A 72,089-nucleotide genomic window follows, 5' to 3' on the forward strand; every position below is an offset into this window, starting at 1 on the left:
TGGATAAAGCACACTTTATGCCCCTGGTTTTTCTCCCAGAATCTTCTATCCCAAGATTAAATTGGCAGACATGTCTCAATAAAGGAGTACTCCTCAAATGTACAAGTAATGTACTCTTAATCATTAAAGAAAAGGAGGGGGTTGCTTGATGGGGGAAAGACATGAGAGAGGTTAGAGAGATGGAACCTGGGAGGGGCTAGAATGGATGGAGGGAACTTGATGTGGTTCTAAACAGTCATCCCTGAAAATACACATTATATTTATACATTATTATATATTATTATATAGACTGAGCAGGTTTTACTTATATATCTAGGAATATATATGTATATACATATATGTTTTTAACAACAAGGAGGAAAGGGTCATAAATTTGAAAAAGAGCAAGAAGGTATTTAGAGAGAGAAAAAAGGATAAATGTGTTTTTATTATTTTCTTGAAAAAAAGTGAAAAGATATATTTTAAGCGTTCAGAAACAACGTAGCAAAAAAGAGAAAACTAAGGAGGCATGACCACAAAATGCACCATGATATTCTGGGTGAGACACTGGACCAAGAAAAGACTTGAATGAGGTCAATACACCCACACTGGCTCTAAGTTATGTAAAACATACTATATTGGTTATATTAATAAAGGGAAAACTAGGTTGATAAAAGTTGTTAAGTATGTATTATTTACATGGACTTTTGTTTTAAGTTGTTTTGTAGATATAAATAGTTAAAGATTTACTTTCCAAAGATGAACCTTTTGTCTGAGTTCTAAAGTGAATATATAGGAAAAGTGAATATATAGAAGAATCTCATTTGCTATTGTTCTAGGAACACCAGCACGACTCTGGGAAAAGAGTTCAGTACAGGAGATTCCTGCATGCTTCCTTGCTGAGTCCTATTACAAGACCCAGGAAGAAGAAATCCCAAGATGCTCCATTGAACAGGTCTGACCTCCATTACTTAGTCAACATTGGTATATTAATCTGAAAAATCTCTTTTTTGGCTTTAGTGACTTTATTAAAAGACACCAAAGACAATCTGGCCAAATAATAAATACACAGCAGATCAAAGAAGAAGAATAAATAAATTATAATAAAGAATATATATTATGTAATAATACACATTGTAATAATTCATAATCAGGTTAATCAAAATTATTCTGTACAATTATCACAAGGGTCTTTCCAAATGTATTTTCTCAGTATTAACCTAAGACATGATTGATACATAAAACTGCAGAAAACTAGTCACTAATTATGTGTCAAATTTTTCTATCATTCTAAAATTAGCTATGCTTAATTTTATTATGCCCAAGAGTACCTAGAAAAAGAGAACTAATTCCACCTAACTTCAACTCAATTTAGAATTTATAATGAATCTAGATTTTAAGAGTCAACATTAATGTGCCTTCTGCACAGCAGTTATACCTTTATGAAGTAAAATTTTAGGATTTTACAATTTGGAATGATGAACAGAAAAATTTCAATGGTTGAATGGCTAAGTGAGGTAGCTGACAGTGGGAAATTTTGCACCTCCCACACGTACCCCTCCCACTCTTAGCAATTCTAACAGTGTCAACCCTTTATAGACTGTATCCTCAGACTCTGCACATTTACCAAGTGGACATGGTAGAATGATGGTCAGAATGTTTCTCAGGAATATTTGGATATTTTGGCAAATGAGATATATAAGACTGGGTATTTGTTCATTAGCCATCTCTCATCCTTGATGAATTTTGAAACAGTACCAAGAGAAAAAATATATTCATTGTACTTCTCAATTTCTGAAAATGTTTTTTCCTTACAAAAATAAAGATAAGATTCCAATCTGTGCCTTTCACCAGGGTAGATCACCAGCTTGTTTGCCTTCTGCTGGGGCAGATCAACAGCTTGTCTGCTCCTCTGAAAACCCAACAACCTGGAGTTTTACTGCATGCAGGACAACTAACCCAACAGTCTGAAGGCCTTCCAGGAGTTCTATATACAAGGCAACAGACCCCTCAGTCTGAAGGCCTGCCAGGAGAAAAGCTATACGCAGGGCAATAGCTTGACTGCTCTGCTGAAGACCCAAAAGTCTGAGGGCCTCCTAGGAGATCTGCTGTACACAGGGCAACAGATCAACAGCTTGTCTGGCCCTCTGAAGTCCTCATAGTCTTAAGACCTCATGGGAGGTCTACAATAGCCAGGGCCACAGGCCTTGCAGGAGACCTGCAGCAACCTTGGGCACAGGAGACAGGCTCCAGACAGAGACACCCAAACAAAGATAACTAGATGACAAGAGGAAAGCATAAGACCATAAGTAACAGAAGCCAATATACTTTGGAATCGCGAGAACACCATTCTCCACCCACAACAAGCCCTGGATACACCAACATACCTGAAAATTATGAAGCTGACCTAAAATCCTGTCTCATGGAAGTAATAGAGTCCTTTAAGGAGAAAAATATCTCACAGAAAGAAATATGGGAAGACACAGTTAAACAGGTAGATGCCCTTAAATAGATAACACTTTAGTCCATTAAAGATGTATAGGAAAAGACAATCAAACAGGTACAGGAATTGAACAAAGCAGTCTAAGAACTAAAAGCGAATGTAGAAACAATAAAGAAAACACAAATGGAGGCAACCCTTGAAATGGAAAACCTAGTACTGAGGTCAGGAATTACAGATGTAAGTATCACCAACAGAATAGGAGACAGAAGAGAGACTCTCAAGTGTAGAAGATACCTTAGAAGATATAGACACAACAGCCAAAGAAAATTTGAGACATAAAAAACTCCTAACCCAAAGAATCCAGGAAATCAGACACAACAAAAGACCAAATCTAAGAACAATAGGAACAGAAGAGAATGAAGATTCCTAGTTCAAGGATCTGAACATGTCTTCAATAAAATCATAGAAGAAAACTTCCCAACATAAAAAAAGAAAGATGGCCATAAATATCTAAGAAGCCTACAGAACATTAAAGAGATTGGACTAGAAAAGAAACTCCTCTCATCACATAATAATCAAAACACTAAATGAACAGAATAAAAAGAGAATATTAAAAGCTGTAAGAGGTAAAGGCCAAGTAACATATAAAGGGAGACATACCAGAATTACACGAGACTTCTCAACAGAAGCACTAAAAGCCTAAAAGGCCTGGACAGAGGTCATGCAGCCCCTAAGAGAACACAGATGCCAGCCCAGGCTACTATACTCAGCAAAGCTCTCAATCAACATAGATGGAGAAACCAAAATATTCCAGAACACAACTAAATTTAAACAATGGCTCTCAACCAATCTAGCCATACAGAGGATTCTTGAAGAAAAAATGCAAAGGGGGGAGGGCTAACTGCACCAAAGGGAAAAAAATATATTAATCATCTCACAACAAAGGAAAAGGAAGAGAATCACATACACATAATGTCACCTACAACAACAAACATAAAACGAACTAAAAAATCATCAGTCTTTATTATCTCTCAATATCAATGAACTCAATTCCACAATAAAAAGACATAAACTAACAAGACCAGATATGCAAACAGGATCCAACATTCTGCTGCATATAAGAAACATGCATCAATAACAAATACAGATGCCAACTCAGAGTAAAAGGTTAGAAAAAGTCTTCTAAGCAAATGGTCCAAAGAAACAAATAGGAGTGTCTATCCTAACATCCAATAAAATAGACTTTAAACCAAAAGTCATCTAGTGAGATGAAGAAGAACACATCATATTCATAAATGGAAAAATTTACCAAGAGAATGTCTCAATTCTGAACATCTGTGCCCGAAATGCAAGGGTACCCACGTTCATAAAAGAAAAATTACTAAAGCTCAAAAAACACCTTGAAGCCTCCACAAAAATAATGGGAAACTTCAACTCCCCTCTCTCATTAATAGAGAGGTCATAGAAACAGAAACTAAACAGAGACACAGTGAAACTAATAGAGGTGATGAAATAAATGGATTTAACAGATATATACAGAATATTTCACCCTAAACCAAAAGAATATACTTTCTTCTTGGCACCTTATGGTACTTTCTCCAAAATTGAGCATAAAATCAGTTACAGAACAAGCTTCAACCAATTCAAGAAGATTGAAATAATACCATGTATCCTATTATATCAACATGGACTAAGGCTAGAATTCAGTAACAACAAAAACAACAGAAAACCCACATACCACAGAAACTGAATAACTTTCTATTGGGGATCAGATAAGCTATCTAAACAGTCCCATAACCCCTAAAGAAATAAATGAGGTAATTAAAGTTTCCCAACACCCCCGCTCAAAAAAGAGCCCAGAACCAGATGGTTTTAGTGCAGAATTCTATCAGACCTTCAAAGAAGACCTAATAGGAATACTCTTCAAACTATTCCACAAAATAAAAACAGAAGGAACACTGTCAAATTCTTTCTATGAAGCCACAATTACACTTATACCTAAACCACAGAGACTCAACAAAGAAAGAAAATTTCAGACCAAATTTCCTTTTGAATATCGATGCAAAACTACTCAATAAAATTCTTGAAAACCCAATCCAAGAACACATCAAAATGATCATTCACCATGATCAAGTAGGCTACATTCCAGGGATTCAGGGATGGTTCAGTATATTAAAAATCCATTAATTAAAACAGAGGCAGAAGGAACACCCATTCAGAGCCTGCCCCACATGTGGCCCATACATATACAGCCACCCAATTAGACAAGATGGATGAAGCAAAGAAGTGCAGGCCGACAGGAACTGGATGTAGATCTCTCCTGAGAGACACAGCCAGAATACAGCAAATACATAGGTGAATGCCAGCAGCAGTTCTCACTGAACTGAGAATGGGATCCCTGTTGAAGGAATCAGAGAAAGGACTGGAAGAGCTTGAAGGGGCTCGAGACCCCATATGAACAACAATGCCAACCAACCAGAGCTTCCAGGGACTAAGCCACTAACCAAAGACTATACATGGACTGACCCTGAACTCTAACTTCATAGGTAGCAATGAATAACCTAGTAAAAGCACCAGTGGAAGAGGAAACCCTTGGTCCTGCTAAGACTGAACCCCCAGTGAACGTGATTGTTGGGGGAAAGGCGGTAATGGGGGGAGGATGGGGAGGGGAACACCTATATAGAAGGGGAGGGGGACGCGTTTGGGGGATGTTGGCCCGGAAACCGGGAAAGGGAATAACATTCGAAATGTAAATAAGAAATACTCAAGTTAATAAAGAAAAAACGGAAAAAAAATCCATTAAAATAATCCACTATATGAACAAATCCAAAGGGGGAAAAAACATGATCATCTCATTAGAAAGAGAAAAAGCCTTTGGCAAAATATAATACCACTTCATATTAAAAGTCTTGGAAAAAAAACAGAAACTCAAGGCCCATACATAAACATAATGAAAGCAATATACAGCAAACCAATAGTCAACATCAAACTAAATGGAGAGAAACTTGAGACATTTCCTTTAAAAACAGGGACTAGACAAGGCTGCCCACTCTGTCCCTAATTTATTCAATATAGTATTCGATGTTTTGGCCAGAGCAATTAGACAACAAGAGGAGCTTAAAAGGATACAAATTGGAAAGGAAGAAATCAAGATATCATTATTTGCAGGTAATATATGATAGGATACTTAAGTGACCACAAAAATTCCATCAGAGAAATCCTACAGCTGATAAAGAGCTTCAAAAAAGTGGCTGGGTATAAAATTAACTCAAACAAATCAGTAGTGTTCCTCTACTCAAAGTATAAACGGGCTGAGAAAGAAATTAGGGAAACAACACCCTTCACAATAGTCACAAGTAATATGAAATATCTTGAGGTGACTCTAACCAAGCAAGTGAAATATCTGTATGTCAAGAATGTCAAATCTCTTAAGAAAAATATTGAAGAAGATCTCAGAAGATAGGAAGATCGACCAAGCTCATGGACATAGCATACCCGTCCATTTTACAAAAAGCAATCTACATATTCAATGCAATCCCCATCAAAATTTCAACTCAATTATTCACAGAGATAGAAAGACCAATTCTCAAATTCATCTGGAATAACAAAAAACCAAGGATAGCAAAAACTATTCTCAACAATAAAAGAAATTCTGAGGAAATCACTATCTCTGACCCCAAAATCTACTATGGAACAATAATAATAAAAATTACATGATAGCCCTTCAACAGAGGAATGGATACAGAAAATGTGGTACATCTACACAATGGAATATTACTCAGCTATCAAAAACAATGACTTTATGAAATTCGTAGGCAAATGGTCAGAACTGGAAAATATCATCCTGAGTGAGGTAACCCAATCACAGAAAAACACACATGGTATGTACTCATTGATAAGTGGCTATTAGCCCAAATGCTTGAATTACCCTAGATGCCTAGAACAAATGAAACTCAAGATGGACGATCAAAATGTGAATGCTTCACTCCTTCTTTAAAAGGGGAACAAGAATACCCTTGGCAGGGAAGAGAGCGGCAAAGATTAAAACAGACACAGAAGGAACACCCATTCAGAGCCTGTCCCACATGTGGCCCATGCATATACAGCCATCCAATTAGACAAGATGGATGAAGCAAAGAAGTGCAGGCCGACAGGAGCCGGATGTAGATCTTTCCCGAGAGACACAGCCAGAATACAGCAAACACAGAGGCGAATGCCAGCAGCAAACCACTGAATTGAGAATAGGACCCCCGTTGAAGGAATCAGAGAAAGAATTGGAAGAGCTTGAAGTGGCTCGAGACCCCATATGAACAACAATGCCAAGCAACCAGAGCTTCCAGGGACTAAGCCACTATCTAAAGACTATACATGGACTGACCCTGGACTCTGACCTCATAGGTAGCAATGAATATCCTAGTAAGAGCACCAGTGGAAGGGGAAGCCCTTGGTCCTGCTAAGACTGAACCCCCAGTGAACTAGATTGTTGGGGGGAGGGTGGCAATTGGGGGAGGGTTGGGAGGGGAACACCCATAAAGAAGGGGGGGAGGGGGATTTTTGCCCGGAAACTGGGAAAGGGAATAACGCTCGAAATGTATATAAGAAATACTCAAGTTAATAAAAAAATTAATTAATTAATTAATTTAAAAATACATGATAATGGTACCAAGAGCTTCTCATCCTACAGACAGTGCCATCCTCTGCTACATATGCAGCTAGAGCCATGGGTCCCCCAAGTGTAGTTTGGTTGGTAGTTTAGTCAATGGGAGCTCTGGAGGGTCTGGGTAGTTGATATTGTTGTTCTTCCTATGGGGTTGCAAACCCCTTCTGCTCCTTCAGTCCTTTCTCTAACTCCTGCATTAGGGTCTCCATGCTCAGTCTGATGGTTAGCTGCAAGCATCTTAATCTGTATTCCTAAGGCTCTGTCAGAGCCTCTCAGGAGACACCCATATCAGACTCCAGGCAGCTAGCACTTCTTGGCATCAGCAATAGTGACTGGGTTTGGTGACTGCACATGGAATGGATCCCCAGGTGGGGCAGTCTCTGGGAAGTCTTTGCTTCAGTCTCTGCTCCACTCATTGTACCTGTATTTCCTCCCATGAATGTTCTCTTCCCCCCTTTTAAGAAGGACTGATGCATCTACATTTTGGTCTTTCTTCTTCTAGAGCTTCATGTGGTCTGTGAATTTTATCTTTTGGGCTAATATCCACTTATTGGTGAGTACATGCCATGTGTGTTCTTTTGTGACTGGGTTACCTCACCCAGGATGATATTTTCTAGTTCCATCCATTTGCCTATGAATTTTATGAAGTCATTGTTTTTAATAGCTGGATAGTACTCTATTGTGTAAATGTACCATGCTGGAGTGTTGAGGTGGGAGGGGGAGAATCCTCATAGGAGCAGGGGGAGAGAGACAGGGAAATCTGGAAAGGGGATGATATTTGAAATGTAAGTAAATAAACTATCTAATTAAAAATTGGGCATCTAATTAGTATAATCAGTAGACCTTCCCTGTTTCTGATTTTGTCAGATTTTTAGTATTGCTTTTTATACAGGAAATTCAAATTATAAATTAGGTAAATGAAAGATAAAATAGAAGCAAATTACTTACCAGAAAAACAAAACCCTACATGGTATTGGTACAAAGACAGAAAGGTAGATCAGTGGAATGGAATTGAAGACACAGAAATAAACGCACATCTCTATAATCACGTGATCTATGCAAAGAATCCAAAACTATCCAATGGGGGGAAAGTTGGCACATTCAACAAGTGGTGCTGGATCAAGTGGCAGTTGGCATGTAGAAGAAGGCATATTGATCCTTTCTATCTCCTGTATAAAGCTCAAGTCCAAGTGGATCAAGGACCTCCACATAAAACTAGATGCACTGAATCTAATAGATGCCAAAGTGGGAAAGAATCTTGAACTCACTGGCACAGGGGAAATTTTCCTGAACAGAAGAACACCAATGACTTATGCTCTAAGATCGAGAATGACAAATTGGACCACACAAAATTGCAAAGCTTCTATAAGGCAAATTATACTGACAATAGGTCAAAATGGCAACCTACAGACTGTAGAAAGATATTTCCCAACTCTACATCCAGTAAATTGCTAATATCTACTATATACAAAGAACTCTCAAAGTTAGAGTCCAGAGAACTAAATAACCCTATTAAAAATGGAGTCCAGAGCTAAACAAAGAATTCTCAACTGAGGAAACCTGAATGACTGAGCAGCACCTAAGGAAATATTCAACATCCTTAATCATCAGAGAAATGCAAATCAAAATGACCCTGAGATTCCACCTCACACCATTCAGAATGCCTAAGATCTAAAATTCAGGTGACAGCAGATGCTGGCAAGAATGTGAAGAAAGAGGAACACTTCTGAATTGTTGGTGTGATTGAAACCTGGTATAACCACTCTGGATATTATTCTGTCAGTTTCTCAGAAAATTGGAAATAGTTCTACCTGAGGAACCAGCAATATCACTCCTTAGGATTTACCCAAAAGATGCTCCAACATGTAACAAGGATACATGTTTTGCCTTGTTCATAGCAGCCTTCTTTATAATAGCCAGAAGCTGGAAATACCCCAGATGTCCCTCAATAGAGGAATGGATACAGAAAATGTACATTTATACAATGGAGTACTACTCAGCTATAAAAAAAATCGCTTCATGAAATTCACAGTTAAATGGATGGAACTGGAAAATATCATCCTGAGTGAGGTAAACTGGTCACAAAAGAATACACATGGTATGTACTCATTGATAAGTGACAAAAAGTTTGGAATACCCAGGATACAACTCACAGACCATGTGAAGCCCAAGAAGAAGGAAGACCAAAGTGTGGATACTTCTGTTATATTTAGAACAGGGAGAAAACAATCATGGGAATGAGAGAGGGCGGGGGAGAGACTAGGGGGAGGAAAATAGGGAACAGGATTAGGTGTGGAGGAGACATGTGTGAAGTACAGAGAGTCTGGGAATTGAATGGAGGTGGGTAGCAGTGGGGGGGGTAGCCACTAGACAGTCCCAGATGCCAGGGATACAAGAGGTTCCCAGGACCCAATGGGCATGACATTAGCCAAAATACCCAACGAAGGGGAGAGAGAACCCATAAAAGATATATTTGGAGGTTAGGCACAGCCCCCAATTGAGAGATGGGGCCACCCACCCATCTCAAAAATATTAACTCAGAATTGCACCTGCCTAAAGGAAATACAGGGACAAAGAGTGGAGCAGAGGCTGAAGGAAATGCCATCCAGAGACTACCCCACCTAGGGATCCATCCCATCTCTAGACACCAAACCAGACACTATTGCTGATGCCAAGAAGCACTTGCTATCTGGAGCAGGTATAGCTGTCCTCTGGGATGCTCTGCCAGAGTCTGACCAATATAGATAGATATTTTATATATATATATATATATATATATATATATATATATATATATATATAATATTATATATAGCCAATCATTCAACTGAGCACAGGAACCCCAATGGAGGAGTTAGGGAATGGACTGAAGGAATTGAAGGGATTTATATCCCCACAAAATATCTGGCATCAATGGCAGGAGAGGCCCTTGGTCCTTTGGAAGATAGATGCCCCATCGTAAGGGGATGAATTAGGCAGTTACTTAGGAGTGAGAAGGTCAGTTTGGCAGCAGGCTCATAGAAGCATGGAGGAGGTGAGATATGATATGGGGGTTGCAGACAGCAAACTGGGGAAGGTGGATGACATTGGAAATGTAAATAAATAACCAAAAAAAAAAGCAGAAAAGATAAGATCTCTCTCGTTCACAATCATTTACACGAATAAAAGCATCCTGAGTTGTATGTAGATAAAATTACAGTTATATAAATATTAATTGCACTGCTAGAAACAGCAATGATCTATTTTCTACCTAATATGTACATATTGAATGCATATGTATATTAACATATGCATTCTTAATATAAATATAATCTTAACAAATCACATATGAAATTTAGACTCATTTTCTATAACTCATTTTGTCTTATATTCTGAATGTTTCCAGTGTAATCATAAAGTGACAATAATTTATCTCAGTCATTACTGCCTCTATTTGTTACTGGGTGTCTTAGGATTTTACTGCTATCAACAGGCACCATGAACAAGGCAACTCTTATAAGGAAAACATTTCATTGAGGCTGGCTCACAGGTTGAGAGCTTCAGTCCATTATCATCAAGGAGGAAACATGGCAGCATCCAGGCAGGCATGGTACAGGCAGAGCTGAGAGTTCTACCTCTTCATCTGAAGGTTGTTGGCGGAAGACTGGCTTCCAGATAGCTAGGGGGAGAGTATTAAAGCCCAAGCTCACAATGATACACCCACTCCAACAAGGCCACACCTCCTAATGGTGTACTAGGACAAGCATATACATACCACAACACTAGGTTCATACTTTACTTTGGAAAGGAAATATACAGTTCATAACTTCAGTTATTTTTGCCTTTGACTATGAGTGCAGCCCATTGAGATAATGCTGTTTCCCTGACTGTCTTCTCCCTTTCAGTTTATCCATGCCACTGGCAGTTTTCTTGCCTTGAAAATAAAGCATTTGCTGTTCATTTGCTTCTATTTTGTGGTCATAACACAGCTGTGAGCACTACAGGGGTGCAAGAAACCCGTCAGGTCTGTGTCAGGCCCATTTGCCGCATGCTGAACACTAATGTGTCAGTACTCGACTTGGGCCCACAAACACGATGGAGTCTTTCCTGTCTGTGAGTCCCTCTCAGAATAAAAGGTACAAGGTCATTTCACTCTTAATGTTTACCAAGTCTATCCAGGAATAAGTATGTTTTATTCTTCTTGGCTTTGTCAATTAAGGTACAAAACAGAAAACAAAATTAAAAACAAGAAAGCCTATGTCTGGCTTCCCCTGCTTTCCATTCCTTCCTCTCTGCCCTGTTTGCCATTCTTGCCTTCGTTCATTCTTCCCTCTGTCCTTCTCTCCCTTCCTTCCTTCTTTCTTTTCTTTCTTCCTTTCTCATTTGTTCCTTCTTCCCTTCTTCCCCCTCTTCCTCCTTCTTTCCTTCCTTCTATCTTTCATTTTTTCTTTCTTTCTTTCTTCCTCCTCCCTCCATCCTCCCTCCTTCCTCTTTCCTTCCTTCTTTCCTTCTTCCTTCCTTTGAAATCTACCAGAGACTAACAACTTGTTTTTCTGTCAGTTTTTCCCAAGCTTACTTTCATATTGCCTATGTACTCTGTCATATACCTTAGCTCTTATTTATCTCATACTCCGTCTTTTGTATTTTGCCTTTTCCCCATGATGTTTGTAATATAAAAATTTTAAAAATGATTATACTTTTTTCTTTTAAAAAATTGTCTTCATGTGCCTCATGCTCTAACTGTGGAAATGAGGGCTGGATAAAGGGGACACCTAAGACGATTGAATACGCTTTATTACAAATAATTCTGCCAAATATGCGATTCCATCAGAAAATTGAATTCTTCCGTGTTTACATGATTTTTGTGTTACTAGAAATATATTATCAGAAAAGTTTCACAACGAAGAAAAAAATCATCACAACACAAATATGTTATATCATTATAGAATATATCTTCATTCATGCCAGAATAATTACATAAGTGTATTAATTGTGGAAAAGGTTGAGTTATTTTATCAACACTATGAGAATACAAACTGGATTGAAGACATCAGCCTGTGTGTTCCTCATTAGTTAGCTAATAGTCTTACCTTGAAAACTATAGTAAATAACTCATGGATGCTTTATAATATCATAAATTCTTAGAGGAGATGGGAAGTTGTATGTGGCAAAGCATTTGAATGCATATCTTCATTTAATAAATACTGTAAATATAAATCTTGATCTTAGAAATCTGTAGAGAGAACATCTTACGTCTATATGGAATCTGTACCTGTCAAGAATAAATCTGATGGTCTATGGCTTAGGCGGGAAATAGGAGGTGGGACATCAAGAGAGGAGAGAAAATTCTCAGAGACAGCAAGGTGGGAGGGTCATTCAGGAAGATTGAGGAGACAGATGCATGGCACCTAAGCATAGCTAACCAGCCATGTGGCAGAATGTCCCTTAAAATAAAGGAGCAATTTTGATTTAGGATCTAGTCAGAGAAGTGACTAGCCATAAGGCCAAGGTATTGGTAAACCTAGTTTGAGTCTGAGTCTTATTTTTGGGAACATGGGCCTGGAAGGTAGAACTGGATCTAACATCTATAACATGGAGCCCAATTTAATGACAGTTGGAATCCAAGTTCACAACCTTAAAGTCCCGGGTAAAAATCAGGGAGAAATCAGGCTAGCCAGACAAAAGGTCTGGTGTCTCATTATAAAAAAAGAAAAAGAAACGGAAAAGAAACAAAGAAAGAACAAAAAAGACCAAAGCCAAAGCTTCCCAGAATGGCACAAGACAAGCAGCTGGGAAAGGAGGTTTCCTAGCCAAGGAGTGGGAACCTGCAGAGATAGTGCAGAAGGAAGCATTATAATGAAGCGCCTCATAAACTTAAAAACAAAACACAGAAGTTGGGACTTCTCCCAAGGTCAGAGCACAGCAGATATTGGCCAGCCAAGGGAGAAGAACCAACTTCAGGTCATACAGGCTAAATGGAGATGGTGCAGTTGTGGATGGCAAAACCTTAGGAAACTTCCAGGAGACTACAGAAGCTAGGTAAGCCACTTCAGGCTCCCCCAAGCTTGGCACAACATGTTGGTCCATCCTATCCTATGGGAATTAATGTTCTGTGCTCAGAGCATGGGAAATGTAGCCCTAGGTCCAGCAGCAAGAATCAAACTGAAAGGCAAAACACCTCTGCCTGTAACGAAGGGATAGGGGCATGGCCAGGCTCAGCACCACATCTGGCTAAAACATAGTAGACACTGAACAGAGAGACAGGCATATCTCTGTGAATTCTGGATCAGCCTGACCTGCACAGTAAAGTTGGGTGGGACTCCCTGGTTATAGATTCAGCTGCTGGCAACAGTTTAAAATTTAAAATAACACATTTTTTCTTAAATGTATTATGTAGGTTTGTCCTTAATAATAACTACAAATGTCCTTAGTAATTTAAAAATATATGCACATCAATCTTAAATTTATATATAGAGAAAGAGGGATATAGGTATTTGTCCACATAAAAAATGTTTATAATTTCAAATTGAAAAATAATGCTTTTTCTGTTGCCAAAAGCATTTTTGTCCTCGGAAAGATATATTCTGCTAGTCAATTTAAGGACCCAGAACTAGGGCTGGGTCAAAGTTGCTTGCTTTTATCTTTCAGGATAAGAAAAGCATCCAAACTAAGGAGTTGAGAGGCCTCTAGACAAGAAAATAAAGAATAATACTGTTAAGCTTATTAACTGTGTTGCACATTAATCAGCTCGGCAATACAACTACAAATGATTTTTTTTTGGTCAGAGGAAATAAATAAATCAAACAGACATGTCATAGAGACAATAAGATACTGTTTTAAATTTAAAAAGACAAGGGATAAATGTGATATGCCATCATAGAATCCAATTGGATACACTGACAGACAATAGTCTAATTTAAAATGGCATAGATTGGGGACCTACTACCCCAAATGAGGTAGGGTGTCAACACTACTTTGAGCAACTAGTCTCATTAAATATGGGCTCCCACAGGAGAAATCGTACAGCTCACCCTGGCGCTTGACACATAAACCCAAGGCATAACATTTAAGAAGATTCATTGTTACTTGAGAACATGATTATATACTAGATGGAAGGGAATTTGAATGAGGTTGAATGCAGAGAATATTAAATTAAGAAAAAAAAGTAACACAAATAAATCCACATAGATAATAATCTCCAAAGAAAGGAGAAATAAAAAAATTGGTATAAATATTTTCAAAGGTATATAGAATCTAACTAAATAGATCCATGTCTTTGATCTCAATACTTGGGAGATAAAGGCAGGAACAGATAGGTTCCTTGTGAGTTCAAGGCCCGCCTAATCTACAGAGCAAATGTAGTATGTCAACCTGAGATACACAGAAATACCTTCCCAGTAAATAATAATGGTAATAATGTTAATAATAGTTTTAAATTGTTATAAATTATCAATATGAAGATGGTCAAAGGTACAATGGTTATGGTGATATGGGACAGTCTCTTTGAGAGAGGTCAAAATAGAGCAGTCCTAAGTAGAAAAGGGGCTGTTGTATTGAATCAGTCTATACTTTTAATGACTTCAAAATGCCAGTCCAAAGGCATTCTATATTGGGAGAAAAGTTTGTGTTAACAGGAAAGAAGAAAATACTATGGATTCCTTCCAGAATAATAAGGGTAGGATTTGCTAGAGGGAGACCCTGTGAAGACACAGTTGCAGAAATGTGAAATTAAAGAGGTTCAGATCAACAAGTATTGTATAATGCTAAACCTATTGAAACAACTCTAAAACTGACTGGAACATGTGTGTGTGTGTGTGTGTGTGTGTGTGTGTGTGTGTGTGTGTGTGTGTGTGTGTTGCCAGCCAGAGCTTCACTTACACATAACCAATAAATCTTGTTGGCTAAAAAATTCTCATGAATTTTCAGATGGTATGAGTGGAGACTTTTATTTCAGTTTGATTATATGATCAAACTAACTTCTAAAGGAGACAGTTGTCTTTCACCTGCTCAAAGAAGAGCAGGAGATCATTCTTAGTTGATCTGTGCACCCTGCACAATCCATACAAATGTCTTTACAGAACTATATATTGCCTATAGAGTTTGTATATTACAGAATATAAGGCCAAAGAAAGAGCCATGGAAAGATCTACCTTTCAGGATGCTGGGATACCTGATCCAGCTCCAACTGCATCGATGCTGTTCCCTCTAAAGACTTGCTTCCTTGACAGCGTCAAAACAGCTAGTTTACTTGGTCCAACATCACAGACTATCCCAGTCAGGACTCTAGTTAAGCCCTGAACTTTCTCAGCATACAGAGACTGGAAAACAAATGCTACAGCCAGCTTTCTTAAGATTAATTTTTTAATTTTCTTGATCCCCCCCAAAAGAAGTTATTTGCCCCTATTCTGCAGGAAGTAATTATAAGAAGACAGTGGTCCCAGTCCCTTAATTGAGGTGGCTGATTCTGGTCATTTTATGAGGTCTAGAAATGCTGTAATTTTAGGGAATAATTATGGTCTTGTACAAGGAGGAAACAAAATAGGGATTTCTTTTTCCTTTTTTTCACTATCTTTTTTTCTTACATAAGAGAAAGGGGGTTGAAAAGAAAAATGGAAATACAAAAATATAAGAAATTAGACAAACAATAGAATAAAAGGGTAGATTATTGAGTCTACTCTTCAATTTAGAGCTCTGGCTATTCTGAAATAAGATTATTTTTGTTTACATTAATATGGATTATTGATAGATGTTTAAGGTTTTCATTGGTATAAATCATCATATTTTAATATAAAATTTAATGTTAATTCTGTTACAATATACTGTATATTATGCTTTAACTCTTGGTAGGCATTGTGAATTTGCAACTCATTTAAAATGCAAAGTTTAGTCCCAGTTCTTCTAATATCTGCTACTGCAAACTATTATGGATGGTTTTGAAATACAGGTTAATAATCAGACAGTCAGTCTTGGTCACATCAGATATTATTTTAGATCAGCACATAAATATACACTCCTGGTTGTGCAGATATTAAGTAGGTGGAGACAGGCAACATTTACTTGTTCATATATGCTATGAATATATATATATATATTGTCTTCAAAAACCTCAGAGACTCTCAAAATATTGTATTTAAAGAGGTTTTTATTAATTTAAGGCCTTTTGACTATAGGATAGTTCTGCTCTGGCCAGCACTGCCATTTCACTTTGAAAAAAGATGATAAGCATTAATAATATCCATAGGGAGCTGCTTCAATTATGGTAAGCTAGCCACTGGGCAAAAAAAATGTCCATACTTCAACTACAGACAAATGCTATTGAGAAAGGACAAACAGATGCAGGGAAGTCAAATGCTAAGCTCTGCCAATGTGGGGTAAGCAAGTCCTTCAAAATTTTTGCTTCATAAAAAGTCTATGAGATATATTGGGCCAAAAGGCTAAAGATAGATGCTCCAACATTTTAGACAATATTGGGGACTGTCCAGGCACTAAGCTGTCTCTGTCATTCTATAATTTTTGGAAGCCACATTCCTATGCTTCCTGTGTATACTGGCAATATTTATTCCTTCTCAGGTCTCTCATGGGGTTGAAAACTAGTTAGTCATGGACTTCCGGTAAACTTAAGTTGTTTAGGATTTAAGAAGAGATTCTAGGTGTAAGGCAATGTTTTTAGGTTAATAATCCAAGATAGGATAGATAATAAAAATATCTCCTTAATTGCCAAATACTATGGACTAGACATTGTAAATGTATATCAGACCTTATAGTGTTCATTGCTACAATTGTTGTCAGTTTATATTTTAAAAGGAGTCTTTAATTGGATTAAAAAGAAAAATTGTAGAAAGAATATCTTATTTCTGTATGAATGCAGCACATGTCAATAATAAATCTGACGGCCTAAGGCAACATATAGGCAGGAAATAGGAGGAAAGAGAATTCTGACAAAGAGCCAGGCAGGAGAGTCACCCAAGAAAGGAAGATGTAAGGACACAAATACGTGGCACCTGAGAACACGTAACCAGCCATGTAGCAGAATGTAAGTTAAAATAAATGAGTTATTTTAGTTCTAATCTAGTCAGAGAAAAGATTAGCCATATGGCTAGAAGATTTATAAATATATTTTGAATTTGAGTTTTATTTCTGGGAACATGGGAATGGGAGGAAGAACGAGACCTACCACCTACAGAAAGGTACCTCCCTTTACTACAAATCTTTTTTCCCATCTCCAACCTTATTTCCAAGTCTTATCAAACACACACATTCCAGACAGGAGAAATACCCTAAAAGAAGTAACCTTAAGTTATTAATGGTCGGTTGCCATAATTAATATTTTATTCACAGTCACAGAGGGTGAGTGCTCAGCCTGTGTAAGGAGAGACAGTTAAGAAATATGGCAATATGGTGAAAATTTAAAAACATGAAATCAGTTTGTTGCTTCAAAATCTTCAGAATTTTACTGTAAATGAATCTTTACCTGAGCTGCGTGAGAAGTGAACAGCGGCAGGAGAAAGATAAATGGGGTGGGGGGAGTGAATAGATGCATTATATACACTCAGAAATAGTATACTTACCAGATCTCATCAAAGAAGCTTCTCTTTACAGCAAATGGAGATCATCACAGAAAACCACAACAGGACACAAAACAGACATCACAGATCCTACCTCTATGGCTCAGAAAACACTAAAGCATAGTCACAAAGATGGTAACATTCAGAATACCAGGAAGTCTGCTATGAAACAGTCTCTCCTAGAAATGACTGCAAAACAAATCCAGAACAATAAATATCAATGGACATGTTAATGTGAAAGGGGGAAATTTCATGAATTTCCTTATGTTGACACAGAACTATAGGCAAACAATTACTGTTGGAAAAGGAGAATTAGCCCTTCTTAGGGATGAGACACCTTACATGTTGTCCAATTCTGAGTGAAACTATATATACACATGTGCATGCACACACACACACACACACACACACACACAAATGGGCATGTGTCTATCACAAATATAATAAAAAGAAAAGATATTATCAATTTGAGAGTAGGGGTTGTAGGGATAAACAAAAGGGAGTTCAAGGGAGAGTAGCTGCAGGGGAGGGGTAGCTGGAGGGAAGAAAGGGGAAGGGGAAACTATATAGGTCTAATGCAATTAGAACATAAAATTAAAGTAATAAAAGAAATAAATTTTATGTTGACACAATCTAACTCAAGTTCTGTAATGAAGTATCTCGCAGTTTCATCAAACTTGTAATAATTGTGTATATGTTAGTCTATTCAGCCAAGGTTAGAAATCAATTAATTCCACCTCTCAACCACACATGAAAATATGAAGACACATCACAGTTACAAAAGAGATACATCAGCAGATTTTGGGAAGTACACAGATAAGTCCAGATGCTGAACAATCAAAGCATAGTATTGCTCACTATCCTCAAAAATACCGCCAGAACAATCTTTAAAGCAAGACCAATTTCTTTTCACTTTTTATTATCGTGTATTGATTGGATAACATAATGAATTTTGTTACATCTTAACAGAAGTACATATGGCACTTGGTTGACTCTTTCCCTCATTATTCACAATTACCTCCCACCAATGCTCTCCTCTTTGGCTTATCATCTACTACTTTCAATATTTTTAAGTTTTCAAATTACACACAGGAAAGAAAACATCTATTACTTGTCTTTCTGAATCTGGTGTAATCTTGCTTGACTTTAGCATTTCTAGTTATATTTGTTTTCCTGAAAAATAGCACAGCTTAACTCTTCTTCAGAGATAATGATCCATTCACCTACTGGTTGGCACCAGGTTGATGATATGACTTGGCGACCATAAATAGTACTACAATAAACATGGGTATGTATGTATCTCTATTGTACTCTGCATTTGATTCTTTTGAGTATAGATCCAGGAGTTATGTAGCTAGACCATGTTGTAGTTGCATTTTTACCTTTTGAAGAATACACATAACCAAATTTTCCTAATGGTATAATAATTTACACACCTAATAGCAGTTTGTAAGGCTTTCTTACCCTGCCCATAAATTCTCACCAACACGTATTTTGCTGTTTTCTTTTTATTGAAGACAGGCATTCTGACTCGAGAGAAATGGAAGCTTAGTGTAGTTGTGATGTGTAGTTTCCTGATCATGAAGCGTGTTTTTTCCAGGTATTTATTAGTAACTTGAAGTTCTTTTGAAAAGTGTCTATTCGGTTCATTGTCTCGCTTATTTATTGAATCTTCACTACTTTGGTATTTAATTTTTGAGGACTTTATATATTGTGGATGTCAGTACACTCTCTGGTTAATAAGTAGTCAAGAGTTCTCCATTCTGTAAATCTTTCGTGTCACTCTTGTTTCATCTCATTATTGTTTTTCTCTTTTTTTATTGTTTGTTTGTTTGTTTGTGGCTTTTGTGCTCAGAAGAAACTTTTAAATTCTATTGAATACCTTTTACCAGTTCTTTCTTTCCTTTTTTTGTTTTGCTTTTTTTATTGGACTTATTTCTTTATTTACATTCCAAATGTTATTCCCTTTTCCAGTTTCCTGTCCATAAACTCCCTCTCCCCTCCCTTCTCCCTCTATTACCAGTTCTTATAATTAATGTTTTAAATATAAGGCAGTGGTTTTTATTGGACTATTTATCCTTTGACCCATGAGCACTGTCTGCAAAAATCTTGCAAAATGTTGCTTACAGTGATTCTCAAAAGTGTAGATGCAAGCATCTATTTCCATATATCACTGTGAGTGTGAATATATGTAATTACTGCAGTTGTAGAACACACACTTTTCTCCACTGTTCTGACCAGTCAGTGACTTGATTTTGAAATTTATTTTAAGAGCAAAGATACTAATTATCTAAGAAATAAAATGTCATTACTCATGAATATCAGTTTAGCAACTAGGGAATAAAAGCACATGTATTCTCGGAATTATTTCTCTTTAAGAAAACCTTAACTTAAATTATACATAAGGCAAAAAAACTCATTTTTTTCTTCTCTTTAATGAAGAGCGTGAACCCTTACATTCACTGTATATACCTATTATTCTGTAATACCACATTCTTTTTTTCTAAGCATTAGAGAGAATTTTCCATTCATAATTACCCCCAAATGATATCTTATGCAATATAGCTGCTAATTGCTGTTTAGGTAAGATGCACCTAAGAAGTCCAACTTGTTCATATGTCAAACCACCTCATCTAATTGGTCCACTGAGAAAACAGCTCTCTTAAGCCTTATCTTCTCTCACCCTCTTCTACTGCTGATGCTAATGAACATAAATCTGCCAGGAAAGGTTCTAAAAGGGAGAGGCTTTTATTGGTTCTCTCTTTGTGCCATTCTGACACAAATTGCCTTCTGACAAGAGCAGAGTCAATTAAGTTGATAGCAGTAGAATTAGGTGAGAACAATGAGAGGAGTCCCCACCCCCGCCATAATGCCAGGCCCCCATTACTGTGACTGCAATGGAATAAAGACCTGTACCTCCTATTAAATTCACTTGCCACAGCTTTTAACTATGCAGAGAAAGGGGTTAGGCAAAGACACCATATATTCTCTTTGAAACTAAAAGTGATGACACCTTGCTGAGCTGAAGACAAGGGAAGAGAATGAAAGAGGACAGAAAGAGATAGAATATTAAAGATGGTGGAGACACAGTTGGATTACAAATTTACCATGCAAAGAGCTCTGGAACCTTCACAAAATGCTAATCTTTTAATATCAAAAATTATATAAAATGTTTACCAAGTCTACTTCTTATTAATCTTGATTAAAAATAAATTAGCTGTCATTAATGAAAAGAGGCAAAAGTAGGATTACTAGTCTTTATCCATATTATAACCAAAACAAAATTATAAGTTTTGAGAAACATAAATAAAACTAACATTTCCCTTTATCTAAGTCTTAATCTATTAACAATGTTTACTTTGTTTTTCATATTGATATATGCCTGTACATGATTCCACAAGACAGTATTACAACATAAATGTGTTTCCTATGCAGAATAATATATAACATAACTTTTAACATTTTGTGTTCACTTTCTTTATATAATTGTCAAACACTCATAAATGCCCATTTTCTAAGGTCTCCTGCTTGTCTAATTACAACACCTTTGAGTTCCTGCCCCTACAGCAGTTTGTAGAAGCTACTCCCCAGGTCCGTGTCCCAATAGGTGAATTCAGTTGTTTTGTAATTGTCCTGAGGTTATGTGAACAATAAAAATGCAATGCTTTCCATATATAATATTATTCCAGAAAAGCATCATTGCGTATAACTCATTTGAATTCATTTTGTTCTACCCTACAAATTGAGGATTTTTAATTAAGAAATAAATTGTTATTAAATATCCAGACAAAATAATTCCTAGAAAAGATAAGCAAGCATTTTTATATAAGATTTTGTAGAACAAAGAGTTGTTCACTTTAATAAATATTACAATTCTTGTTGTAATTATTCCTTTTTAAAATTTTATTATTTATTTATTTTTACACTCCAGATTTTATTCCCCTCCCAGTCTACCCCCTGTCTGTTCCACATTCTATACCTCCCCCAGACCCAGTCTCCACAAGGATGTCCCCACCCCACCCACCCCACCAGACCTCTAAACTTCCTGTGGCCTCCAGTCTCTTGAATATTAGGTGCATCTTCTCTGACTAAACCCAGACCCAGGAGCTCTCTGCCATATATGTGTTGGAGACCTCATCTCAGCTGGTGTATGCTGCCTGGTTAATGATCCAGTGTCTGAGAAATCGTGGGGGTCCAGGTTAATTGAGACTGCTGGTTGCCCTCCTCCTCAGCTTCCTCCAGCTTTTCCCTAATTCAGTCAGAGGGATCATCAGCTTCTGTTCACTGGTTGGGTGCACATATCTGCATCTGACTCTTTCTTTTGGAGGGCAGTCGCTTTTTTGTGAATGTCCCATAGCCTCAGTAATGGTGTTAGGTCTTGGGGCCTCCCCTTGAGCTGGATTCCACTTTAGGCCTGTTGCAGGACCTTCTTTTCTTCAGGCTCATCTCCATTTCCTTCTCTGCATTTCTTTCAGACAGGAAGAATTATGGGTTAGAGCTTTGACTATTCTTATAAATATCTCAGTAATTGAAAATCAATAACAGTATTTTCATATATATTCATTTTCTCTGAATCACACAGAGACTGTTAGCTAAAAACGCCACTATTAGACATGTTCTTATGTTTTCAATTTCCTGCTGAGGAAATTTCTCCAAAAGAGAGGAAACAGAAGAAAATATTGACATAGTCAATATATAATATATGCATGTCCGGATAAAATATCACATACAACTCTATCAATACTGCTGTGTGTTAATAATTAATTGTAACAATAAAAAGTGGCAGTGCTACAGGGTAGATTAAAGTTAGTATGCATTCATAAATATAAATGCACAATGTAATACATACATACATATATATGCATATGCATATACATATACATCATTTACACATACACATACACATATACATTCCCCCAAAAGATATAGCATGATTCTAAGAGAACCATTGTCTGTTTTGACTTCTCTATAAAGCTGATGCTGAATAGGACTTTGAAACTTTGGATGGGATCTTGGCTATCACTAGCAGTGTGTTGGTTAGTTTTAGGTCAACTTTATACAAGCTAGAGCCAACAGAGAGTCTCTCGATTGAGAAAATGTTGCATGTACTTTTATGTTCTACCTGCCTTTACTCCAGGAGATGACCTTGCTACCAGTTCCCACCTAGCTTCCCTTGAATCTTCTGACAAAACACACACACACACACACACACACACACACACACACACACACACACACACACACACAGAGAGAGAGAGAGAGAGAGAGAGAGAGAGAGAGAGAGAGAGAGAGAGAGAGAGAGAGAGAGAGAGAGTTGGTTCCTTTTCAACCTTCCTTAGGACACAACAGCTGGTTGCTGTGATCTCCTGCCTAGAAAATCATGTCTTTAATAATATTTTTATCTCTACTTCTCCCACCTACCTTAAACATCAGTGGCTAGGCCCACCTAGCCCCTGCCAAATATCCTTAACCACCGGCCTGTAGTAGTAGCCACAGGCTCCAGATCCTTTTGAAACCTCACATGGCTGCCGACTTTTTCTTCCTCAAAAGCGTGGTCAAAACTCCTCCTCTCCTCTCTTACATCTGCCTATTCCTTCTGGGACCCAGAATTCCCTCCTGAATCTTCCTCACAGTAATTGGCCTATGGCTTTCTTTACTGGCAGATCAAGAACCAATTGGGGAACAGGACGTTAACATCTGAACTGCCCCCTACAAGAAAATGTCTCCATTATATCTGGCGTAGGCAAGGCTGCAGGGCATTTTCTACATTATAAGATATAGAAAGGATGGGGGAACAGCAAAGAATCAAGGCCTTCTCAGTGCATCATAACATGAATAATTTCACAAAGACTTTGGCGGCATGCACAGGGCCTGCACCAGTCTGCACCACATGGGATCATAGACTTGAGAGAAGCTATAGACATATGCCCCCATCCTTAACCCAGATGCTCTCTCCAATTGATAAGCACTTGCAAATGGAAGGTTTGACTTCTCCAAGGGAGTCTCACTGGTAAAAACAAAGCACTCAACATGGCCAACACAAAATGAACTCAATAGACTCTTTGGAGGTTATGTATCTCATAATGTTGTGGGCATTTTTTTAAACCTATTAAGTCCTTCGGTGGCTTCTGCTTTGGGTTTTTGTGGAATTCCTATATGTGTGTCTTTGTATCTATTTGTGTCGCTCCTGCTTTATTGGCTTCTTTCTTCTGTTTGCTTTGTCCCATTCTGATTTGTTTGCTTCTTTAATCATACTTTATTTTATTATCCTGTAGATGCCTTTTTGTTTTCTAACAAAATACAGAAAGTGTGTGAATCCAGATGGACGGTCATGTGGGGAGGAAATGGGAGGGAAGAAACCATAATCAGTATATATTATAAGGAAAATATCTATTTGTAATTAAAAAGTAGTGATTAATATGGGAAGACCTAACCCATTATGGGTGAGGCTACCCATAAACCAGTGGTTCTAGGTTCTATAAGAAAGCAGGCTGAGAAAGACACGAAGAACAAGCCAGAAAGCCAACCTCTCCATGGCCTCTTCAGCAGCTCTTACCTCCAGGTTCCTACCCTGTTTGAGTTCCTATCCTTATTTTCTATAATGATGGACTAAAATGTGGATGTAAGTGCAATTGCACTATTTTCCTTCCAACTTGCTTTTGGTCATGGTGTTTTATCACAGCAATAGTAACTGTGACTAAGACAATTGGTACCCATATCGTGGAGTATTGTGACATACATGACTGTCATTTGGGGAAAAATCGTAGAAGGATTTTAGAACTTGACAGTAGAAACATCGTTGAGTGTTGAGAGCTCAGAGAGCTGTTCTGTGTGAGCTTGGAAGATAATGTTGAGAGCAGTGTAGAAAATGGAAATCTTGTCTGTGATGTTTCAGAGCAAATTAAAGACTGCCAGGACATTTGTGTGAGTAATCTGTAGTATGTAGTTAGCTGGAGCTGAAGAATCAGCTGTAGTTAAGAAGAGATCAACGTCATTAATGAAAAGTCTTCTGTGAAGTGTTTCCTCACAGTCAGCACACAGAAGCTGTGTTCCAGAGGAGAATAGCCTAGGTCATACTGGTTTTGAAGTCATGAAAGGGTCATGGAAAGCAGCTGAAGTTTTTCACTGTGTGGAAGGGTTAGAGTCCCTGTAGAGAGTCTAGAATGGGCTATTATTGGAAGTGCAATCCAGGTACAGCAAGGGCGATGTTTGTACCATGGAATGACCATGAAGGAGCAGTGGAGTAGAGCCTGCTGGAGCCTGGAAGACAAATAATGGACACTGAAGAGTATAACGCAGTGACCCAGCCACAAAGGAGACCAAAAGATCATGAGTGGTTCCCAGACATTGGACACAGTTATTTACACAATTTTTGCCTCTTTGTTCAAATTCTGACCATGCTCTTAACCTTTGTTCTTGATATAAGAAAATATTTGATTTATGTTTTCTTTTACAGGAGTGAAGTTAAGAGATTTTGAACTTTTGAAAATATTTTGGAGTTTTACAAGACTTTGAATTTTTAAATAGTCTAGGTATTTTAAAGAGACTGGTTATTTTAAGTGTTTGAATTTATAAAGACTGTGGGACTTTTTAATTTTGTAAAATGCATTATATTGTGTCAATATTAATGTGTGATCTTGAGGATGAAAAAGAAAGCAAAAGTTGTTGTTTAGAGTGATGTGTCTGTGTGCCAAGCTGACAAGGAGTCATTTGTGCTGGCTGGTTTCATCATAGCAATAGTAACCCTAAATAGAACAAGAAGAGACTAAGAAGTCACGAAGGAAAGAATAATGCATGTTCTCTTAAATATGTATCTGCCATACCTATTTAGATCTGAGAGGAGAGAAACTAGGGACACACAGCTCAGAATTTTAAACCAAGCATATTTCCTCAAAGTAAAAGTCAAATGGTTGGGAGCCCACAGTAGGCACCCAGTTCTTCTTACTTGTATCTTACCTCAGTTACTTATTTCTATTTTTTCTCAAGTTGTGTTGAAACAGGAACTCACAATATCTAAAAGCAAAAAAATAATGTAGGAACTCTGATTATGGCCATTTCTCAGAAAATATGCAGGTGGTTTATTTAATTATTTTGACATTTTTTCTCTTTTATTTTCCCATTACACTATGGTGGACTATGCAGATACTGCAGAAAAAAAAGTACTTATGTGGTAGTTAATTTTAAGCCATCTGCTAAGCGCATACCTTTTTTCCAGTGTTTATTTCTTAGATCTCTCTCTCTCTCCTCTCTCTCTCTCTCTCTCTCTCTCTCTCTCTCTCTCTCTCTCTCTCTCTTGTTCTCTTTCACTCTCACTCTCGCTATCACTGTCCTCTGTCACCCTCTCTCCCTCTCTTCCTTTCTCCTTCTCTCCATCTCTCCCTGATCTTTTTTTTTTTTTTGTATCTCAGATGGCCTTGATTTTTGACATTTCTATTCCAGCTTCTGAAGTGTTGCATATAACCTACATTGCCTTTATTGGTCTATTTTGACAATCATGAGCAAACCCATTACAAACTATGCTGATGTTTGCCTCAACTCTCAGGAAACTTAAAAAAAATACAAATGCACTCCATCACTGATATATAAATACAAGATCAAATAAATTGTGTTTTACATTGTTGCATTTACTATGTTGAAAATATTTACTTTTTTCATAATCTATTCCTATACTTTGGGGGGGCAGTTATTCAAATCACCAAAATCATTTTTGAATAAAACATGATACTTTCGCAACAATATACAAATATAACTCACTGATTACTTTGTTTTCTGAAGCAAGTTTATGTTTACAGAGAGTCCTATAGAAACCCTGCTTTCCCCTTCTCATACAGTCATATCCTCAGTTTGTAGCCCCCATAGAATATGACACATTTATTATAGCTGATAAACCTGCTTTGACAAATAATTATCTTCAAAGTCATAGTTTTCTCTCATGCTTACTTCCTCACTGTACAATCTATGGGTTTAGGCAAATATAAAATGACATGTATCTGGGATCATATTGTTGTAAAAAATGGTATTATTGCCCCCCAAATCTACCTTGTTTTGCCCATTAAACTCTCCTCTGAGGTTGCCTTTTGACATTTGGGAACTGCACTTAACAGTCGGGATAGACTCAGACAATATATTTTGGCAGCACTGGCAGATGTACTCTATGCTTGGAGGCGTTGAAACTAATCACTCTTAGCACTGCATATACAAGACATAGATTTTGATAACAATTTTGTTTATTTCCCTTGTTAGTGATGGACTTTCTTCTTTTTCTGCCATCCAACCAGGGAAAAGCTTTGGAGATTTTTTTTTAACCTATCGGAAATTTGATTCTGTACTAAGTTTATTAATGGGCCCTTTGGACTGTCACTGTTTCGATAGGTTCAGAGTGAGCTTATTTTATTTTTTTATTGGTTATTTAATTTATTTACATTCAAATGTTGTCCCCCTTTCCAGTTTCCCCTCCACAATCCTCCTATCCCCCTCCCTTTCCCCCTGCCTCTATGAGGGTGCTCCCCCATGTGCCCATCCACTCCAGCTTCAGCGGCCTAGCGTTCCCCTATCCTGGGTCATCAAGCCTCCACAGGACCAAGGGACTTCCCTCTCAGTGATGCCAGATAAGGCAATTCTCTGCTACTTATCCAGCTGGAGCCATGGGTAACCCCTGTGTACTCTTTGACTGGTGGTTTAGTCTCTGGGAGTTTTGGAAGGTCTGGTTGATTGATATTATTGTTCTTCTGCTGGGGTTGCAAACTCTTTCAGCTCCTATAGTCCTTGCCCTAATTTCCCCATTGTGGTCCCTGCACTCAGTCCAATATTTGGCTGTGTACATCCACATCTATATTGGTCCAGCTCTGTCAGAGCCTCTCAGGGGACAGGTATACCGGGCTCCTGTCAGTCCTGAATGAGGTAACCCAGTCACAAAAGAACATACACGGTAAGTACTCGCTGATAAGTGGATATCAGCCAAAAGGAAGCTTGAAATACCCATGATACAACTCACAGGCCGTATGAAACTCAAGAAGGAAGAAGATCACACCAAAGTGTGGTGGCTACAGTACTACTCAGTAGGTGGAAAAGAATAATCTTTGGGAAGTAGAGGGAGAGAGGGGTCTGGGAGGAAGAAAGGAAGAGGAGGGAAAAGGGGGAGTTCAGATATGGGAGGAGATGGGGGAGACATACAGAGGGTCAGAAATTTGAAAGTAGGTGTGCATCAGTGGGGGAGGGATAACTGGGGGTAGACACTAGAAAGTCCCAGATACCAGGGACCCAAAGAAGTTCCCAGGACCCAACAGGGAGGACTTCACCAAAATACCCAACAAAGGGGAGAGAGAACCTGCAGAGACCATATCCATTGGATAGGCCCAATCCCCAGGTGAGGGATGGGACCACCCACCCACCTCAAAAATATTAATCCACAATTCCTCCTGTCAAACAGAAATGCAGGGACAAAAAGTGGAGAAGACATTGAAGAAAGGCCATTCAGAGAATACCCCACCTAGGGATACATCCCACCTGCTGACACCAAACCCAGACACTAGTGCTGATGCCAAGAAAATATTTACTTTTCAAATTAAAAAGGTAAAGCAATAAAAAGGAATTGTCTATTTAGTAATGTTTAGTTAATTAAACTTATTTTGTAGGGATAGATGATGTTATATTATTATGCACTAAATATTTTTTTTTAGATTTCATGCCAAGCCATCTAACAAAACTAAGAACTCTGACCTTTTGTACTGGTTGCTTGCTGATACCTAGACAATTTTTTTTTAGATCAGTTCAAGATAACTATTATTTTTAAATCTTATAACTATGGAATTTGGTTTTTGGTAGATATTTTGCATGACAACCAGATAATTAGCTGATTACAATGGAATCAGTAAAGCATAAATTATTTGTCTCATTCATAATTATCTAAATAAATACGTCATCTCTGTTATATGTAGAAATTATAGAAATTTATAGAAAATATAAATTTATGTAATTTTTCTCTGTTATATATGAGTTATGAATGTTAGTAAATCCATCCATCTGTTATATGTGTATTAATTTATATATACATATATATATTTCTTATACTTCAGAAAAATATAAAGACAAAACTCCTATAAAACACATTTAAGGGGTTGGGGATTTAGCTCAGTGGTAGAGCGCTTGCCTAGCAAGCACAAGGCCCTGGGTTCGGTCCCCAGCTCTGAAAAATAGAAAAAAAAACACATTTAAAGTGTAATAAATCAGAAATAAAATAGACTAAACTTTTAAAAAGGACTGTAAAGTTTTGGACATCAAAGACATTGTTGAATACACACACACTTGTACAAATGATAACATAGTGACAATACAGGTGAATCTTGTTCTGTTCAATAACCTAAAAAGTCTACATCCCACACATAGTGTGCATTGAAGCAAGCAGTCCAGCTCAGAGGGCACAGACGTCCACAGTGGCCTCTTTAGACAACTCTGTATTTTTTTGAATTTCTCAATTCCCTCTTGAAATGTTTGTTTTTTTTTCCATTTTTAATTTTGATCTCATTTACACCTACTTTCTCTATTAGCCTATCAAATCAGAAGCTGTAATAAAAATACATGATACATAATTCATGTCCTGGTTATTGATTGTGAGGAAATAAGAGGTGGGTGTGGTGCTAACAGAATACACTACACATATCTGGCATTTCCTGTCTTACACATTATGACCCAACCGCAATATCATTTAAACACTTCCGAATGTCTTAAACTCTTGCCTTCTCTGGACTTGTTTTCACATCTTTCCTGACTCTGACTACTGAGCTCTTTCACTTCCTCCAAGTCTCAGCATGAGCTCCACTTTTCAGTGATGTCCTTCCTGCCTCTGGTGCACATCACGTCTTTTCACTGTTCCTTCCTATAGCATGTTCTTTTTTTATCTTAAAAATTTCCATATGTACCTCTGCTGAAGATTTATGTATAGAGTGATAAAGATGATGTTCTTTTCTCATAGTAGAGAGTACATTCCATAGCAATAGAACTCAACTTGTGTTTTTAACACAGTGATACAGTATTCTGATGATACCAGGCCTTGTATGTTGATAAGAGACAGGGGAAAGAAAGGAAAGAACCTTGATGAATACTAAAGAAAAAGAAAACAATGATGAAATTAGTAACTTTTGAAAGAAAGGGAAAGATTTTTTAAAAGGCATATAATTAAGAAAAGGTAAAGCTAGAAGAGAAAGTGTTGCAGACTGGTGGGAATAAAACTAAGAGAACAAAAAAAAAAAAAAATCAAAACAAAGTGCACCCAGCAGCAGTCCAGCCAGTCCAGCAGTTTCTATGAATATCAACGAGCCAGATTATGGGTGTCACCAGTGAAAAATGGCCATACTGATGCTTCCTTGAATGTGTGCTTCACTTTATTGCCCCAGACTTCTTGAGTCAGCATCACAAATCCGGCTAATTCTCTTTAGAGTTGTACTCGCCCCTGAGGGTTCGGATTTAGCTGACAGATGTGTAAAAGCCCTCTGGCCACCTGTCTTGTTATTGATTGCACATTGGAGAGGATTACAGCCTCATGTTTTTCAAAATAACTCAGTTTTACCTTAAGCCCCATGTCCTGATGTTGAGCTGTCTGCATCTGAGAGCATGATATAAATTCAGATTGTACATCTTGGCTGCTTCTGCCTTCTGCTGGTGTCTGTATAAATGAATATGGAGGACATTGATCTAAAGTTCTCTTCTGGGAAATGAATGTATATCCATGAATTTTGGGGACAAGCCAAAGTTTCATTCTATCTCCCTCTTACATATTAGTAAAGACAAGTTTTGAAGTTGCCAGAGGACATACCTAAGTGAATTTAGGGGGTAAAACACATTAATGAAGCTTATTTTTATGCTCAAAGTAAAGCTTGAATATTATCTATCATCTTTACCCTGCTAATATTTGTCATAATTAGCAGCATCTCAGTTATTCCATGATGGCACCACTACTATTTATAGTTACTTGACAATAGGCATTTTTTTTTTCAGAATTCTGTTATAAGATGATTGCATGGTTGTGAGAAGATGACAGAGTACACTTTAAAATTAGAAAAGTGTACCACATACATATATATGTGCAAACATGATATGGTGATGCTGTATTTATACACATGCATAAGGTTCAGTCTAGTGTTCAAAGGATCATGAGCAAAATAAGATTGGCTCACCTTCAAGAGAGAAAGATTCAATGAAGAGTTGTAGCAGACACAGCAGGAATGACATTACTGTCCCATGACACAGCAACCGTTTCATGATAAACTTACAGGTAAGTGATGAATTTCAAGAATTCAGATTAAAAATGTAGTGTAGTAAGTGAATAAAACTGTAGCATAAAAGTTTATTAACCTTATCACATATAATATACTATATAAGACTGCATGCATTGTACTTTTAGGTGGCTGAGTACACCACCAGCAGGTTTGTTTATGCCACAATGTTCTACATGTAATCAATCTTTTTAATATTACAGCAACAGAACTTTTTTGTGTCCATTATAATTTTAATGGATTACTGATGTCTATGTCTTTCTTTGTTCAATAAAATATTGCATATCACTTGACTGTATTTCATTCTCCTCCTATTAGAATATAAGTGAATAAGGTCTACATAATTTGTGATTACTAATGTAGTCTAAGTACCTAAACAGTGACTGCCACGTAATAGGTGTGTTACTCATGCTTTGTTAAATGATGAATTGATGGGTGTGGCAGTTTGAATATGCTTGGCCTAGGGCATGGCACAATTAGGATGTTTGACCTTGTTGAAGGAAGGGTGTCATTGTGGGCATGGGCTGTAAGATCTTCCTCCTAGCTTCCTGGAAGCCAATCTTCTAGCAGCCTTCAGATGAAGATGTAGAACTCTCAGCTCCTTCTGCACCATGCCTACCTGGATGTTGCCATGCTCATGCCTGAATGATTATAAACTGAACTTCTGAACCTTTAAGTTCACTCCAATTAAATGTTGTCCTTATAAGAGTTCCTTTGGTCATGGTGTCTCTTCACAGTAGTAAAACCCTAAGACCGTGGGTGAGTGAGTGGATGAAAATCAGCCCTCTGTAGTACAGAAAGTAATGATAAAGACAGAAAGACTTAAACAGTTTAGACTCTTTACCTTTGAAGATAATGAAGTTTAGAAGGAAAAGTAAATATACAAATGAGGAATGGGATAATAATCCCTATTAAATAGTAACAGAAAACACTGCATAATTAATACATGCAGTTCAACTACAAGAAGGACAGTTTTGTGTGGCAGGAGTAACTCTAGTTAGCTATCCTCACGTAAGTAACTCATTTGTTCCTCAGACTACTCTGGGATGGAGTCATTTCTTTGGTCTGACATGAGTACCCTATCTGGAGGGTATAGATTTTTGTTCACATATCCCAGAAAAGTAAAACAAATGCTTACTTAAAACACTTACTCAACAAATATCTGTTACATGAATGGTCTTTATTTACAAGAAAAAAAATCCAGGCAGAGTGGTTAGTTTAATTGTCCAAGATCACACGGTTAACATATTAGAATCCTAGGGCTGTTGATTCTAAGTCCATGTTACTGAAAATAGAGCACGAAGCCAACACTGCCCCTTGATTTTATTCCTATGAGCAATTCTATTTCTCACACATAACAAAAATTTATTATTTGTTCTAGAATAGGGGCATCATTTCCCTGAAACAACCTCATTAGGCTCCAAGATGTCTAAGCTCTGTCTCTCTTTAATCGGTTTACTTGTGAAGGAGCAATTTGCTTTACGACCTCTTGGCAGAGTCTGAAGGGTTTATGAGCATGTGGTGTCAACAAGAAGCCCTAAGATGCTTTCAGTTCCATTTAGTAGCTCCAGACTCTTCAAATTGTAGGAGTCTATTTGTTCCAAAAAGACTGGAGTTTGAACATTAAATCTGCGCACCCTCGTGCTTTTAAGCTTACTGTCAAAGGGAACAGCCATTTCTCATGGTCTGTTCCACAATCAGTATAGACTTCAATAAGACAGTGTGATCAGTAACAGTACGACATAAACACAGACTCACCCTTCCACAGGGCTTCAACCAAGCTGGGTGGTCTGCTTTGATTAATCTCATAATGTATTTGTTAGTGCAAATACAGATTTTGAAAGATCTGACAGGCGTATTATCTCCCCCTGATGTACTAATGCCTGTCATACTGAAAGGTCCCATGGTCTTAGAAAGAGTTGCTATGTGTTTACTTCTAAGTGTCTGGATTACATAACAAGAAAAATCATCTAATTAGAAAATTAATGAGTGAACCTTGAGTCATGTGCTGGAGGGTCAATATAATGATGACAGAGGAGACAAAGGACATTGGGGTTACAGGTGAAATGAAAGCAAATTCTAGTAACAGCATGATCTTGGTTGTTCATCTACTGAAAGGGGGCGACAATAGTGCAGATGTTCTGCTGTAGTAATCTAAGAGCAAATGAAGAAATGATCAAGTCAAACAACTATCTGTCTCAAATGCTCCCCTCTGTCACCATTGTCTTTACACCGCTTCCTTTCACTTTTGCTCATTGTTGGCCAATTCCTTATTCATGAATTTAATATATGATTTCCTATGTTAAATTGCCAGCATTCACTCACTCCCTTTTTGATATCTCAATTTCCACAATACTAAAATGTAAAAGAATTCTATTTGCCTCTTCAATTTTTTTCATATGTCTGGGGAACTTCAGGGTATAAGAAAGCACGGGCAAGAGTGGAGACGCTTCTACAGATGGAGTTCGATCTGATGATGAAATCCCATACAAGAGAGAAAATACTTGTGTGCTAACTTATGGAATAATTCCACTTCTTCTTGAAACCACTACCTTATTATAAATAAAGCTACTGTCATCACACCCTACATGATGTCTGTACCAGTGCAGCAGGGCTCCCTCCACAAATTACTTCTTCTTCTAAATACTACAAGATACAGCCTACACGTCTTTCCTTCATCCATCTTATCTAGTTTGCTGGCTATATATGTATGGGCGACATGTGGGGCAGGCTCTGAATGGGTGTTCCTTCTGCCTCTGTTCTAAACTTTGCCTCCCTATTCCCTGCCAAGGGTATTCTTGTTCCCCTTTTAAAGAAGGAGTGAAGCATTCACATTTTGGTCATCCTTCTTGAGTTTCATGTGTTCTGTGCATCTAGGGTAATTCAAGCATTTGGGCTAATAGCCACTTATCAATGAGTGCATACCATGTGTGTTTTTCTGTGATTGGGTTACCTCACTCAGGATGATATTTTCCAGTTCCAACCATTTACCTATGAATTTCGTAAACTCATTGTTTTTGATAGCTGAGTAGTATTCCATTGTGTAGATGTACCACATTTTCTGTATCCATTCCTCTGTTGAAGGGCATCTGGGTTCTTTCCAGCTTCTGGCTATTATAAATAAGGCTGCGATGAACATAGTGGAGCATGTGTCTTTGTTTTATTTAGGGGCATCTTTTGGGTATATGCCCAAGAGAGGTATAGCTGGGTCCTCAGGTAGTTCAATGTCCAATTTTCTAAGGAACTTCCAGACTGATTTCCAGAATGGTTGTACCAGTCTACAATCCCACCTGTGTTGGAGGAGTGTTCCTCTTTCTCCACAACCTCACCAGCATTTGCTGTCACCTGAGTTTTTGAACTTAGTCATTCTTACTGGTGTGAGGTGAAATCTCAGAGTTGTTTTCATTTACATTTCCCTTATGACTAAAGATGTTGAACATTTCTTTAGGTGTTTCTCAGCCATTCGGCATTCCTCAGTTGTGAATTCTTTGTTTAGCTCTGAACCCCATTTTTAATAGGGTTTTTAGTCTCCCTGCAGTCTAACTTCTTGAGTTCTTTGTATATTTTGAATATAAGCCCTCTATCAGTTGTAGGATTGGTAAAGATCTTTTCCCAATCTGTTGGTTGCCATTTTGTCCTAACAACAGTGTCCTTTGCCTTACAGAAACTTTGCAGTTTTATGAGATCCCATTTGTCAATTCTTGATCTTAGAGCATAAGCCATTGTTGTTTTGTTAAGGAAATTTTCTCCACTGGCCATGTGTTCAGGGTTCTTCCCCACTTTTTCTTCTATTAGTTTGAGTGTGTCTGGTTTGATGTAGAGGTCCTTGATCCACTTGGACTTAAGCATTGTATAGGGTGATAAGAATGGATCCAGTTGCATTCTTCTCCATGCTGACCTCATGTTGAACCAGCACCATTTGCTGAAAATGCTATCTTTTTTCCATTGCATGGTTTTGGATCCTTTGTCAAAAATCACGTGACCAGAGAGACCCAACCACCTGGTCAGGTGGGCACTCCTGAGGCTGCAGAGCGGAAGAGACCACCAACACTGCTTACCACTGCCCACATCCCTGGCCCAAGAGGAAACTGTATAAGGCCTCTGGGCTCCCGTGGGGGAGGGCCCAGGAGCGGCAGGACCCCTGCCAGAGACACCGCATGACCCTGAAGGAAACAGACCGGATAAACAGTTCTCTGCACCCAAATCCCGTGGGAGGGAGAGCTAAACCTTCAGAGAGTCAGACAAGCCTGGGAAACCAGAAGAGACTGCTCCCTGCACACACATCTCGGACGCCAGAGGAAAAAGCCAAAGACCATCTGGAACCCTGGTGCACTGAAGCTCCCGGAAGGGGCGGCACAGGTCTTCCTGGTTGCTGCCGCTGCAGAGAGCCCCTGGGCAGCACCCCACGAGCAAACCTGAGCCTCGGGACCACAGGTAAGACCAACTTTTCTGCTGCAAGAAAGCTGCCTGGTGAACTCAAGACACAGGCCCACAGGAACAGCTGAAGACCTGTAGAGAGGAAAAACTACACGCCCGAAAGCAGAACACTCTGTCCCCATAACTGACTGAAAGAGAGGAAAACAGGTCTACAGCACTCCTGACACACAGGCTTATAGGACAGTCTAGCCACTGTCAGAAATAGCAGAACAAAGTAACACTAGAGATAATCTGATGGCGAGAGGCAAGCGCAGGAACCCAAGCAACAGAAACCAAGACTACATGCCATCATCGGAGCCCAATTCTCCCACCAAAACAAACATGGAATATCCAAACACACCAGAAAAGCAAGATCTAGTTTCAAAATCATATTTGATCATGATGCTGGAGGACTTCAAGAAAGACATGAACACACTTAGGGAAGCACAGGAAAACATTAATAAACAAGTAAAAGCCTACAGAGAGGAAACGCAAAAATCCCTGAAAGAATTCCAGGAAAACACAATCAAACAGTTGAAGGAATTAAAAATGGAAATAGAAGCAATCAAGAAAGAACACATGGAAACAACCCTGGATATAGAAAACCAAAAGAAGAGACAAGGAGCTGTAGATACAAACTTCACCAACAGAATACAAGAGATGGAAGAGAGAATCTCAGGAGCAGAAGATTCCATAGAAATCATTGACTCAACTGTCAAAGATAATGTAAAGTGGAAAAAGCTACTGGTCCAAAACATACAGGAAATCCAGGACTCAATGAGAAGATCAAACCTAAGGATAATAGGTATAGAAGAGAGTGAAGACTCCCAGCTCAAAGGACCAGTAAATATCTTCAACAAAATCATAGAAGAAAACTTCCCTAAACTAAAAAAAGAGATACCCATAGACATACAAGAAGCCTACAGAACTCCAAATAGATTGGACCAGAAAAGAAACACCTCCCGTCACATAATTGTCAAAACACCAAACGCACAAAATAAAGAAAGAATATTAAAAGCAGTAAGGGAAAAAGGTCAAGTAACATATAAAGGGAGACCTATCTGAATCACACCAGACTTCTCGCCAGAAACTATGAAGGCCAGAAGATCCTGGACTGATGTTATACAGACCCTAAGAGAACACAAATGCCAGCCCAGGTTACTGTATCCAGCAAAACTCTCAATTAACATTGATGGAGAAACCAAGATATTCCATGACAAAACCAAATTTACACAATATCTTTCTACAAATCCAGCACTACAAAGGATAATAAATGGTAAAGCCCAACATAAGGAGGCATGCTATACCCTAGAAGAAGCAAGAAACTAATCGTCTTGGCAAGAAAACAAAGAGAATGAAAGCACACAAACATAACCTCACATCCAAATATGAATATAACGGGAAGCAATAATCACTATTCCTTAATATCTCTCAATATCAATGGCCTCAACTCCCCAATAAAAAGACATAGATTAACAAACTGGATACGCAACGAGGACCCTGCATTCTGCTGCCTACAGGAAACACACCTCAGAGACAAAGACAGACACTACCTCAGAGTGAAATGCTGGAAAACAACTTTCCAAGCAAATGGTCAGAAGAAGCAAGCTGGAGTAGCCATTCTAATATCAAATAAAATCAATTTCCAACTAAAAGTCATCAAAAAAGATAAGGAAGGACACTTCATATTCATCAAAGGAAAAATCCACCAAGATGAACTCTCAATCCTAAATATCTATGCCCCAAATACAAGGGCACCTACATACGTAAAAGAAACCTTACTAAAGCTCAAAACACACATTGCACCTCACACAATAATAGTGGGAGATTTCAACACCCCACTCTCATCAATGGACAGATCATGGAAACAGAAATTAAACAGTGATGTAGACAGACTAAGAGAAGTCATGAGCAAAATGGACTTAACGGATATTTATAGAACATTCTATCCTAAAGCAAAAGGATATACCTTCTTCTCAGCTCCTCATGGTACTTTCTCCAAAATTGACCATATAATTGCTCAAAAAACGGGCCTCAACAAGTACAGAAAGATAGAAATAATCCCATGCGTGCTATCGGACCACCACGGCCTAAAACTGGTCTTCAATAACAATAAGGGAAGAATGCCCACATATACGTGGAAATTGAACAATGCTCTACTCAATGATAACCTGGTCAAGGAAGAAATAAAGAAAGAAATTAAAAACTTTTTAGAATTTAATGAAAATGAAGATACAACATACTCAAACTTATGGGACACAATGAAAGCTGTGCTAAGAGGAAAACTCATAGCGCTGAGTGCCTGCAGAAAGAAACAGGAAAGAGCATATGTCAGCAGCTTGACAGCACACCTAAAAGCTCTAGAACAAAAAAAAGCAAATACACCCAGGAGGAGTAGAAGGCAGGAAATAATCAAACTCAGAGCTGAAATCAACCAAGTAGAAACAAAAAGGACCATAGAAAGAATCAACAGAACCAAAAGTTGGTTCTTTGAGAAAATCAACAAGATAGATCAACCCTTAGCCAGACTAACGAGAGGACACAGAGAGTGTGTCCAAATTAACAAAATCAGAAATGAAAAGGGAGACATAACTACAGAGTCGGAGGAAATTCAAAAAATCATCAGATCTTACTATAAAAACCTATATTCAACAAAATTTGAAAATCTTCAGGAAATGGACAATTTCCTAGACAGATACCAGGTATCGAAGTTAAATCAGGAACAGATAAACCAGTTAAACAACCCCATAACTGCTAAGGAAATAGAAGCAGTCATTAAAGGTCTCCCAACCAAAAAGAGCCCAGGTCCAGACGGGTTTAGTGCAGAATTCTATCAAACCTTCATAGAAGACCTCATACCAATATTATCCAAACTATTCCACAAAATTGAAACAGATGGAGCCCTACCGAATTCCTTCTACAAAGCCACAATTACTCTTATACCTAAACCACACAAAGACACAACAAAGAAAGAGAACTTCAGACCAATTTCCCTTATGAATATCGACGCAAAAATACTCAATAAAATTCTGGCAAACCGAATTCAAGAGCACATCAAAACAATCATCCACCATGATCAAGTAGGCTTCATCCCAGGCATGCAGGGATGGTTTAATATACGGAAAACCATCAACGTGATCCGTTATATAAACAAACTGAAAGAACAGAACCACATGATCATTTCATTAGATGCTGAGAAAGCATTTGACAAAATTCAACACTCCTTCATGATAAAAGTCCTGGAAAGAATAGGAATTCAAGGCCCATACCTAAACATAGTAAAAGCCATATACAGCAAACCAGTTGCTAACATTAAACTAAATGGAGAGAAACTTGAAGCAATCCCACTAAAATCAGGGACTAGACAAGGCTGCCCACTCTCTCCCTACTTATTCAATATAGTTCTTGAAGTTCTAGCCAGAGCAATCAGACAACAAAAGGAGATCAAAGGGATACAGATCGGAAAAGAAGAGGTCAAAATATCACTATTTGCAGATGACATGATAGTATATTTAAGTGATCCCAAAAGTTCCACCAGAGAACTACTAAAGCTGATAAACAACTTCAGCAAAGTGGCTGGGTATAAAATTAACTCAAATAAATCAGTTGCCTTCCTCTATACAAAAGAGAAACAAGCCGAGAAAGAAATTAGGGAAACGACACCCTTCATAATAGACCCAAATAATATAAAGTACCTCGGTGTGACTTTAACCAAGCAAGTAAAAGATCTGTACAATAAGAACTTCAAGACACTGAGGAAAGAAATTGAAGAAGACCTCAGAAGATGGAAAGATCTCCCATGCTCATGGATTGGCAGGATTAATATAGTAAAAATGGCCATTTTACCAAAAGCAATCTACAGATTCAATGTAATCCCCATCAAAATACCAATCCAATTCTTCAAAGAGTTAGACAGAACAATTTGCAAATTCATCTGGAATAACAAAAAACCCAGGATAGCTAAAGCTATCCTCAAGAATAAAAGGACTTCAGGGGGAATCACTATCCCTGAACTCAAGCAGTATTACAGAGCAATAGTGATAAAAACTGCATGGTATTGGTACAGAGACAGACAGATAGACCAATGGAATAGAATTGAAGATCCAAAATGAACCCACACACCTATGGTCCCTTGATTTTTGACAAAGGAGCCAAAACCATCCAATGGAAAAAAGATAGCATTTTCAGCAAATGGTGCTGGTTCAACTGGAGGGCAACATGTAGAAGAATGCAGATCGATCCATGCTTATCACCCTGTACAAAGCTTAAATCCAAGTGGATCAAGGACCTCCACATCAAACCAGACACACTCAAACTAATAGAAGAAAAACTAGGGAAGCATCTGCAACACATGGGCACTGGAAAAAATTTCCTGAACAAAACACCAATGGCTTATGCTCTAAGATCAAGAATCGACAAATGGGATCTCATAAAACTGCAAAGCTTCTGTAAGGCAAAGGACACTGTGGTTAGGACAAAACGGCAACCAACAGATTGGGAAAAGATCTTTACCAATCCTACAACAGATAGAGGCCTCATATCCAAAATATACAAAGAACTCAAGAAGTTAGACCGCAGGGAAACAAATAACCCTATTAAAAAATGGGGTTCAGAGCTTAACAAAGAATTCACAGCTGAGGAATGCCGAATGGCTGAGAAACACCTAAAGAAATGTTCAACATCTTTAGTCATAAGGGAAATGCAAATCAAAACAACCCTGAGATTTCACCTCACACCAGTGAGAATGGCTAAGATCAAAAACTCAGGTGACAGCAGATGCTGGCGAGGATGTGGAGAAAGAGGAACACTCCTCCATTGTTGGTGGGATTGCAGACTGGTAAAACCATTCTGGAAATCAGTCTGGAGGTTCCTCAGAAAATTGGACATTGAACTGCCTGAGGATCCAGCTATACCTCTCTTGGGCATATACCCAAAAGATGCCTCAACATATAAAAGAGACACGTGCTCCACTATGTTCATCGCAGCCTTATTTATAATAGCCAGAAAATGGAAAGAACCCAGATGCCCTTCAACAGAGGAATGGATACAGAAAATGTGGTACATCTACACAATGGAATATTACTCAGGTATCAAAAACAACGAGTTTATGAAATTCGTAGGCAAATGGTTGGAACTGGAAAATATCATCCTGAGTGAGCTAACCCAATCACAGAAAGACATACATGGTATGCACTCATTGATAAGTGGCTATTAGCCCAAATGCTTGAATTACCCTAGATCCCTAGAACAAACGAAACTCAAGACGGATGATCAATTTGTGAATGCTTCACTCCTTCTTTAAATGAGAAAAAAGAATACCCTTGGCAGGGAAGGGAGAGGCAAAGATTAAAACAGAGACTGAAGGAACACCCATTCAGAGCCTGCCCCACATGTGGCCCATACATATACAGCCACCCAATTAGACAAGATGGATGAAGCAAAGAAGTGCAGACCGACAGGAGCTGGATGTAGATCGCTCCTGAGAGACACAGCCAGAATACAGCAAATACAGAGGCGAATACCAGCAGCAAACCACTGAACTGAGAATAGGACCCCCGTTGAAGGAATCAGAGAAAGAACTGGAAGAGCTTGAAGGGGCTCCAGACCCCAAAGGTACAACAATGCCAAGCAACCAGAGCTTCCAGGGACTAAGCCACTACCTAAAGACTATACATGGACTGACCCTGGACTCTGTCCCCATAGGTAGCAATGAATATCCTAGTAAGAGCACCAGTGGAAGGGGAAGCCCTGGGTCCTGCTAAGACTGAACCCCCAATGAACTAGTCTATGGGGGGAGGGCGGCAATGGGGGGAGGGTTGGGAGGGGAACACCCATAAGGAAGGGGAGGGGGGAGGGGGATGTTTGCCCGGAAACCGGGAAAGGGAATAACACTCGAAATGTATATAAGAAATACTCAAGTTAATAAAAAAAAAAAATCACGTGACCATAGGTGTGTGGGTTTATTTCTGGGTCTTCGATTCTATTCCACTGGTCTATCTGTCTGTTTCTGTACCAATACCATGCAGTTTTTATCACTATTGCTCTGTAATACTGCTTGAGTTCAGGGATAGTGATTCCCCAGAAGTCCTTTTATTGTTGAGGATAGTTTTAGCTATCCTGGGTTTTTTGTTATACCAGATGAATTTGGAAAATTTTTCTGTCTAACCCTATGAAGAATTGTGTTGGAAATTTGATGGGGATTGCATTGAATCTGTAGATCACTTTTGGTAAAATGGCTACTTTTACTATATTAATCCTGCCAATCCATGAGCATGGGAGATCTTTCCATCTTCTGAGGTCTTCTTCAATTTCATTCTTCAGAGGCTTGAAGTTCTTATCATACAGATCTTTCACTTGCTTAGTTAAAGTCACTCTCAGGTATTTTATATCATTTGGGACTATTATGAAGGGTGTAGTTTCCCTATTTCTTTCTCGGCTTGTTTCTCTTTGTGTAGAGGAAGGCTACTGATTTATTTGAGTTAATTTTATACCCAGCCACTTTGCTGAAGGTGTTTATCAGGTTTAGTAGGTCTCTGGTGGAACTTTTGGGATCACTTAAGTATACAATCATATCATCTGCAAATAGTGATATTTTACCTTCTTCCATTCCAATCTGTATCCCTTTGATCTCCTTTTGTTGTCTGATTGCTCTGGCTAGGACTTCGAGAACTATATTGAATAAGTAGGAGGAGAGTGGGCAGCCTTGTCTAGTCCCTGATTTTAGTGTGATTGCTTCATGTTTCTCTCCATTTAGTTTAATGTTAGCAACTGGTTTGCTGTATATGGCTTTTACTATGTTTAGGTATGGGCCTTGAATTCCTATTCTTTCCAGGACTTTTATCATGAAGGGGTGTTGAATTTTGTCAAATGCTTTCTCAGCATCTAATGAAATGATCATGTGATTTTGTTCTTTCACTTTGTTTATATAGTGGATTACGTCGATTGTTTTCTGTATATTAAACTAACACTGCATCCCTGGAATGAAGCCTACTTGATCATGGTGGATGATTGTTTTGATGTGTACTTGGATTCGGTTTGCAAGAATTTTATTGAGTATTTTTGCATCGATATTCATAAGGGAAATTGGTCTGAAGTTCTCTTTCTTTGTTGGGTCTTTGTGTGGTTTAGGTATAAGAGTAATTGTGGCTTCATAGAAGGGATTTGGTAGTGCTCCATCTGTTTCAATTTTGTGGAATATTTTGGATAGTATTGGTATGAGGTCTTCTATGAAGGTCTGATTGAATTCTGTACTGAAACCATCTGGAACTGGACTCTTTTTGGTTGGGAGACCTTTAACGACTACTTCTATTTCTTTAGGGGTTATGGGGCTGTTTAAATGTTTTATTTGTTCCTGATTTAACTTGGGTACCTGCTATCTGTCTAGGAAATTGTCCATTTCCTCCATATTTTCAAGTTTTGTTGAATATAGGCTTTTATAATAACATCTGATGATTTTTAGAATTTCCTCTGAATCTGTAGTTATGTCTCCCTTTTCATTTCTGATTTTGTAAATTTGGACACACTCTCTGTGTCCTCTGATTTGTCTGGCTAAGGGTTTATCTATCTTGTTGATTTTCTCAAAGAACCAGCTCTTCATTCTGTTGATTCTTTGTATAGTCCTTTTTTTTCCCACTTGGTTGATTCCAGCTCTGAATTTGATTGTTTCCTGTCTTCTACTCCTCCTGGGTGTGTTTGCTTCTTTTTGTTCTCAAGCTTTTAGGTGTGCTGTCAAGCTGCTGATATATGCTCTCTCCTGTTTTTTTCTGCAGGCACTCAGAGCTATGAGTTTTCCTCTTAGCACAGCTTTCATTGTGTCCCATAAGTTTAGGTATGTTGTACCTTCATTTTCATTAAATTCTAAGAAGTCTTTAATTTCTTTCTTTATTTCTTCCTTGACTAGGATATCATTGAGTAGAGCATTATTCAACTTCCATGTATATGTGGGCATTCTTTCCTTACTGTTGTTGAAGACCAGCTGTAACCTGTGGTGGTTTGATAGGACACATGCATTCCAGAAGTGTTAAGTAATTAAATGAAAATCTCAGTATAGGATAATTACCCTATGAGTTGTTTGCCAGGAACATCACAGAGGCCCTAAACAAAATACATGTATTGCCCTTGCTCCTGGTTTCCCATCAGACCTTAATTGTAAGACAACATACAGTTTAGTCAAACGATATGAATGAAATAAGTTCGGTATGATCTGGAAGCTTTCTCCCCACAGATAATCTTCATAATGTCAAGAGGAGCTATGAAGGCTATTGTGAAAGAAGCCTCCAACAGTCTTATTCAGATGGGGATCCCAAAAGTTATAATAACATGTCAGACAACATGTGTTCCTTACAGTAAGAGAAGCATGGCTATAAGTGGGGTAGCCAATAAAGTTATTATCTATTATGCAATTTGTAATAAAAAAACTCATTGTCACCTTCTATATATTCATCACTTTGCCTCTCTTCAATTTTGCTTTCCAGGTAAGATCAGACAATGAAAGGCACAGACAAAATATGCAATGAAATAGAAAGTAGGGTACTAGAGAATTTATTCCACAGCTAACACCCTTCATTCTAAGCAAGAAAGCACATTCTTCCACAAACAGTATGACTTTTGTCTGAAGACTGATGGTTACCATTTCCTTTACTTGGGATGACTTCTTGCTTGGTTTCCATTGATCCCTAGGAGTACATCTTTCCTTTTTGTTTCTGGTGTGTGTGGGTGTGTGGGGAGAGGTGTTTGTTTCTTCTATCAACTTTTCCCAGAACTCTGTAAATGATCATGTCATAAACATATCTTTAACCTTAAGAGCAGGAGTTTTGAAGAAACAGTCATGTGACATTCCAAGGAGAAGATTCTTACCTTACCAGGTATTTGCTAAGCTGTAAGACATGAGTCTCTATCCCTGAAAATACTATGCACGTCTACCTTCTTATCTCTGCTCAGTTCTTTCTGGTGAAGGAAAATATTCTTTGTCCAGATTTCTGTGCCCTCTCTTCTATGTCTCAATAGAAGTCATCATGGACTGACTAGCCAGATTATTTATTGAGGAAAGAAACTTTCTGCAGTGTCTCATAATACCATTTCTATTCCTGACCCACATGGTAGAAGGAAAAAATGTATTACTGTAGGTGTCCTCTGACCTCCACATATACACCAAGGCATGCATAAGTACACACACACACACACACACACACACACACACACACACACACACAGTACTATAAATAAATGAATATTTTAAATGCACAATGATTTTAGATTAAAGTTGTAAAAGGAAACCTTTTATAATATTTTGTTTATTACCTCAAGCCTTCCTATAAGTTAATAGAACCATGGAAACTAAGTTTATCAAAAAGAGGAGGAGAATAGGAAGACAACTTCAATCATTGTTAAGAATTAATTTTACTATATTACCATGAAAGTCATAGCTTTACTATGCCTCTGTTACTCCACCTTGGTTAGTGAGCCCTCTGAGGATATATGGATACATCTTTGGTTATTACGTAGGAAAAGTGATAAGATTATCACTTCTTGGTTGTTCAACAAAGGTGCAAAACCTCTTACCATGTTCAGCTAACTCAGAGCAAAACAATAAACAACCCAAGATATTAATTTGCTGATGTTTGGAGGGCTAAAATTGGGTAAAAGAAAAAAAGTGATTATAAAACCTCCACCTTCTAATTCTAAGAGTTTCTAGAGTATTGTGCTGGCTAAAATATATTAACATGTAAGAGTATTGCAGTTAAGAAAAGCAGACATGTAAGGCTAAATAATTACAGTGCAACCTGATTGATGGAATCTGTTAACAACAATATATATATATATGTGTGTGTGTGTGTGTGTGTGTGTGTGTGTGTGTGTGTGTGTGTATATACATATATCCCCACTATTGAAGTGAACATTGTTGATAAGAAACTCTAGTAGATAGCCGATTATTGTGAGTATTCGTCTACAAGAAGAGCAGAGGAAGAGCGAGGATAAAAGTAATCCCTTAAAAGCTACTGAGAGGAAGTGTGGGAAAGTGGAGTAGGGATGTAGCTGAGGAAAAAAGTGCTTGCCCAACATATGCTAAATTCTGGATAAGTGGAGCAACCACCCATCATCAAGGGACCATTCTTTACAGCAAATGGAGACTATGGTGGAAAACCACAGTTGCACACAATGTACAAATCAATAGATCATAGAGAGCTCAGATCCGAAGATACACCTAAATCAGAGCTCATGCATTTATGGCCCAGGAAATATCACAAAAGAGGGGACAGAAATGCTAAGAAAGCCATAAAACCAAGAAGTCTGCCTAGACAGTCTCTCTCAGAAATCACTGCACAAACCAGACCAAGACCAGAACGAAGGGAGTATCCATAGACATGGTAAAGAGGAAAGAAGAAAATTGACACTCCATCCCATCACAGAAACTATAGGCAACAAATAACTGCTAGGAGGAGAATTAGAATCTCCCAGGAATAAGCCCTCTAGTTGTCCAATGCAAAGGAGATAGTTCTGAAATGCAAACAAACAAACAAAAAAAACCAAACAACTCAACAGATTGTATTTATAGACATACATAGATATGTAGATATAATATATAAATAGATGTCTATTATATATGTAAAGATTATAATATAGAAAATATATAACAAATATAATTTTAAAAGAAGCTATTAACTTGAAAGTGGGAGAAGACATGAGATCTGTTCAACAAAGTGTACTTGGAAGTGACTAGAGGGAGGGGAAAAGTGATAAAATTCTACTTCAATTAAAAGCATATGTAAAGAATGAGCGTATCTGAAACAAAGGGATAAAAAAACAAAACCAACCATGCATCACCAAAAACTAAATATCCATGGATTTGAGATCTAATGCTCAAACACACAAGCAGGTAGAAAAGCAAAAAGTATAAGAAAGTGATTCTGATATTTGAATGTTATTTTCATTGCTGCCACTCAGTTGGCTTTTATTTTTGGCTTTTTTTCCTTTTATCAATGACTATTGAATAAACCACAATGTTTGCTGTGATCCCATGCAATATTTTCAGTGGCAACTAAAAGATATTCACACAAAGAGCTAGCATGACATAACTCAATCCACCTGCAACAGACTTCAGGCTAAGATGGGGTGAAAAAAAAAGTGATTAGAAAAAGTTCTACCAACACATGAAACTCAAGACGGATGATCAAAATGTGAATGCTTCACTCCTTCTTTAAAAGGGGAACAAGAATACCCTTGGCAGGGAATAGAGAGGCAAAGATTAAAACAGAGACAGAAGGAACACCCATTCAGAGCCTGCCCCACATGTGGCCCATACATATACAGCCACCCAATTAGACAAGATGGATGAAGCAAAGAAGTGCAGGCAGACAGGAGCTGGATGCCAGCAGCAAACCACGTTCCCCGTTGAAGGAATCAGAGAAAGAACTGGAAGAGCTTGAAGGGGCTCGAGACCCCATATGAACAACAATGACAAGCAACCAGAGCTTCCAGGGACTAAGCCACTACCCAAAGACTATGCATGGACTGACCCTGGACTCTGACCTCATAGGTAGCAATGAATAGCCTAGTAAGAGCACCAGTGGAAGGGGAAGCCCTGGGTCCTGCTAAGACTGAACCCCCAGTGAACTAGATTGTTGGGGGGAGGGCGGCAATGGGGGGAGGATGGGGAGGGGAACACCCATAAAGAAGGGGAAGGGGAGGGATTAGGGGGATGTTGGCCCGGAAACCGGGAAAGGGAATAACATTTGAAATGTAAATAAGAAATACTCAAGTTAATAAAAAAAAAAAGAAAAAAGAAAAAAAAAAGAAAAAGAAAAAGCTCTGCCCACTAATTCTAAGAGTTTCTGGTGTCTTGTGCTGCCTAGAAAATTACTGTAGAAAAAATGCTAATTGACTTCCATTGCCCCATAATGGCTAAGCACACGTGAAAGAATTCTGAGAACATGGTAGTCTCAAATACCTATATTACATTATTTCCTTTCAACTTCTTACATGAGAATTGGCGGGCATAAAACTTTTCTAAAATATGAGTTCTCACAAGAAGAGCAATTGGGTGCACCTGTGACTGGTTGTTCTAGTTGATTACTTTTTAAAGCCTCTAACAATCCTCTGGTGGCTTGTTGATTTATCTGATCCTTTTACGGATTTGTTACCGTAGTATAGCTGTGTATTGCTCAAATTTTAATCAAGCAACTAAACATTTTGTGTTTGTTAAAAGCTAATCTGGATTCTGCTGGGTCAGTAAGCTTTGACCAACAATGGCTCAGTAGGACCAAGTGTATGAAAAAATTAAAAATTTTATCTTAAAAGCTAAGAAAAGTTACAGCCCCAATCATATGCCCCCTACACGTTAAGTCATGGCTCCTCCATTGAAAATTATATAACTTTCCCTCTAAAACTCCATGTCTTCCAATTTTAAGTGACTAGTATATGTTTTTAGAGTTGGGGGATATTAGTTGGTGGTCAGTGTCTTTCTTTGGTTGGTTTGGGGGGCAGTAGAGAAACCAATTCTAGTTTGTGATCTACAACTTTTAATTTAATTTGAGATATTTCTAATTTAATTCTCTAATACATTACCAGAAGTGACTGAACCTAGATTGTGGCTGTGAGGGTTAATAGTGATAAACTAGCTATACCCCACCAGGAGAATGAGTCCCCTATGTTTTCCAGAATGCCCTTTTGGGGAGGTTGCCTACTTTGGTCTTTATCTGCCCCTGGAGTGCATAGGTGTATCAGTCATGGTCTAGCAAAGAAACTGGATAGGTGTGTGTACAAAAGATGTAGTATGGGCTGGAGAGATGGCTCAGCGGTTAAGAGCACCGACTGCTCTTCCAGAGGTCCTGAGTTCAGTTCCCAGCAACCACATGGTGGCTCGAAACCATCTGTAATGGGATCCAATGCCCTCTTCTGGTGTGTCTGAAGACAGCTGCAGTGTACTCACATACATCAAGTAAATAATTAAAAATAAAAAAGATGTAGTATAATGAACTGGTTCACAATTATGGAAAGGCTTGTAGGCATAAATTTTTTGCAACCTACCTTTAATAAAGGTTCAGTAGGAACCAGAAACTGTAGTTCGAGTCTGAAGAAACTAAAAGGCTTGCCAACCAGCCTGAGGTGTGGCCACAGAAGCAGCAAGCTGCCATGGGAACCTCATGAGCAGTTCCAGGGCGAGTTTCTCTCAGTGGTAGCTGGTGTTCCCAGAAGTTGAGCTCAACAACACTATGCTGTGTAAGGAAAACCAATACATGCATGTAGCTAGCAAAGAATAGCGAGGTGGAGCAAACTAAATCAATGCTCAGTGCTCGTCTCCCACTGTCTATGGGGTGATATTTAGACACCTTCATCATCACGGATCCTTTCACATGTTTGGTATATCAAAACATTCTTTCACCTGTGTGTCCCAGGAAAACATCTTTAGACATAACTGACTTTCCAAAGAGACTAGAAGTTTCCAGTTTAAAGGTGTCCCATGATCTTCTGTCTGCAAGCTGGACAGCCAGTGGTAAAGTTCTGATATGAGTCCAAAAGAACTGTTTCACCTCAGAAATAGTCAGGCAAAAGGTGCAAATTCTCCCTCACATTAACTTTTGTTCTATTCAAGCTCCTTTCAGATTGGAGTAGAAAAAAATATATCATATATAATTTGATTTACTTAGTATACCTATTCAAGTATTAATATTAGCCAGAAATGTCTTCAGGGACACTAACAGAATGATGTTTAGCTGAATAGTAGGCATGCTGTATCCCAGTTAGGGTGATACATAAATTAATTAGGAGGCCAGGGCGATATCTGAATGGGTTAAGCTATTTGCAACACAATCCTGACAACCTGAGTTCAATCTCTGGAATTCACATGAAAAGACAGATAGTGTTCTTTCTGTCCCAGCGTTCCTATGGCAAAACGTGAAGCAGAGATAGAAAATAAACAGGAAGAAACTCTCAGGGCAAATGGAGTCCACAGCACAGAGTACAAAGGAGAAACAAGAAAGTCCCTGCCTTAAAACAAGGTAGAAAGAGAGAACAGATGGATGAAAGGTCTAAAATCAGCATGCATATCAAAGGTGAATAGTTTCAAAATGGAATTCTACACAGAAAGAATTCGAGATACAACCTCTCTAGTATATACTTTTCCTGTAGCATGAATTTTGGAATATTCAGAAGGCACAGGCTTTAAGCTTGAATAGATTCGCTATTATGTTACACATGCCCCATTCTTTGCTGGCTTGCCAGTGTACTGACTTGTTTAATGAAAAGTTGATATTAAAGAACCATATTTTGTTTTCTTCTTTGGCAAGATAATTGGTCTATCATTAAGGATAAATTTGAAGAGGCAAAAAACACAACTTTTTATTCAATGCTTTGCAGAGCTATTACTAAGACATTAATGAAGAAGCCAATGAATACAGAATGGCCACCAGGGGGCAAGTACACATTTATTACCTAGATTAGCTCCTGAATGGTCTCTAAAGAATAATCATATTTTCTGTGTTAACAAATTAATTCAAGACTGAACCTTGGGTTTATCTTGGCTCAAGACTAAATTCCTTGTTCTTCTGGGGCCAAGTGAGTTACAAGGAAGTCTTCCACCAAAGATTTCTGGTGCCTGAAGAAAGTCTATAGAACTGTAAATGGTAGGCGAGCACTGTAAGTAGACCAAACTGGACAAGTTAATCTTCCAAATGCTGCCCAGAGGAACCCAGGACTGAGTGCTGATTCATTTACAGCCCAACTGGGAAGTCATGTGGCTAACCTAACTCACAAGGATTTATATTATCAACCTCAGTCATCATATTAACAGAATCTTTACTTGAGACAAACATCATAAAACGTGTTAGTGGGAAATAATGCAGCCTCTACACATTTCTATATACAAAGGCACAAATGTATTCACAGATATTCAACTGTGATAATACAAATTACCATCACCTTTGGAAGGAGCTCTCCTTTAACTATAAAATGGATATTCCTGTAAGATTCACCATTTCTCATTTTCAAAATCTACCTGTATAAGAAGAGGAGTATTCCTTTTTACCATTTTGTGATTATATGACATTTACATCATTTCCCAACTCCCTTTCTTCCCTTCACACTTGCCCATAAACATCCTTCCTTGCTCCCTTTCAAATGCATGGACTCTTTTTTCATTAATTATGGTTGTTCCACGAATATGTATATACATACATATTCCTAAGTGTAACCTGCCAAGATGTATTCTGTCCTTTGTATGGATGTTTTCAGGGTTGACCACTTGGTGCTGATAACCAATTTTTGCACTTTTCTCTGGGGAAGGCAATGTTTCTCACTGTCAGCAATCTTTACTTGTCTGTAGTTTTTTGTTTAGGCTTGAGGCCTTGCGGGCTTTTCTTTGTCCATTTTTACACTCTATAATTGTCTTTGTTCAGGTTATGTTGTTGCTAGTTCAGTTCTGCTGCTTAACTTTGTACACCTATCGGACTTAGTAAAGTTGAAAATAGTTAAGCAAACAGTAAACAAACAGACAAACAAAGGAAAAATCACACAATTTTAAACTGTTCTGATGGGCATGCATTGCTGAGCTGCTCACCAGTGGTGACTCCTAGACTCAGTTACGTGTTGATTACCTGTGCAAGGACTCAGTCAGAAACAGAAACTGACTCATGGGAGAGGTAGCAGCTCCGCTATTGACAGGGAGCTTCTGTCGTTGTCCAATTAAAATTTTAGGAAAATTAAGGATAAAAATTAGTACCCAATATCAAGAACTAAAAAGGTTGGTAAAACCTTGCTCTTCAGGGGTGTTTTCTCTCTCCTTGTTACCTTGCATTTATACATTCGCAGAACATTAGAAACCCATATACAAATTATTCCCAAATCCCAGTAGCAAATCCCATCCTATTTCCCTGCTCAAGACATCACTGAGGAATGCAGACTCCACGTGCTCATTACTCACAACTTAATTCTCTACTTCAAATATTTCATTAATATTCTGATGACTAAACAAAAATTGAAAAACCATCCTTAATTCCTTTTCTCTAATGATATAAAACAGACAACCCTAGTAATTCACTTTAAGCACATCTCAAAGCCAATGCCCTACTCACTCCAGTGCTGTTTTCCTGAAATGTTGCAACAGCCTTTTCCTCCATGTCTTTAAGGCCCTCTAATAAAAACCCATTTTTTTTGCCTGCTCTCTTATTGCATTACACTTGTATTTTATGCTAGAAAGCAAACAACATTGTCCACCAAGAAATGGTTATATCTGCTAATAAGTGACACACATATATGTCCCATGACTCGGGAGAGCTGTGAGAGACAGAGAAAATAGATTCAATATGCAGTCTCTCATGGGAAGATATAAGCTGATATAAAACCATTTGTGTCCACCTACTGCAGTATATTACAGCATCCTATGAGAGGGAGCACACGTGCTTCTGAAAGCACATGCTAAATTCACAGAACAGCCTACTTTACACGATGTAAGCAATGAGCTTCAATCTTTAGACCAGATACAATAGGTCAACTTGTCTTATGTGGCTCTCCTGTCCATATTTTCAATTCTCATGTAACTAAATCACATCCGTGATTGACAACTGTCTTTTAGTGTAGTCTTGATCTTCTGTCCTTTCTAGGTGTTTTCTTTTTGTCATAATAGTCTATCAAATTTAACTTTATGCTTATCATCTGAAACAAATGCCATAATATCCTTATGTACTTTCAGTACCTATAACCCAAAATTGATACTGGCATCTCATAAGTGGAGGACAAAGATGTTGCTAAACATGAATGATACACACAAGTATCTTATCCAAAAAAAGAAATCACCTAATTCAGAATATTCATGTTACAAAATGGATGAATCCCATTGTGAGGATAAGGCATGGGGCCCATGTATTTTACCTGGAAGGCTTTGGTTTTAGCAACATGAAGAGCCTCAATAAACCCTGATGGAAAAAATTATGCTTTCAATTTCCAGTAGTGAGAGAGAGAAGAAACTGGGAAAAACCCAGTATATAAAGTAAATGAAACTTCAGTAATGTCAGGCAAATGAATATTTTAAATTGGTTTTCTCAAAATTCTTTCTATATATATAACACATGACTTGCAACATTAATATTTTTATGTTTTTTTAATTATGTTTATTTCCTTTGTGTATGGGAAGATCATAGAATAACTTATGAGGGTCAATTCTTGAATCCTGTCATGTGAATCCCAGTGATCAAACTGAGGTATTCAGGACTGCCAGCAAGAATCCTTACTCACTGAGCCTTTCACAGTACCTGCCTCTCTTTGAGAGAAAATCTTATTATGTAGACATGACTAGGGTAAAAGTCATTTTGTAAACCATAATGTCCTTGAACTTTCAGTAATCCTCCTGCTTCTGCCATTCAAGTGCTGTTGGATCTGTGTGGCACAACAGCTAGAGCTAGTAAATTGTTTAATGTTATTCTTAGTTCTGCTTGTCTACAATTCTAACTTAAAATTATATTTTATAAAATAACTAGCATTTAATAGGATGGCATTATTGGTTATAAAATCTCATTAGTACACTCTCCTGTTAGACTGTAAAAGCTTGAGATGGTTTCAAAAGGTCAAAATAATTTATAGCCTACTAATGGGATGATTTTGTGATTATGAATGGCATTTCTCTATCATTTAAGTTAATGTGTAAAGACCTAAAATGAAAACCAAAGGGTTCGTGTAGACTTTCCTTTATTGATGTCTGTCATGAATGGCTGTTTCTCATCAAGCTGTTCATGCTAATTTCTGATGTCACAAAACCACATTCTATGTTTTCTCTCAATATTCTTCTTCTAAAGTAAAATGAGAAGGCAAATTTACATTCAATTAACAAAGTTCGTTTTTATCCTTTTGCTCTTTTTTAAAATCACCCTTGCCATTGGCAGCATTTTGTTGTTTCTATTGTTTTCACAGCATAAAAATTAAATGAAGAAATAGAATCAAGATATATAATTTACTCAGTATAGGAGCTGATTTTAGACAGACCGTAGGGGACCCACTGACACCATTTCCACAGGATTAGGCAAGGGGAAAAAGGTGTTTTCTAAATGAACACTAATGAACAAGATAACCATAAGAATTTGGACTGGAGTGTTATCCGCACACATTTCTCTTCTGCTTACATCAAAAGAAAGAGCTTTGGAAATACTGTTTCAAAAATAGCATACTTCTAAAGAACTCATAATTAGAGGATTGGTGGGCAGTTGTTATTCACACAGAAAAAGCAGGATTTGCTGGATCAAATAGTGTTTATGGGAAAATAATAGTGTGAATACTGTTAGCTAGGTAAAAACCAGACCAAAGGAGATTAAATAGCATGCAAGTGTAATTTAGGAGAGTGATACAACCTATAATCCCAATAACTACAGCAGAAGCAAATGTATCAGAGATATGAGACCTTCCTAAGGAGGCAGAAAACGGCTCTGGATGTAGCTTAGTGATAGAGAGCCTGTCTTTTTTCCACAAAGCCGTACATTTGATTTACAGCATTGAAAAAATTTTAATTGAAAGTTGATTAATGAAAACAAAACAAAAATCGAGTGCCTCCTTAGTGCTCCATGACATTGAAAAGTCTTTGAGTTTCAATCCTAAATCCTCTCCCACCTTGTCCTCATAGTTACTACAGAACCAAACACTGAGTTCATTGTTTGGCGTTAAGCAATCGTTTCAGGATCAGCATTAAGTGGCTAAACCTGGAGAGAGAAAATATTGTTGACGGAAATTTAAAAGTGCCAGTTTTTTAGAACCTGGATAGTTCCCATAGGAGTGAGTTGGGGACCTATTGATTTATTCAACAAGCTTTAAGCACATTAACTGATATTCCTAACACTCTATGCTATCTAGCTACTTCCCAGCCACATGCCCTAAGTTACTTGTATTTAGTCTCTTCTTGGCTCACTCTGCTGTAGCTGTCTATCCTCATGGAGAACATTTTTGGCAATTCTGCCTCATGCCCACCTTCATGACAACTTTATTCTCTTTGCGCTACGTGCAACAAACTCCTTCTCTGACTCTTCTCTCTGGTTGGCATCTGAAGTCCTGATTTCCTATGTCCTCTGCTCAGTCATTGGCTGTTCAGCTTTTATTAAGCAATCAGATATAATAGGGAACATTCTTTACATCACACTGGTACATGGGATTCTTCAATATTCGTGACAATCCCCATGTCTGGACTATAACTAGATCTAAGGCACAGAAATCAGCATCTGAATAGGAGTGCACAAGACCTCCTCCAACCAAATACCAACTTTCCTCTACCATCTAGTAGCAAACAGTGTTCTGGATTGAAGTATTGCTGCTAAATTATTTCATAATACATGAAACATTTCTAGAATATTTATATAGTATTCAATCACTCTTTCAGGGAAACATCAGAAGGTGCTGTTCATCTACAAAATTAGGCAAGAATGAAAAAAGTCTACCATATGGATGGCTGTGCTTGGCTTGACATGACTTTACCTCAGGTATGGGACATCTCTCTTCTTGGTTTCAAGACTGACCTTCTCTGTGGGAGTGTTTTCTTTCCCCCAGCCCTACCTCCTCAATTGCCTTGTTTTACTCCAATTGTTTGGTTTTGGACCCTGGGTCAAGGGACAGAGTGCATATTTTACATATCATGCAGACTTCCTGGCCTCCAGTTTCTCCCAGCATCTCTCAGTTCCTCCCTGGCATACCCTGCCCCCAACCCTAAACTTTCCAGCCCAGGGACTGGGCTGCCCTTCCCCCAGACATGTATACATACATACATACATACATACATACATACATACATACATACACACATACATTCATACCATTCATACACACATATAATAATATGTATTTTTCCAGACATTTTTGTCTCCCTTACCTCTCCTCTCTATCTCTGTCTCTTTCTCTGCCTCTGTCTCCCTTCCCATGGTAACTTCCCTGGGTCCAGTGAACTCACCCAAGAGCAGATACCCAATAAACCTGCTTTTAATATAATCTAATCTGGCTTGAATTGGCTCATTACCCCAGTAGAGAAATGTCTTATTGCACAGAGATCCAAGTACTGCCTAACCCCAACCTCCCTCAGAACCTCGGTGGGTTAGTTGGGGGTGGGGATGGTGAACCACTAAAGCTGAGTTGCATTGGAGGAGGGGAAGGGTTAGAGTGTAGTTTACAAAAATTTGGACATAGGGGGTTCAGCCCAATTTGGATGAATTTTGCAGCAGACATCCAAGAAGTGTCTGAGGATCCCTTTCAGATCCCCACGTTCTCTGGGGATCCCAAAACTATGGAAATGACATCCCATTCCAGTCTGTGATCAAACCGTTTATATGGGGCAGTAACCTCAGATCAAAAGTCTTTGTATCAATGGTTTCCCCACAAGTGTCTGATCTTTGAATGGGGCTAACCCTGGTGAGGCCTTAAATCAGCAGCGAAAGCCCAAAGTGTCCTGGACCCAGAACAAACATCTGGTGCTGGGAACAAAGCTGTTGGGAGGTGGTTATTGACAAGAGTATGAAGTTGCAGTATCCGTGAAGTGGAAGGGGGCGAGGGGGAGTAGTCCCCACGTGGCTAGGAAAGAATGGGACATCAAACTGGGGATTCAACTCCTCTCAGGGTTCAGCATTATCAGCTAAATTATTTCTCCACCAGTGAAATGAGCCAAATCAAACCAGATTAGATTAGATTAAAGGCACGTTTACTGGGAAATTGCTCCCTGTGAGTCACTGACCCCAGGGAAGGAAGGAGACCAGAGAAGTTGTCGAAGAGAGAGAGAAAAACACACACACACACACACACACACACACACACACACAAACGAGAGAGAGAGAGAGAGAGAGAGAGAGAGAGAGAGAGGGGGGGGGGGGGCAAAATTATATAAGAGCCTCGGGAAGGGCCATCCAGCCCTGGGCTGGAATATTCAGGGTTGGGGGCAGGGTATGCCAGGTAGGGACTAAAGAATAATGGGAGAACCCGGAGGCCAGGTGGTCTGCTTTGATATGTAAATTATGCATCTCAGAACCTTGTCCTGTTATCTGAAACCAAATACTAATATTTTTGGTGAGGATGACAGTATGAGCTGGAATGGTTTTTATAAAGGAACTCGGTAATTACTAGAGTTTGTGAAGGGCTTTATAACCTTTATGAAGGTTATAACTTGCAGAAACACAACCCTTTCTTCAAGAGCCATAGACTTTCTAACAAGAGCAGAAGTGTTGTTCAGAGGACTCCAAGAGACTACCCCCCAAAATACAGGGTATTGTCATAGCCCTTGGTTTTCTTCCATAACTTAAAGTAAAATCACCCATCCTCCATACCTTACCCAGAATTTGTCACCAATTGTTAACCACAGACAAATTAAAACATAGTTTTATACAAGGGACTCTTACTAGGCATGCAGCCATTCTTAAGCACTTCTCTCATACTCCATTTGTCAGTCACTCTTGGGTTGCTCAGTTTTTCTCTTTGTAACAAGAGAAGCCTAAGACTGGGCATGTGGTGCATATCATTATTCCTTTCACCCGTGAGAGAGGATAGGACGTATGCCCAGCAGTAGATGACAAAGATGAAATGAAATCAACGGCATCTTTGGAAGTTCTTTATCTCATAATGTTAAGTTGGGGTGTCATTTTGTTTTACTATGTATCCCTAGATGTCCTGGAACTCACTGTGTAGACCAGCCTGGCCTTAAACTCACAGAGATTGACCTGTTTCTGTCTTCCAAGTGGAGTATGAAAGAATTGCAAATTCGATGAATGAGATGTAAGCCCAGATGAGAACAGGTGGAAAAATGGAGCTGAAGTATATAGTCAGTGGACTGTAGCCATCAAATTTCCTATTGCCATGCAGAAGGGATACTGCCCATTCTCTGCTATCAAGTGGAGGGCAGGTATATAGGAAGCCACTTGGAGTCCTTCACATGGGAGGGGTGGAGTTAAGAGAAGAGATTTATCTAATTCTATCTGAATGTTCCATTCAAATGGAGGAAAACAGTAGGTGAAGCATAGTCCCTTCTCGTGATTAGTCTCAAGCCAATTTAAGATTTCTGATTATCACACTATACTGGATATACTCAACAATACAGAAATTGTCTAATTTGTAACTGTTGGTATTCTGTTTAAGCTCTACTCCACAGCTACCTGGCAACAGCCAGGTATGCTCCACCCCACAGTTGCCTGACACTATATAAGGGGCTGCTTGACCCCCTCCTCTCTCTCTCTCTCTTCATCTCTGGCTCTTCTCTTCTCTTCTCTTCTCTTCTCTTCTCTTCTCTTCTCTTCTCTTCTCTCTTCTCTTCTCTTCTCTTCTCTTCTCTCTTCTCTCTTCTCTCTTCTCTCTTCTCTCCTCTCCTCTCCTCTGCTCTCCTCTCCTCTCCTCTCTTCTCTTCTCTCTTGCTCTCTCCCCTTTGTCCCTTCTCTCCCCATAACCCCCTTCCCTCCATGTACTCTTTCTCCCCTCTTCTACTCTTCTCTCATCGAACCTTTCCACAAGGAACCATATTGGTTTGGTGTGTTCTGTCCAGGAAGTGAGCCGAGATTTAAACCCCAACAGTAACTATTACAGTATATATATATATATATATATATATATATATATATATATATATACTGTACAGTATATATATATATATATATATGAGTGAAGAGACAGTCCATCTATGCGGCTTTCTTTGTATTTTAATTAGCAATACTTTAAATTTCCATCATTATTCTCTTTTGTGTCTCTACATTCTCCACATAAATGATTATTTGCTTTATATATAAAAGAAAAAGAAACAATTATTTTTAAAATGGTATGTAATACAAAGACAATATGAAGCTAGAGAAAAGATGTTATCAAAATATGTTTTAAGTACCTTGTGTCTTACATAACAACTGAAAACCATACTTTTCAAAGGATAGTCTCCAAGAAATGCAGAAGAAATTTCAAGTAAATAATGCAACATATCAAATCTATGAGGTCAATTGTAGCTGGGAGATTTTCCACCATGCCTCTTTGTTCCTAGAAATACTAACTCTGAGACATAATTATATATGAATAAATGGTTAGACCATAAGTTTTGACTTGTTCCCAAATTAGCTTATAGCATAATTATCCCATTTACTCTGTTCCAAGAGTGCCACACCGCTAGTTAACTCTCCTCATGTTTTTGTGACTGTCTGGTCAAATCACCCACACCCAACTCTTTTTCCAGAATTCCTCTGTTTGTCTCAGCTCAATAACCATAGGCTTTTTTATTGACAGGTGATGCTTCTGTACAGTTCACAAGAGATTCTCTCTACAGTCAGTGATATTGCCCACATTTTATAGATGTGAAAACTGCATTTCAATAAAATATGAGTGCTTAATATCAAGGAGCCACTAAGAATCAAGGTCAAATACTAAATCATTCCCACTGCCTATTGGAAGAAAAATTTAACTGTGAGGTAGAGAACAGAACCAGCTATCTTTGAAGGCTCTTTATCAGTCTGATATGGTAATCTTTAATTCCATTAGATTAAAAACAAACAGGCAAAGTCACATTTGGGAAAGAATAAAACGCACAGTAAAGGAGATAAGCTTGCCTTGTTATATTTACACAGCATGTCTATTGTTGCAAGCAATTCAAGCAATGATTGGAAATACAGCTTCCCAGGGCTGAAATGTCTATGGATGAACAGAAATAACACATGAGGAATGAAATAAAGATGATGAAACTAAATGATATGTTTTCTGAAAAGAAGAGTAGCAGAAGCTTTGTCAATTTTGTATGTGAAGGTGAATCATGTATTGATAAGAATTGTCATGCAATGTCCTAATATGATATATATTCAGTGTATACCATCTTTATAAAAGAGAAGGATTTCTACCACTTCTTTTTATGAAATGGAATGTGTTGGAAATAGAGCTAGAAGCTATTTTCATTTCACACAACCAATTTGAGACTGTGAGTTAATTAAAATCTCTAATACAGTGATTGAACCTCTAAAGACCACCAAAGAGGCAAAATTTGCCCCTTCTCTATCCATCCCCCCTTCCCTCCATGTGCTCTTTCTCCCCTCTTCTACTTTTCTTCTCTCATTGAACCTTTCCACATGGACATATGTTAGTTTGGTGTGTTCTGTCCCGGAAGTGAGCCAAGAACAAATCCATCTATAAGCTATAGCCCTTAAATAATTATGATTTTTTTCTGAATATTGTATGGTCTGAGAGACAATGCATGGATTAGGAAGAGGAATACAATATTTATGTTTACCTATAACTATGTAGATGAATCTTTCCTTTATCAAACAATGCAGCTACATGAAAGGGTTAGCACACTCCTTTGTAACAAGCAACACAGTTAGGAAGTTAAGACTATCCCAAAAAAAAAGTGAGATGACAGGACAGACATGGAAGTCTAGCATCTGGGTTCAGGAGAACAAAACTATTTGCATGCAATTGCATAAAATTAGCATGCATGTTTGCTCAACCAACCTGAGGGCAACAAGGATGAAGTGAGTGTGCATTCTTCTCATGTCCATCACAAGTGCATCTCCCGAAGGGGAAAAGCAAGTTCTTCATTCAGCAATGGTAACCAGTTCCATATCTGTTTAGTTCTTCACAAACGGAATGTAGCCCATTAGGATACTTGGATGTTATTCTAAGTTTTCCTTCTCATCTTGAAGCTTATGGGCAAACTATTTGAAGGGAAGCCTTCCACCTAGAGGTTCTTCTTTTAGTAGAGCATTGGTGTATTTTCGCAGCTTTCTCAGTAAATGAAGATCTGACCCAGGATAACTGAAATTCAGGGCAAACATACTGGCTCTTTTGACTCCAGATTCGACTGGTATCTCAGGTTTACCCGTAATTCAGACCTCTGTGCAATTTCTCTGAAATACTTAAGACTATTGCCATTCTCTTTGTTTTGGCTTTATCTTTATTGTGATTAATAAAACTGTCACAACTCGAGGTATCATTCAGCATGGTCAACCAGACACAAAGAGATTATTCTGTTCAGAAACACTCTGCAAATATTTGTACTTCTCCCAAGGAGTCCTAGCACTCTTTTCTTATTGACTGGAACTGGTTCACGGGCCCTTTATAAATTAAATAGTATCTAATAGCATAAATTAATGACTGACTGAGTCTAGGTTCCAAAACTCTCCTCAGTATAATAAGATAAACTATTAAATCAAACAAATATATTCCTGGTACTCAACCGGTGGGTTATGACCCCTTTAAAGGTTGGATATTAGATATCCTGAATATCAGATATTTATATTATAATTCATAACAGTAGCAAAATTTAATTTGTGAAGTAACATTGAAATAATATTATGCTTACGGGTCACCACAACATGAGAAATTGCATTAAAGGGTTGTTGTATTAGGAAGGTTGAAAACCACTAATAGATTTTTGTTTGTTTGTTTGTTTGCTTGTTTAGGGGAGATGTGGGCACTAAAAGAGAGCTTACTAAGCTTTCTGGATGATGAAAGGTAAGTGGAAATTCATGGTAGTGATCTGAAAATGGCCTATTCTGTTATATTTTAAATATATATGTGTGTGTGTATGTATACATATACATCATATACACATACACATATATATGTATACAACTTAGGAGAATATTTTTCCATCCCAAAGCAAACAAAACATCAAACATCTTGTTTCCAAAGTATCTTTGTGTTTCTGGAAGAATGGCATACATGTTAAAAAAAACCACATGGTTTGGCACAAATTGATTTTGTCCTCTATGAAAATTGAAAATAAATATAATATTAAATGATGATAACCTCAAGTACTATCAGTATCCGGGTCTTGTTTTTGGCGCCATTTTTTTACGGTATTATGAGTATTATGCAGTATTGTGAGACACAGTGTCACAGCTGACTTTCTGGATTTCTGGCTCTTAGATTCTTCCCACCTCCTCTTGCACAATTATCCCTAAGCCTTAGGTGCAGGGGCCGTGTTGTTGATATATCCACTGTGGTTTGTAGTAGTGATCTCTGCCTGCTTCAAAGAGAAGCTTTTTTAAATGAGGGGTGATATAATAATATAATATCTTTATATAACAATTTATTATGAATTTTTTTTGGTTCTTTTTTTCAGAGCTGGGGACCGAACCCAGGGCCTTGCGCTTCCTAGGCAAGCGCTCTACCACTGAGCTAAATCCCCAACCCCTACAATTTATTATGAATTAAACCCCATTCAAACATATTTTCACCATTAAAGTTAGTAAGGTTAAATTTTAAAAAGTTAATTTTCACATTAGAGTTGAAAAGTCAGGAAAGAATCGTAAATACAGGAAAATTGTAGGATTTTCTGTCTATAGGTTAATCTAAAAATTAATGAGCAGCACTGCAGCCTCTGAGTCCTCAGAGACCCACATACAGCTCACTATTATTGTTTTTTTTCTGGGAAGAATGTAGACAAAGTTCAGAAAATATATATATTATGTCAAAGAATCATATTTATTCTCTATTATATGCTTTGAAAATGTGTTCACTAAGATGATGATATTTTATCTCCATTAATTAGTTGGAATGATGAACAACCAAAAGATTATCAAAATTATTCATAAAGAAAATATAAGTTGCGCATAGTAATTTATGCCTTTAATCATAGCACTTGGGATATAGAAACATCCGTGAATTCAGGACCAGCCTACTCTATACAGTGAGTTCCAAGACCTAAGAGCTACACAGTAAGAAATGTCTCACAAAAACAAGAAAATACAATAAAAATTCATAAATACAAATATTTGGAATGTACTTTAAATCAAAAGGAATTCTGAGCCGCAATATGCTGTCAGAAAAATCCATATCTGACCCGAGATTTATGTGAAAGCGTCCCATTGACGATTACAGTCATTCTTGCTTGTGTGGCTACCAGAAAGGAGATTATATTTATATTATTTATGAGTCACAGAATGTTGTGTGTGAACTGTTTTCATTTTACTCCTCAATAAATGTAAGCTATATGTCCCCAGTGAAAGGAAGTGATTCTTCTCCATCAACTCAAGATAGTGAGTCTTCTTGCAACCTATAGATTCAAATCTAAGTTGTGGGAAGATTTAATATTACAAAATCACTGTGAAAGTAGGCAGCCAGGTCTCCCCATCTACTTATGTCTCACCTGTTAAAAACACTCCCCTCATTCCCATCAAGCCTTCTTCCCTCTGTGCACATGCTGTGAAGGTGTCCTGCTCAGCATACTTCAGAATTCTTCAGATGTCATTTGGCATAGGCTAACGGTGGCATTCCTAACTATGAATACTGTTCACCCTCTGAAGTACAGTGATCACACTGATTCTTTTTGTCCATAGGCCCATTAAGCAAGCAGTTATTCTAGAGTATTCCTTTTGCGTGGGTTTTAAAAGTTATTTTGTAGTAAAATGCATATAACACAGAATTTACCATTTTAACTATTTTGATTAGTGCAATGTAGTGACATTGTCCTGCAGGTATCGCCATCTCTCTCCATAACTTTTATGAGTATAAACTTCTTAAATAGCAATACCTCATTACACCCAGACTTGCAGTCACTGCTAACTATTATTCTATTTCTATCTAAAATAAAGATAATTCTTATCCTATATCATAATATTGATGGGTTACTAAAAGTCCTGGTTTTCCTAAGACTGACCTGTTGACACCTAATAAGTTTCTTATCAGATTTAGTACATTGCAGATCATTGCAATCTCAAAATTGTTCTGGTTCTGATGGTCAAAAGATTGTCATCCTACTGGTGAGAAACACAGATAACTTGGGGTACTGAGTTCCTCTGAGGTTAGGAAAGCTTGAACTCCACCTCACAGCATCAGTGATTCGAACTACCCTACAGCTCCAACCTCCTCAAAGAAGAAAGTAGTGGGAGGCATGAAGAATACGGAAGTTCAATGATCCTCTCACGACATACATTTTCTGTCTCTTACTTCTTCCTCCTAAATCCTCATATTTTGTACTTTATAACTGTGACTTTTATTCTTCTGTCGTAATTATCATCTCTGAGGCTACTGCTTCTGTCTACTAAGCAAAGCACAGTCCCAGAAGCTTCAAGCCTCTGTACAATCTAATCTAGGTAGGTCTAGAATATTTTCAGCCTCTGAGACTTATTGCTGAATAAACTCACTCTTTCTAGCTCTTTCTGAACGCTGGCTGGTCAACTCAACTGTTCTGGGTCAAAACTCATCCCCATGCTCATACTAATGCTGGCAATATGCTCTAACCATCTGACTCCTTCTCATTTTCTGGCTTATTTTGTCTTCTCATGTGTCTAACTTGTTAGCCTTGCCACTGCCTAACTCTTCTGGGAAAACTGAATCCTCTCTCTCTCTCTCTCTCTCTCTCTCTCTCTCTCGCTCTCTCTCTCTCTCTCTCTCTCCCTCTCTCTCTCTCCCTGCTCTCTCTTGAGGAACCTCCTTTTTCTCTCCTCAGGAGAGTTGGGCATATGGTAGTTCATCAAATCTTTCTCTGACTTGTCTGCCACACAATTAGACAACATTTTAAAACATGGATGTTTCCGTCTACAGACAACTTTACCTTCATTATTTGGGATTAAAGGTGCATACTAAGAGTGTGTCTGTATTTCAGCCAGAAAGGTATTAAAGGTATGTGCTAAGGGCTGAGCCACATCACAACTAGAAACTATTTTTTCAGTAAATAACATGATATTGGAGTTCATAGTGTGGTCCAATATTCTTGAACCTTATTTGCTTAATCCAAGGACAATATAACCTGTAGCTTTGTTTATGATTCCAAGGAAATGGGGTAAGTTTTCTATCCTAAGCTCCCAAAATGCAAATGCATGTCTCTTCTATGAAATATATAAAATATGTTTTCAAATGCAAAGCCATAAATATTTATTTGCTACTCCTTGAATCTGAAGAGATAATTTATTTCTATTCCTTAGAATTTAAGATGTCACACTTAGTTACCTCAATACAGAAGTTATCATGTTAATAATAACTATACACACATACATGCATATGCATACATCTATTTAACAACAGTTAATGAAAAATAGAGGCCATAAATTTGAAAAAAAAGAGCAAGGAGAGGAATATGGGATGGTTTGGAGAAACAAGAAGGAAGGTGGAGTGATTTATCACATTATAATCTCAAACAATAAAAGACATTAAAAGAACCATGAGAAAATGCAGTGTATGCTAAACTATTGTCCTACATATTTAAAAAATTCCCTTGCGGCAACGTCCTAGAGATTAGGCCTCTCTATGGTACTTTGTTGTGGATGGACTGGCTGTCATTTGTCTTTGTCCTTTGGGTATTATCCCTGAAGTAGACCCAGGAAAATGATATTGTATGTTCTGTCAGGTCTTGCCTAGACAGAGAACAGCCCAGGGCAACTTATGGGCCTTACTAGAAACTAATACCAGATCTAATCTTAGTTTGGTAAAGACTAATACCAAATCTAGGTCCTTAGATCCAGAGGCCATGCACAGCAGAGATCAGCTCTTCAGTCTATGCTAAGAACACAGGAGAGAATGGAGCAAGAAAAAGTGAAATACCTACTTGGAAAATGTGAAGGAACAGTTAAAAGGGTGAACATGGTAAAGAAAGAGGGGTTGGAGAGAAGGGGGTAGGGGGATCTCACAATGCTGGTGAAAATTTTTCTTTATATACTCTCTAAGGAAAAGCTGAAACATGTCCTGAAGTATTGTTTCTGATCCCAAAGGACACATTCAGTGGCAACTTATTATGTAGAATAATTCCAAGAAGCTCTGAGTAGCTAGCACCTGCTCATTTTCTGTCCTGTTAGACCTGACTCTAAGTGAGCCCTATCCTGACTTCACTGCCATCCTCTTCCACCCACATTTCTTCACCCTTAAAAATGAACACTATAAAACAGCCAATCCCATTCATTACATTTCTGTATCCTTTTTGCTTACACTTCTGTTTGCTGATGTTTCTCTTAACCTGTGGCTCCATCACCTTATGTAAAAGTATGTGGCTTATTAAGCTCATGGGTCTGACCATTGTCATACAAAGTAGAAAAATCTCCCAGAAGTGTAAATGACCCCATTAAATTCACATTCATATGCAATCCTATTCGAGTAACCCAAAGGGCAGAGTGTACAGCTTACACTGTGAACTGCTGAGCTCCCTGCATGAAGACACAGAAAAGTCACTGGAAACATTATCCATAGTCTGCGCTTTCAATGAGAACAAAGAGACAGGCAGACTTGCTCTCCTGGTGCTATCTGCCTTTTGGTATTGTGCTGGTATCCTTCTCTGTTTATTGCCTCCTTCCCACCCAACAGTCTACAAATCGGACTTTGAAATGTTTAGCACATTCCACCACATAGATCTTTTCTCAAACCATATCATTTTCCCCCTGGAACAAACCGCTCACTGTTAAACAAGCTTATAAAACACCTGCTGCTCCTTTCTTGAAATGGTCCCAGCCCTGGGTGGGCAGAGTAAATTTTATATATATGAAGTGTTTATGTTGCTTTCAGAAAGAAGTGCTGACCTACTTCTCGCTCAAAACACACATCCATGCTCCACACTTGGGAATGACGCTGTTAGAAGGTCACAAATTTATGTTGAAAGTATATCTTATACCCAGAGTGACACAGTGATAGAAGGGAGACTTCAGGAATAAAAATAAAATGAATATATATGTAAAACTAACCCATCAGGCCTGTGCTGTATTACAATATATATTACACCATACACAAGGCATAAATCAATACTCCAAATATAATAAAAACAAGGATGAGTTAGAATACCACTCCATATGGGGTAGAAAGGCTAAAACCCAAAATCTATATGCTGTTCAAGCAAGTATGTAGAACAACATGAATTTTCATTAGTTGGCAGAAGAAATGAAAAATTACATAACCAATTTAGAGGCTAGTTTGTTTGCCTATTACAAAGCTAATCATGCTCTTACTGCTGTGGTTCAAGTTAGACATGTCTCCTCTACTCAAGCATTTAAACATTTGGCCTCGGTTCATGATGCTGTTTGAGGAATTGCAGCCTTGCTAGAGCAAGTATGTCACTGGGGACAGAATTTTTTTTAATAGCGAAAGGTCCCTCCCTGTTTGTCCTCTGCCTCATGCTTGAAGTTTAACATGTGAGCTTTCAGTTTCCTATATCTTCCACCATGCCAGCTACCAGGGAGGATCAATTTCTCCACCCTGCCACCCTGGACTCCCCCCTTTGAACTTTAACCTAAATAAACTCCTTTACTTCCTAAAGTCAGTTACATTAGGTCATTGTGTTTTAGCCACAGCAACTGAATAGTAATTAATACATATGCCACGAAAGTAAGCAAGTGTGCTCCTTGGTGTGTACCTAAGTCAGCTGTAAACATGTGTACTAATAAACCTGCATATACGTTTATCATATTTTTCATCTGTATCATGACTGCCAAAATGCATAAGAAACCAAGTGGAATTTTCTTCATTGACATGGTGAATAAACTCTGCCATATCAGAAAAATGAAATATTAGTCAGCAGTATAAAGAAACAAGCCATTGAGCGCCAAAAACAAATGAGGGAAATGTGAATGCATGTGATTGAATGAAGGGAGAAAAATCTGGAAAGGAACACACGTATAATTTCAGTTTGAAAAAGTAAAGATATATAGATACTATAAAGGTACTTCTAATTATATAGCATTAAGATGTATGGAGAAATAAAAGGAGAGATGAAAACTGTATTTATGATAGTAAAAGAACTCATGATTCCATCCATAATGGTGGATTCACATTGCACATGTCAAAGGTCTTAGAACATGTAACAAGAGTGCATACCAATGTACACTATGGGACTTGAGTAACATTGTTCTAGACCTGATCTACTGACTATAAAATGTAAGCACTCTGGTATAAGGTTGAAGAGACTGTGAATATAGGAATCTTTTAAAATCTTTAGATATTCCATTCATTATTGTTATAGACTTAAAATTGCTTTGAAAAGTAGAGTCTACATTTTTCTATAGTCTGAAGGGTTTCTAATTTGCTAAAATAAAAACTGTCTTATGATTTCTTAAACATTTTCTCTCTCTCTCTCATATATATATATATATATATATATATATATATATATATATATATATATATATGAAAGTAGAAAACTGAGGATTCAATTTCTACAGTGACACTTTTTGTTGATGATTTTATTTTATTCCTTAAAAATAATGTTTGGAGGTAACCCAATTACAGGGTATGCACTCATTGATAAGTGGATATTAGCCCAAATGCTCGAATTACCCTAGATGCACAGAACACATGAAAGTCAAGAAGGATGACCAAAATGCGAATGCTTCACTCCTTCTTTAAAAGTGGAACAAGAATACCCTTGGCAGGGAGTAGGGAAGCAAAGTTTAGAACAGAGGCAGAAGGAACACCCATTCAGAGCCTGCCCCACATGTGGCCCATACATATATAGCCACCCAATTAGATAAGATGGATGAAGCAAAGAAGTGCAGGCCGACAGGAACCGGATGTAGATCTCTCCTGAGAGACACAGCCAGAATACAGCAAATACAGAGGCGAATGCCAGCAGCAAACCACTGAACTGAGAATGGGACCCCTGTTGATGGAATCAGAGAAAGGACTGGAAGAGCTTGAAGGGGCTCGATACCCCTTATGAACAACAATGCCAAGCAACCAGAGCTTCCAGGGACTAAGCCACTACCCAAAGACTATACATGGACTGACCCTGAACTCCAAATTCATAGGTAGCAATGAATAGCCTAGTAAGGGCACCAGTGGAAGGGGAAGCCCTTGGTCCTGCCAAGACTGAACCCCCAGTGAACTAGATTGTTGGGGAAGGAGGTAATGGAGGGAGGATGGGGAGGGGAAGCCCATAGAGAAGGGGGGAGGGGTAGAGGTTAGGGGAATGTTGGTCCAGAAACCGGGAAGGGGAATAACAATTGAAATGTAAATGAGAAATACTCAAGTTAATAAAGATGAAAAAAATAATGTTTGGCCACCAAGTAGATATTTCTAAATGTTTCATATACATCACACTAAAATATGCATAAATCCTCATAATATCCTTATAATAATGGGAGTGGGTAGTGATGGTGGTAGTATGTGTGTATTTGAGAGAGGGGGATGAGGAAAGACTCAAGAGTCACTAGTTATCAGGAAGGCTAACCTGCAAGCAATTCTCTTCATCCCTCATCAATTTTCTGTTTGCTAATCAATGTAGCTCCACACTTAGAGAAGACAAGCTGAAATGCATGGTGATTAAGTGATTTATTTCAGGTTAGAGTTGAACGACATTAGATTGGCATATCACCTTGAAGTATCTGACGTGAGTGTTTCTCTGTAAATATCAGCTATTATAGACATCAGCTATTGTATACATCAATAAGCACAGATGAAATCACTTCTATATTTGTCAGAACTGAGAACAAGATATGGGGGCAAAGCAGATATGGAGCCCACAGAGATTTCAGACCCTGGAGATGAGCATCAATCTGCAGTTCTAACTTTTATTGCTTAGTACAAAACTTATATACAAGTTTTCAGCCAATGGGGGTGTGCGTAGTGGATTTGGCAGAATGCTGCTTATAGTATATTAATTTGAGTCCCCAAAATGATTTGCTCGAGAATCTGCATATTCGTACATAAGACACTGAGGGACTAAGCCCCCAGTTGGTTCCGATTGGTAATTAAGGTTGCCCTCAATCAATGGCTGGGCAGGGCAGGGCAGGGCAGACAGAGGCAGAAATTTTAGGATTGTGGACCAGGGACCAGGAGGAGAAGGAGGAAGAGATACAGAGAGGGAGATCTGCCATGCTTGGAGAAAGAGAGAAAAAAATGCTATGTCTGAGAAGATTTGGGACAGAGAGTATAGCTGTCATATAGGAGCCAGGGAAGGACAACTCCAAGAGGGCTGCTGGACTGGGTCCAGAGCAGCAAAGATTGAATATAGATTTTAGTAAGTAATAACTTGGGAATATCAGAGGGAGGTGCATTAGCCACATGGAAGTTAGAAGTGGCCCAGCCATTGAGCAGATCAAGGCATATCAAAATATAAAGACTGTATGGCCGTGTCTTTCATTCAGGAAGCCAGAACATTGGGGCAGGTAGAGAGGACCGTGTCATTGCCACCAGGATCAATTTAAGTTTTTAATTGGGTAATACTACAAATGTGGTTACATAATCAAGGGCAAAATGGAAGATTACATGCGATGTTCCATGATTCTTATTGGCTTGTCAGTGATTCTGCGGGGGAGGGGCCAATCACCCAGGGATATTTTTATGAAGACAGAAAAAGCAGCCATTGCCCTGGGCTCTGTTTGCCAGGAGCCAGTTCAGGCTGTATATAACGCATCGAGATTTCTTAAGCAGGCACTGGAAACATCCACCACACATATTAACCATTCTACAGTTTCCAAATAGAACAGAAGCAAGCCACTTCTTAAATGAAAATTATTTTATTCATGCAATATATTCTGATGATGCCTTTACCTCCCCTAACTCTTCTTAGATCATCTTTGCCTCCCACCATCCCAGCCCCATGCCTTTGCTTTCTTTTTCTCCTTAGAAAACAAACAAAAGATAAGGTACACACACATACAAAACCACCACAACATACAAACACAAAAGCAGAAAAGCAAAATGTGCAAGCAAAAGACCAGTACTCCAGCAAGCAACTTCTCTGTGAGTGGTACCAGAAATTCATTAACAATTTGCCTAAATCATTTAAAAGAACTTTTTGTCTTTTCCAACATAAATGGATGTAGAAAGAATGATTTCAAAACTCAAGGAACTAACCCAACTCTGCCAGAGGTTAAACAGGGTTGAGGAGCAACAGGAACTAGAATTATTTCCAGTGAAAACCAACAGGTTATCTTCAGTTTTAGAGATTTTAAGGCTAAAACTCACAGAAAGATTTCAGTTTAAGTATCTCGAATGTTTAGACTCTTCTATCTAAATACAATAAAAAACAAACAAACAAAAATACCCTAGAGCACATGGTGCAGAGAAGTCACCCAGGCATGACTCACAAACATAACTCCCTAGAGAAACATAAGATTTCCTTGTAAAATCAAGAATCCTGGTCTCAAAATTGCTTTTTATTAGTACCATAATATTTACTGTAGAGCTAAATAAAAATTCTTAATTTTTAAAGTAATTTCTAGTCCTACAATATCCAACACATTTATACAATGTGTAGTGATCACACCCAGTCAGCACTCTCTTCTTCCTCTCTCCCAGCTTCATAAACTCTTTTAATTTTATTTCTTTATTAGTAACTCCTTAAATTCAGATAATGCTTCCTATATGTACACAGTTGTGCGTTCATGCACTGGGGCATTTGTAACTGTAATTTTTTTCGAGACTTACATTTAATGATGGTTCTTAAACATTTTAACATCCCTTTTAGCCCACCACCCACCAGAGGTAGTGGGAAAAAAAGGATGTGGGGTGGGGTTGGAGGGTGGTGGAATGGACCTGTTTAGAAAGGTTCTTTGGAGCAAGGTGTTGTCTGGAAATCGGCAGTTCAGTTCACCGGTTAGCAGTGACCTCTTGATCCACTTGCAAACCCTTCACAGACACACCAGCTGTCCAGTTCAGTGGAGTCAGGATAGCGAACAAGAATCAGCAGTGGTAGCACTACCTAGCAGAGAAAGCCAGGACTCAGCCTTGGCTCCAATCAACAGCAGGGACCAGGATGAATGCCAGCAGAAGTTCTCGGCTGTGCCTCTCTCAGTGAATCAAAGATCAGCAAAGACGATATGGAGCTGAACTACACAATGTAAGGCAGACCAATACATGAATGTCGTTACAAAGACTCGTTCATTACGTGTCCTTTCACATGCTTGCTTTAGCTGAACATCCTTCCTCCTGTGTCTGCCTCAGGGAAATGTTCCTTCATGAGTCTGCCTTAGCCTTTTACCTGTGTCCACATCAGGAAAACACCCCTTCATGAGCTTGCCCCAGCAAAATACTTCCCAGTACAACTGACTTTCCAAAGAACCCTTCGGTTTCACTTCAGGCATGAGCAACCAGCAATGGTAATATCCCCAAAGGAAAGGCACTCTGCCTCCCTTAGCAGCAATCAACTTCCAATAGCTTATCTGATAGGGACAGGAGCTCAGACGTCCCTGCATAGTCCAAAATGGAGACTCTTTGTAATAGCCGTGTTCAGTGTTAGCCTACCTCAACGTCAACACCTCTCCCTACATTTACTATATTTTATGCTTTTTATTTATAGATTCTAATTTTAATTCTAGCCACAACATCTCTAAAGCTTCTTTCAATTATTATGATTCTATCTTTTTGGTGTTCTATTTTCTATGTTTACTTAAAATTCTTACTTACAATAATTTTTCTCAAAAAATTGCATTCCAGACATCTATTTCTATATACCAATTCCTAGAACTACCCAGGGGATTGTTTCATCTCCTATATATACACACACCTTTTTCAATTGTTGAAAAATAATGGTCAATTTGTCTTAAACATTTATTCCCACCTTATATGATCCTCACATTCATGGAGAAAATATATATTGAGGAGCATCTGTTCATAAGATATTTTGTTTTCTCTTTCTTCTTTTGTATGGATGCTAGAATCAAAACATATGTAGGAAACCACACTATTAGCCTCTAATTCACATTTTTCTTATTTGGAAAGTTTTAACACTGGGTAAATACTTTAAATGATCCTCTAGCTCTTATGTTCAGCAAAACAGCCATTGGGAAGAAAATCATGTGACGGTAGACATCTGTGCCTCTGCAAATTTATAGTCTCCATTCTCAGGAATATCAGTATTCTGACCCAGTAAATTTGGTTGTTTTTCAAAGCATTTTTTATTCTTCTTAAGATCTATACTTGATGTTCGTTCCATATTCTGACAAAAGACTTTT

The sequence above is a fragment of the Rattus norvegicus genome, chromosome 1 (genome assembly GCF_021556685.1).
Source record: "Rattus norvegicus strain SHRSP/BbbUtx chromosome 1, alternate assembly SHRSP_T2T, whole genome shotgun sequence".
Lineage (NCBI taxonomy): Eukaryota > Metazoa > Chordata > Mammalia > Rodentia > Muridae > Rattus > Rattus norvegicus.